The following is a 72089-nucleotide window of genomic DNA, read 5'->3' as shown; positions in this document are numbered from 1 at the left end:
GTTTTATTGATGAACATAAAGCAACCAGAAGGCTTCTGTTTGAGTGGAAATGTCCCGTAGGCAGGTGGCCAGACAGGTATCTGTTTTGACTTATTTCTGATCCCCCTGAAAAATATGCATATAAGCTAAATCGTTGTTGCTGAGGGAAGAGGACAAAGCTAAAGGTAAAGATTCAAAGCCATCCACAGTTAGTGGTTGAAACTGAACCTCAAGCACTTAACAGCTTCTTTTAAATGTGTAAGTCATGGATACATTCTCATTGTTTAAAAGAAAACGTCATAGAAGTATATACAGGATAAAATGTGAAATTCTCTCCCCACCCTCCCCCCCACCCATAAGATAACTATGTTACTATTTTGATGTGTGTCCTTCCTTCCAGTCTCTTTCCTTTGCATTTTTTCCCCTAATGAGGTAATAACTTTACTCCTCATTCAGCGATCTGTGCTTTTCCTTTTGCAATATGTCTGAGAGAGAGTTTTCCATATTAGTCTCTAATTTCTAACTGCCCGTATCCTTCCAATACCTGGAGAGAGTTAGAGGGCACTGAGCCAAAGCTTTGGTGTTACCTGGCATAAGATTTCTTTACTTACTGATAATGATACATTTTTGCCATTTTTATCATTGATTTGTAGGAGTCATTTTAGACACATAAGTGACTCTGGGAGAAAAAAGACTTACATTCAAAACAATTGGCAATATATATCCAAGAAAATGGACAGACAGGTCAGGTTCTGAGGAGATGCCTCATCGCTTGTGCCAGTGGCGTCACATTACATCTTTATTATATCTTTAGGAATTGGGCCCACTGGGAAGCTGAGAAGCTGTGGGAGTTAGAAAGCTGGTCTTTTCTGCATTTGAGTATTCCCCACAAGGTTGCCATGATTGTCTCACTTACTCTGCTCATTCTCTTCCTACCTATTTAAGGATATGAACTGTGTTTCTTCACAGAGATTTCCAAGGAAACTCTATTTCTTCCATTGATGAAAATACATGGAAGCCTTACCGCTGGACTGAGAAACTGTGAGTATATTCTCTCTAAATATGCATACAAAACACTAACTGCCTTTTCACATTCTTCTTGGTCCAGAATTCTGAGGTCAACAGCCGTGTTAAAAGGTATTTCCCCCTTCACATTCCAAACCAACCTATTGATTGAAATTCTGTGTTTATTTAAAAAATTAAACTTGGCAGGCCGTCATTCAAATAAGCAAGAACCAATTTAAACTTATTTTCCATTATACCAGTAATACATGATTATATCCTCCATATAGAAAAATGAAATAACAGGTATAGTGAAAACCCTCCTTGTGCCTTAATCCCCCACCCACACAATTTTGAGTTTAGTAACAGTCCTTCCAGACTCTTTTCCTTGTATTTGACTACATACATATTTACAGATAACAATAAGTTAGTTGTGTGACTTTATTATACCTTTTTACATAAGTGGTAAAATCTTGCAACTTGATTCTTTAATGTCACGATACGTCTTAGATTTCTTTACTTCTCAGTACATAGAGGGTTGCCCCATTCATTTAAACTCCTGCATAATAGTCCATAGTATTGGACATATCAGTTTAATAATGCCCATGTTGAAAGGTGTTTAGATTATGTCCAGTTTTCTTGTTATAAACACTGTTGCAATGAACATCCTTGTACATGCATCTTTGTGAGCCTGTGAGGTATTTCTGTAGAATAGATACCAGAAATGGGATTGTTGGGGTGAAGACTATGTAGATAAAAACTTCTAATTGCCCTCAAGCACCTTGTGCCAGTTTCAATCCAGTCAGCACTCCCTGACAGCCTTTACTTCCCCACAGCCTTCCACTGCTGGATATTCCTCATGTTTTTGGCTGATCTGAAGGGTGAATAAAAGGGGTTCCATCTGAATTTGAATTTTTCTGAGTACCTGTGAATTTAAATATTTTATATGTGTGCTGAGCATTTGTATTTCATCTCTGAATTGTCTGTCCTTTACTCATTTTTCTATTTTTTTTATACTGATTTGTAGACAAGTCAGGTTAGATAAAATAAGTGATTTTAGGGGAAAAGCTATATTCAAAGCAGTTAACTGGCATTTTTCATGGCAGTTTGTATTACTCAACTTGAATAGACAAATCATAAATATGACTTCCAAATTACCTTGTTGATAAGATGTTCTGCATCTTTTTGCGTTGTCTTCAAAAATATCCAAAGTATTGTCATATCTACCTGTAATCAGTATAAAAATTAATGAGTCTCCGTAGTGTTTGTCTGTACTGTTTGAAATCTCAATTTTGTTGCTGAATTTTATTTGTACTTAGCTTTCTTAAAATTTACAGTTGAAAAGTTGTATCACATACCCAAATTGTTGCAAACACACTTAAAGTTTTCCAGTAATTACACTATCAGTTTTTACATTTTAATTTTAAAAGTAATTAAATTAAATTAGAATTCAACTCCTTAGGCACATTAGCCACTCAAGCACTCAGTAGCCACATGTTGCTAGACATGCAGCACTACATGCTATATGCAAGAGTAAAATAAATTTACAAAATATTGTTGAATGAAAGAACATAGAGAATAATACACAAATGATTCCACACACATAAAGTTCAAGAAGAATAAGTTATATTCTTTGTGGCTGATGTATAAAAGGCAAAACTACATGTGAAAAAGAAGGTAATCAGTATTAAAGTCAGGATAGTGGCTTCCTCTAGGGAAGAGGGCTGCAATTGGAAAGGAGCACAGCGGGGGCTCCGGGGGCGCTGGCTGTGTTCTTTCTTGACGTGAATGGTGTCACATGCGGATTTCTAATTATTAAAGTGAACAGGTATGTATATTTTACGTACATTCTAATTTTGAAAAAAAAATTTTCAGTGGGGACAAAAATCAGAAGACTTCATTTCCAGCCCTGATATACTCTGTCTGGGACTTCCAGATGCGGTTTGGGAAAAGCGAGAAAGGAGTGGCAGCTCTGCAGCATCAGTGCTGCCCAGAGTTGGGTTCTAACCAAGGACTTGTGATCGGAAGAATAGGCATTAAATACATGATTTGGTGAGGCAGAGTGGATGGGGTGTGTGCGTGTGTGTGTGTGATGAAAAGACATGGACACAAAGGAAGATGTGAGAAGAAATGATTAAATGAAACTGGAGTGGAGATCACCATGTCTAAAATAAGAATTAAGGTACTCAGGTGGCACCATTACCCAGATTTCTCCTACATATGGGAGTTAGTCCTATGTAGTAAATAATTGTAGTTGTTTTGCATTTTGATCCAAAAATAACCTTTTCATTTTTCAGAATTCTCAGAGATAATTCTTTGACTGAGTTACATAAGAATTCATTTAAAGGCTTGCTAGTCCTCCGGTATTTGTAAGTTAATTAGTTAACGATTTATTTATGAGTTCTTAGTTATATTATTGATAAAGTAATTAAGGGGTTTAAATTAAATAACCTCTACAGTTTTTTTGAGCAATAAAATTCTGTAATTCTCTAGGTCTGTAGGGCCCCAGCCCATCTCTAGCATCAAATACCTCCTATTCATTTTATATAGACAAGATATAGATAGAAAAACACCTTTTAGTTGTAGAGGAAAAGTGGTAATGTGGTCTGAGCAATTATAGACACCCATATGAACCTTATTATATAAGAGTTCATATACCATCCACTTACATTTAGTTTATGGCCCACAGATCAGATCCACCCCATGATCTGTATTTGCACAGCACACAAGTTAAGGATGATGTTTAAAGGGCTGAAGTGGGAAAACAGAGGGAAAAAACAAAGGAAAACACACAGCAGAGACTGTGTGTGGCCTGCACAGCCTCACGGACTCACTGTGTGGCCTTCACAGAAAAGGTGTGAAAAAGATGCTTTAGTAGAATGAGAGGAATTAAAGTAAAGCTCAGATTATCACCTAGAGGACCAGAAAATATAGAACACTTACATTAATATGAATGCCATTAACTCATAATTTTAATCTAAATTAAATTCACATTTAAATGTTAAATATTAAAGTATGTAAAGTTATGTAAACAGTATTGTCCAGAACATATCAAGTTACCAAGAGAACAGACTGGTGTTAAGGATTCAATGCAGGAATTGTTATACCAATATTAAAAATGTTTAAGACGATGGTTAAAGTGGTATAGTTATAACTGTTAACACCAAATAAGCATATTAGAAGTGTCCCTAACTTCACTAACTACAAAATGAAAAACTCTGCAGTGTCATTATACAAGGAAAGAAATGCTTGCATAGTATTTTTGTTAATTTAGAGATAAGGAGATACTGTGTTCTCTGCTATAAAAGATCAATTTTTATCTTTTGTCTCTGGCATCTAGAGCTGTGTATGTCATTAATCCTTACTAAACTAACTAATGATGCTCTTTAGCAAAGAGATTCTTCTTGCAAATATAGAAGGCTGAGGGAAGTGGGTATAAGGAGCCTCACATGACCCTAAAAATAGTCCTTTTAACTATCAAACCATCCAAGCCTTAAGGGGCAACCACTTTTGTATTAGTCTTCTTGGGTCCCTCTGTCATCTGGGCTCCAAACCTTAGAAACACAGTTTGGAGAAAAATAAATGAGACAACTGCTCAATGGATTAGGCCATTAATTACTTCTACTATGAAATACCCTCTTAGCAGATTGTTTCATGTTAGCGTAAGTTATTCTCACTCATTTAAAAAAATGTCAATCAGTAAAAAAGAATATGCCAAGCAGTGTGCCTAGTGTTGTAAACACGATAGGTAAAACAGTTTCTTCTAGGAAATCTTGATCTTATAGGGAAAAAAAACATAAGCTCAAACCGTCATGCAGAAACACTAAGTGGATGACAGAGTGCTGTAGAGGCATAGAAAAGGGAGTGTTTCTTCTAAAACAGTCATTTTCTTCCTCCTGTTCACTCCCCAGCTAATTGTTTATTTTAAAAACTATCTGACTTTGCTTTGTGTCCACGCATTGGCTTTAAACATGATAGACAATGCACATGAGTGGGTCTAGTCCATACATTCAAGGAGTTTATACTCAGGGGAAATGGGCTGCAAAAATAGCTATATAAGAAAAAAAGTGGAGAGGGGCAATGAGAGCTCTAAGTTGGTTTTGGAGCTCAGAAGAGGGAAGACTCCAAACTGAATCAGGGAAAATGTTAGAGCAGTGCTGTTTGAACAGGACCTTAAAGGGCCACTGTATGTCATCAGACAGACATCTTGGGAAGAGTACATTTGCAAAAAGAAGGAGAGGCAAAACACAGGAAACATGTTTTGAGTGCCTATACAGTACAAGTAAGAAGAGTAGGAGATTAGGGCCAGGTCATCTAGGGCTTTGAAGGACAGACTCGAGCCTGCAGCAGAGTCAGTCACTTGGAGGGCTTGTTAAAGCGCAAGTTCTGCCCCACAGTTGCTGATTCAGTTGGTCCAGAGTAGAGCTGAGCATTTCTTCAGTAAATTCACAAGTGATGGTGGTATTTGAGAACCACGTCTGGAGAGTTAATCTGGTGACTGTACAGGATGGCTGAGAAAGGGACTACAGGTGCAAACACCAGTCAGAAGACAGTTACACCCACCCAGGAGAAAGGAGAGACTGAGTTAGAATCAGTGGAAGTAAGATAGCCAGCTATAGTCAAGTGGGTGTTTCAAATAAAAGTCAGTATTTTAGTATAATACTGAATTAGTTCAAATTACACAGTAATAAGAGAAGTAATCCCTTTCAAGTCATGCAAAAGGCTATCTTTTAGATATGTTTAGATAAACAGAATTAAACTGAGAGTTGTGTAAATAGGAAAGTATTACTTTTCATATTAAACATTATAATTATATATCGAGGTAAAAACTCGAGCTTATAATCTAGAATTTGTTGAGACCACAAAAGGTTATCTAATCAATTCTTCTGCTCTGAGGAAAGATTACCTCAAAAATCTACCAAGATCTATATAGATGTATGTTTTATTAGTGAACATAATGAAAGTGAGACTCTTAAGATAGGTGAGAGCAGGGTTAGGGGCTTTGGAAGGTTTAAATAACAATTCATAAGGTTTAGAGGTTATATAGAAGCTTGCTTATTCATTATTATTCTAACCTCTAGTAATTTCTACTAATTAGATATCTAGTAGCTAATTGAGGCAATATTTTCCTTTTCCTTTTCCTAGAGATTTATCTTGCAATAAAATACAGTTTATTGAAAGCGGTACATTTGAATCACTACCTTTTCTGCAGTTTGTGTAAGTTACAAATATAACTTCATTATGTTTGGAATTTTTATAAAAGTTAACTTTTTATAAAGTTTTTATAAAGTTAACTTGCTACTGATTTCAAAACATTAAAATTTTAGTGTAGAAAGCTACTAGAATTATGTAGCTAATCCTTTTTGTCTCTCGCAAAGATTTGCACTCAGATGACATTTGGCAATATCTGGAGACATTTTTGGTTATCAGAACCATAGTTATGCTGCTGCCATCTGGTGGACAGAGGCCAGAGATGCTGCTAAACCCCCTACAGGGTACTAGAGAGCCCCCCACAACAGAGTTGTCCGGCCCAAAATGTCAGTGGTACTGCCCTTTGCTAGAGAAGAAAGGATCACTTATCGCAAATATTTATTGAGGACTTACCGTTTTGTATCTAATGCACCATGTATATAATCATGAAACTATAAATCACAAGCAACTATTTTCCACAGTGAGATTTCTTTAGTGTATGGAAGGGATAATGAGGTCATGTTTCATTGTATATAAATCAGAATTACTGACAAAGGATAATGTTCTGAAATAGATGAATACATGTAAAAAACTATGTTTTGGTTATTGGTAATTGGTTATCTGGGTGTAAGCTCACTGTGGATTCCAGAAATTATGTCTTGAGATCGATTTTTTTTTTTTCAAATGAGAAAACTAAGGTACAAAGAGGCCATGAGACTTGTCTAACTCATATATGGAACACTTTGCTCTCCCTAGTACTGATGTTTGGGATGAGCAATAAAATAAAAGGCACCCAACAGAAACACTCAAATTAGCATTGTCATGGAATCCCATTGTTGTTGCTCCAATATGCGAATAGTACTTGAAATTCCACCTTTGAATTTAATCCCTGCTCCCGTGCAAAATTCCTAACTACTTAAAACTTATGCAGCACAGAACTGCAAAGAACTAAGTTTAGCCCAGAATTCTTCAGGGAGCAAAATGTATGGGTGCCTTCTCAAGTATTAGCTTCCTTTAAATGGTAAAGCAGAAAGAATTCTTGAACATCCACTTCTCTCCCCAACCATCCAAAACATTATTTTTCAAAAAGTCTATATGTCTGAAGTGAATTGTCTGTGGCCAATAGGAACCTTTGAGGTATGGATGTTTGTGTTAAGCTGTAGTGTGAAAAATACAAAGAACATACATTGCTCTCACTGAATTCTCTATACTTTCTTTTCTGACTACTTCTAATAAGAAGTGTGGGTTTTTCAGAACTTTGAAAATTCTGTGACTTCTCCATGTCACAAGCAGATCACAGCAGGTAGGTTCAGTGATCTGAAGGGGATTTTAGACTCAAGGTGAAGAGTCTCCTCTAAATCAGGGTTTGGAAAAGACTCTTCTGTTTGTCTTGTGGTTCAGAAATCCAGTTTCACACAGATTTCTTTCGGTTAATGAAAGTGTCGAGGGTGCATCTGGAGCTGGACTAACAGTTCTGCAGATGCCCACCAGTGGCAGCCTCCCTCCCCCTTTCATTAGTTTGCTGGTACCTAACTTGTGGAAAGAGAACAAAGGGTCAGTTTTTCTCTTGTCAGCGCACCAGAGAGGGGGCTCATTAGGTCCCTCTGCCAAGAGGTTTTAGTAGCATTGGTACCATGTCTTAAACTCATGACCTTTCCTAAACATTTTATAACACCGGGAGTCTCTTTTAGAATCTAAGTTTCCTTATGGTTATGTAGGTGAGCCAGGAGAGAAAGAATTGTGGAATCACAGTCGATAAAAATGAATGAATTTATTGGAAAACACTCACTGAGTGCCATGTGCACTGTGTGTCTGCGCCTCACTAAGTGCTGGTGTTACAAAGACGAATAGGCCAAAGATTTTGTCCCCAAGAACCTTTCATACTGGAAGAAAATTGATGGTAAAACTTATGAGAGCCATGCTAGCATCTCTGCAGCAGGGGAGCCAAGTAGGAAGGCAAGGAAGTAGAAAATGACTGGTGGGTTAGAAAAGATGGTCATGCAAGAGGCACGAGCCTGATCTTGAATTTCTGTGTTCATCTGAAATGGCAGCAAAAGTTAATGAAAGAATCAGAGCTGCTGTTGGAAATAAATTAATAGCTTTCCTAAAATTCATTCACGGTTACTTTCAAAAGATTGTGAGAATACGGTGTGTGTTGGGGGCTGGGCTCCTCCTTTGTTTTGTGCCAAATCTGGAAAGTCTAAAATGTGCCACCCCTCAAGTTGTCATTTTGTTGCGTATTACATTACTGAGGTGTTTGTAAATTCAAATAATGTTTACCCCTGCATAAAGTAAGTCTGGAAAAGGGCCCCAGCTGAGGTGGATTTATCATCAACTAAATGAAGCTGAAGCTGCAGGGCTCCCCACTTGCCTAGGTCCCTTCCAAGGTCTTGGCAGGGGTCCTAGCAATTTTAGTGTTCACAACTTTGCATGTTTTTATTAGACAGGATTTTTCCAAAGTAGGTGGCGTTCAAGGCCCACAAAGCCTGGGTTTCAGGTAATTATAACTCGGTTTCTTGAATGAAACCTCTATGTTATTGACAAACCCCAGGTGAACAAGTGAGAGGTGTGCTAGAGTCTATTTTGAATGTGAAGTCCACCTCAAAGACGAGCCAAGAGCTAATTAATTAATAAAGCAGCATTTTTAACTTTGTGTTTTGGTGGTGAGAGGTAACTCTTATTTCTTTATTCTCTGAGGAGATACTGGTACTGCTAAGTTTCATATTTTCTCCTTGTCCTTAATTTTTGTCACTTTGATTACTATGTGACTTGGTGTGCTCCTCTTTGGGTGGATCCTGTGTGGAACTCTCTGCGCTTCCTTGATGTGGGTGACTGTCTCCTTTCCCAAGTTGGGGAAGGTTTTGGTTATTAGGATGTGGGCTCTGTTTGAAGGCTCCCACTGTCATGGAGAGCAAAGGTCTAGGACAAGCTAAAGCAACACAGATCTCACTGTCCTGACAGAAGTTAATGTGTTTTTCTTAAATTGCTCCCCAGATTGCCACAAGCCCATTGGTTAAATTTCAAGAGTTCTGAGAAAGTTGATTCTGACCATTTTTGCAAGTTTTTTGTTGTTGTTTTATGGAGGGATGAATTTTCAGATGTCCTCACTCCACCGTTTTTAGTGATTAGCTTGCAATATGGTATAAAATCTCTAGCGCCTCAGTGACCATAGGCTAATTAAATATTTAATCATGGGAGATAATTGAAGAAAAGAAATAAAAGAGAAAGTGTGATTCTCATAGAGGCTCTCCCAGATTGGGAGATGAAATTTGAAAAGGTATTTCTATATTTAGTGCCCTAAAAATTAAGGTTAAAGTAATAAATTATTTTAAACACACTCGTTGTATTATTTTTTTTCTTCTTTTTTAAAATACAGGTTAAACACAGGATTTGGAGTCAGGACTGAGTTCAAATTCCAGCTCTGCTTCTTACTAGCTTGATGAGTTAGGACAAGTTATATAACTTCTCTGTGCCTTGGTTTCCTCATTTGTAAAATGGGATAATAATATTATCTATCGCATAAGGTTACTGTGAGGATTAAATATTAAATCCTGATCATAGGTACCTGGCAATCCAAAAGGTGTTAGTTGTGATGATCTTTATAATATTCTGCAAAAGTACACTAATGATTCTTGAATAGAGTTAACTAACCTAAAGGCAAATTTTCTTCTTGTTTCTTTTGGGTTTTTAAAATTATTTTCTTTTTCTTGTTTGTTTCAAAGAATTGAGAAGAAAATCTATTCCAGCATTTTGGAATAAATATTTGTTCAGAAAATGAATTTGTAACTTTGTTGATATATAAACAAAATGGTATTTATTCAACAAACATTTCTTAAGTACCTAATACTAGGTAGGCACTGTGTCAGGCACGGAGATGGCAATGACAATAAAGTATAGTCCTTGCTCTCATGGAGCTAACAATCCAGGAGACTGACAAGTAAGCAAGTGATCCCACACACGGTAGCAAAGGGTGTGATAGAAGAACACACATGGGAGTGTGCGGTGGGAGTGTGGGTCTCCCCAGTTCCTCTTGTATTTTTCTCTTCAGCTCCAGAAGCAAGGGATTGGTCCCACTTTTGTCTTTAACTGGGTAGTTTAAAACATGCAATTTAAAAAATTTCTAGAGATGAAAGAAAAATGCCTTCATTTATGGAGGACACTAGAAATAGTATTTCTTACAGAGGAAGGGCTTCCTACCAGCATAGTCCCTTCTAGGGCTTTTGACCTAAAAAGTTCTTTGGCATATGTTTTTCTTTGCTATCCACTTCCCCCTCTATTTTTTTTCTCTTTCTATTCTCCACTTTATCATCTACACACCTGGGTAGTTCCCAAATGAAGAGTGCTTTACAAATTCTAAGGGTGACTTATAGGTAAATTCAGAAAATGACTTTTTTTTTACCTTTAAGTTGCATACCAAAAAAAACGAATATAAACTTTCATGGACATTACTGAAGATGCAGATAATTTTACTGTCATTCTATTTTTCAGAATTCTCAGTCATAATCCTTTGACAACAGTTGAAGATTCTTCATCTTTTTAAATTGCCAGCATTACGATATTTGTAAGTATTGCAGCAGTCTTATGGGCTCTTGAATTGATTTCTGCTCTTTTTCACTTTCATCAGAGATTGAGGATTTTGGCTAAGAAGTCATAATTTAAATTTTAACTGGGTTATTAAGGAAAGAGTTATTGGTAAATAAAAGGATTAAGAAAGGATGTATATGGGTAAGACAGCCAGCAGAGGAAGAAAATTGTGTTGAAAAACACTTACAGAGATCAAACACGTAAAAATAAGATTTATCCCAGAAAGCAAAATGGAATAAGGTGTACATTATTAAAAAAAAAAAAAGTAATCAAGAGAGGTGGATGCAGTTAAGATTGAGAGATAGGATAATGGTAAAAAAAGAAAAAAGAAAAAGATGGTCCTGTTCAGCACCAAGGTCAGTAATTTAATGATGCAAATAAATTTAAATTTCTTCAATAAGAGCTCCCTGGGATTATTGTCTGTGGCAAGTAAGAAGCCAGAACTGAAATAATCACATATTAATTACCTTCTTAAGTGTAGAATTTTTGTCTTTGGGTTTCTATCATGCCTGTGTGGGCTTTTCCTTCAGAGACCTGGGAAAAACACACGTCTCACTTACAACAATTCAAAGAATCCTCATGATGAGCCTTGAATTGGAAAAACTGTAAGTTGACTTTTATTACATTTATTTTCAGTTAATTGTTTTTTATAAATTTCCTTAAGTCAGGTTTATTGTTGTATAAGTTTCATAATTTTCATATAGTAGAATTCACTCTTTACAGAGTTTGCTGTGTTTTGACAAACGTGAAGTTATATAGCCACCCCCACATCTGAGATATAGAAAACTTCGCAGCCCCAAAAGTCACCTCATGTCCCTCTGAGGTCAGTCCCCTCCTCCCACCACCAGCCCTGGCAACCAGCAGTCTGATTGTTGTCCCTATAACTTTGCCTTTTCCAGAATGCCTTGTAAGTTAAGTCACAGGGTATGTGGCCTTTTGTTTTTGGCTTCTTTCACTTAGCCAGTCTCTGGAGATTCATCCATGCTGTTACACCTGTCCGTAGTTCATTTCTCTTTATTGCTGAGTAGTGGTCCAGATGTGTGGATATACAGTTGTTTATGCATTCATCAGGGGGTGAACATTTGAATTGTTTCTAGTTTTTTTGGCTGTTATGAATAAAGCCGCTAAAACCCCTCATGTATGTGTAAACATACATTGTGTGAATATATGTTTTCGTTTCTTTGGGACAAAATACCTAAGGATGAGATTGCTGCATCCTATGCTAAGTGCATGTTTAACTTTTTAAGAAACTGCTAAACTGTTTTCTACAGTGACCGTACCATTTTGCATTCCCATTAGCAGTGTAAGAGAGTTGCAGTTGCTCCACAGCTTTACCTGATCCTTGTATTTCAGGTTTTAAGAAAAATTTTAATCTATTAGCTATGTATGTATACTTCCATTTGTCTTGGGTAAATACCTGCCAGTAGGATGGCTGGATCATTTGTAGGTGTATGTTTAAATTAAAAAACTATTTTCCATGATTGTCCGGCCATTTTACATCTCTACCAGCAGTGTACGGGAGTTCCATTTTCTCCACATTTTTGCCAACACTTGCTATGATCATTATTTTTAACTTTAGATAGTTTAATAGTTACGTAGTGGCATCTCAGTGTAGCATGCCTAGTGATTAATCATGCCAAACATCTTTTCATATGCTTCTTTTCCATCTATGTATCTTTGAATTTTTTGTCTATATTTTTGATTGAGTTTTGAGTGTTCTTTATATACTCTGGAAACAAATCCTTTATTCAATATGTAATTTGCTAAGTATTCTGTGATTTAACTTCATTCTCTCAAGAGTCTTTCACAGGGCTGAAATTCTTAAATGATCATGTCTTATTTGTCTGTTTTTTTTTTAATGGACAATGTTTTTGGTGTTGTGTCTAAGAAATCTTGTTTAAGTCAAGGTCATAAAAAATTTCCCATTTTCTTCTCAAAGTTTTATACTTTTAGATTTTATGTAAAGATCTTTGAACCAGTTTGAGTTCATTTATGTATATGGTTTGGATTGAATTTTTTTTTATATGGATATTCAATTGTTCCAGCAAAATTTGTTCAAAAGACTATTCCTTCTCTACTCAACTGCCTTTGAAGCTAAAAGTCAGTTTGTCCATATTGCTCTACTTTTGGACTTTATATTTTGTTCCTTTGATCTTTTTGTCTATCTTTCCACTCATATCAGAATATCTTGAAAATGTAGCTTCATAAGTCTTGAAATCAGGTGGTGTTAGTTCTCCAACTTTGCTCTTTTTCATAGTTGTTTCAGTTATTCTAGGAATTTCCATGTGAAGTTTAGAATTAGCTTGTCCCTTTCTATTGAAAAGCCTACTGGGATTTAGATCTGTAAATCAATTTGGGAAGAATTGACATCTTAACAATATTGAATCATCTGATCCATGAAGATGTTATACCTCTCCATTTACTTAGGTCTTAACTTTTCCCAGCAATATTTTGTAATTTTCAGTGTGCAGATGTTCTACATCTTTTGTCAGAGTTTTTCTTAAGTATTTTATACTTTTAATGCTACTGTAAGTAGTGTTTTAAAACTTTAATTTCTGATTATTTGTTGAGAGAAATTAGTTTTTGGTACATTGGCCTTGCACTCTGCAAATTTAATAAACTCATTTATTAGTTTCAGTAGTTTTTTTGTAGACCAACACTGTCACATCCAGTTATTATCATTCATCCTTTCATGTGGTTCTTTTCCTGGCCTCAAGTAACTCCTCACACACATGCACTGACCAGTACTTTGTTGAATACTCAAGAGATCCCTCTGCATGTCTCCAGAGTGCTTTGTCTGTGTACCTCTTTTCTCTCTAGTGCTGTGCTTTGTGAACTCTAGTCACCTTGATTTTCCTGGACTCTTCCAATTCCTCAGTCAGGGAGTTCTCCTGTTTCTGTCTGAGTCTCTCCTCCCTGTACCATGACCTGGAAACTCTCTGAAAGAAGTAAAACTAGAGGAGTCATAGGGGTCACTCCATTTTTATTTCCCATCTCTTGGGGATGACTCAACTTTATTGCAAGAGGTCCAATTTCTGGAGAACTGTTGTTTCATATATTTAATCTTCCCCTCCCCCACACTGTTTCAGATAGGAGGTTAAATATCTCCGTTACTTCATCTGGGCCAGAAGTCAGTAACATTCTTAAATCTGTTTAGATACAGGGTCCAATCGAAGATTAGGTATTGCATGTCATGTCTTTGTTTCCTTTAACCTAGAACATTTCTCTACTGGTTTTTTGTCGTTGTTGGTCTTCTACGACATTGGCATTTTTGCAGAGCCTAAGCCAGTTTTTTTAAATTGCCCCACAATCTGAATTTGTCTATGTCTTAATTAGATTCAAAGCAAGCATTGAGGAAGAATAGACATCCTGGTGATATATCCTTCCTACTTCATCACTTCAGGTTGCCTGATGCTAAGTTTGACCACTTGATTAAAGTGGTATCTTCGTATCTCTCCATTGTAAAGTTATCTTTTCCCTTGGTAATTAATAAATATTCTATGGGGTGATAGTTTGGAATCAGTGAAGATCCTACTTTCACTCTTCACCCAAGTCTGCATCAATGATAATTTCATTCTGAATTGAGTGTCTCACTGGTAGTTGCAAAATGGCACTTTCCTAATTCTCTCTGTCCTTCTACATTATTAGTTAGCATTGTTACGTAAAGAAGTGCTCCCCCGACTTTGAGTATTACTATGAACTCATATGCTTTTCTTTAATATAATTGTTTTACCTCGTTTTTCTCTTGAATGCTTAGGTTATCCAGAGTTGGTGAATGTGATGTTATTATTTAACCACAGTGTTTTTTTAATCCCCAGAGTAATTTCTAATACATTTCCTACACACAACTAGAAATTAAGAAAGGGATTCCAGAAGCTGGGGACTTACTCAGACTCTTCCTGGAAGTCTGCCCTCTTCCTATGCACTCTCAACCCAAAGTGAGACTTTAGGGTTGGGAGGAGATACTTCTGAATTAAACTACAGATCAGTGTCACCCAATTCTAATCCCTGTCACCTTCTTCCTAGGCTCACCAACACCCACTGCCATCCTTACCCTTCTGTTGGACACTTCTGTCCTCTGTATTTATTTACAACAGTTAAGAGCAGCAATTGGCCAACTGGTGCCTGTCCAGTTCTCCAGGCCATGTGCCCTAAGAACTCCTTTCTTCACTGCCCTGTGGTGGCCTTGGCCTGCCTCCCTACTCAAGTCACTCCTTTACCACTAATTTAATTCTCTGTTTGCATTTATAGAATCTTACCTAGCCGTCGGACCTGCTGCCTCTGCCAATTTAAAAATACTACTGAAGTTGTCTGCAAGACAGTCAAGCTGCACTGTGACAGTGACTGCCTGACAGAGACCACACATTGTGGTGAGTCTGAATTGTCTGACAATAAATTTTTAATTTTTTTTAATGTTTTTAATCAGTGATGATAAAATGTTTAAACAATTGATGTAATAGAATTTTTTAAATTTTTATTCATTCAGTTTCAATTTCCTAAATTTCTAAGACCCACCTCCCTTGCTAAAAGTCAGATTCTCAGTTACATTATGAAACTCATAATACCTCAGTTACATTGTTAGCTTAGTAATGTAACTGATTCACATACATAGAGGAACAAGAGAACGGCATGGAAGCGGGAAGGGAATTAACATTCATGGCCACATACTGTATACTGTGCTCTCTGTTGGATGCGTTATCCCGAAATGAGAACTTTTTCATACAGTGCATCACAGTTTGTAAACCGATTTAATATCCATTAGGTCTCAAGTACCCTTTGTCTTTGGGGCAAGTGTAAATATATTTTTGTTTATTTTGTTTATTTTTGCAGTTTTATAAAAGAATACAAGTGGTGGTGTTTTATGTTTTATTTGGAGCCTGAGAGTTTCTGGTTCCGTAACCAGAAGCTGCTACCTAGCCCTTCCAGTGGATGGGATGGCTCTTTTATTCTTAGACTGTCCAGCTTTGAATTTGCTCTGAATCTCAAGCATTTCTATATGCAAAACATTAAGATGCTTTCAGATTTTTGTATACATTAGATTTACTGGCACTTAACTTAATGACTTCCAAAATATGCTTTCATGCCCAGATAGCTTGGATACTGGTCCCTATGAATGAGCTGGAGCACATTATAAATAATAACATTTTGCTACTGACATAAAAACGTTCCTTATTTTCCAACTTTTTTTTTTTTTACTGATTATATTATTCCCTTCTCTCTCAGAAGTGGTCAGAACAGGCATTTTAAATCTCCTTTTATGGTGAGCAAAAGCAAGATCAGAGGTGTTAAGTGCTGTGGCCTAGTGACTAGATCTTCTGTCCCTGGTTTCGGGCTATCTGCTACCTCTTGTTCCTCCTTTCTCAGGAACCTTCACCTCTTCCTCTGACCCTCACCTCCTCCTCTGACCCTAACCACCACCACCAAAAATACTTTTAATCCTGGAAGAGAGACCCAGCTGCACAGGGGTACACATGACCTTCAGAAAGTTAGAAGCTTTTTTTTTTTTTCTTTAATGTTTTTGTTTATTTTTAGAGGAGAAGTAGTTAAGCTCCTCTATTTATTTTTAATGAAGGTGCTGGTGATTGAACCCAGGACCTCATGTATGGTAAGCAGGCACTCTACCTCTGAGCTATACCCTCCACCCCAAGTCAGAAGCTCTTGATGGGTCCCCAGGTAAGGCTGGGAATACTAGGAGTGAAATGAAATGAAGCCGAAGTAGGCATCTGACAACAGTTGCTTTTTCCCATCCGCATTTTAGGACTTCAAGTATTCCATTGATTTGTTGAACATTCCACATTTGCATACAGCCTGGCAAATCTCTTAACCTGCACCCCAGATCCCTGCCCATGTGTTAGCGGAGAGCCAGGGTGGACATGGTGTTTCTCTCTGTATAGAGCCTCCTGTCATGGGGACTGGGATATATGGGAGCAGGAACCAAGGAGTGGAATTGGGGGTAAGCGAAAAAGATCACATCGAAATGAGGAGCTGTTAGCAGCGGGTGTTGTTGTGATCACCTGTGAGGGGAGCAGGACAGGAGCACACTGCGGAGGCGGCGAGCGGAAAGCCTTGCACTCCCCTGCTTCTGAGGCAGGGCGGGGTAGGGTGTATGGAAGTGAGGAGTCACAGTGGGTCTGCAGAGCGTCCTGCTGAGTGGGGAACAGCTGTCTTCCAGCCTTGACTTCTCTTGAGTGCTGGGCAGTTGGCCCCTGGAAACCAGTGGAATAATCCTAAACACTGTTACTCTGTTTCACACCATGGGATTTTCTGAGTAGATAGCCAGTTTTCCAAAATGTATCTTTTTCACTTTCTGTTGTGAGGTTTCTTTTTCACTCTATAAGTGGCACCCAGACGTTTGCTGATTTCTAATTTATTTGACTGGGATATGTGGCTGTGGATTGGCAAAAAGCTGTCCATCAGCCTTCAGTTATCAAAAAGACTCTTTTTTACAGGTGAAGAAGCAGCTGTAGGGAACATAGAAGGATCATTCATGAAGGTGTTAGAAGCCCGGAAAAATAATACCAGCACCGAGCTGATTATTGAGCCAGAGAAGGCGTCCTTGGACAAACATGGTGTCAGCTTCTCAGCCTTCGTCGATGAACAGCTAGACTTTAATGATGAAACTGATGTTATCAGTGCACTAAATTATGTACTGCCTTATTTCTCGGAGGGAAATCTAGAATATTTAGAAACAGCATTTTTACCATTCATTAAACTTCTTTTTTCACACCTACAAGACGGAGATAAGCCCCTGGGTTATTTGGAAAAAAACACAACCATTTTGTTAAACCTGAATCCAACAATTTACTTAATAAAAATAAACTGCAGACATTGTATCATCTGAAAAAATGGGCAGATTCAGAAATGCAAAAAAAAAAAAAAAATCAAAGTTAAAAAGAAGGAAAAAACTGCCAGGCATGTACATGCCGATCCTTTGGGTCACAAATTATGGCAGACTTTTCAAAAGGAATTGGACACTGCCCAACCACAGGAAAACAGCCCAGCAAAGACTGAGCGTGTAGGCGAAAGGCTGCGGGGAGTGGACTGGGTCCTCAATGACCCAGATGTCATCATCAAAGAAAGTGTCAATGAACTGAAGCACTGGGGGAAACAGAATGCCCAGCCAGCTGCGGAGAACACCGCCAAGGAAGAGGCGCTCAGGAGGCTGGCCCCAGGAGCCGGGGGGCAGCTTCACATGATGCGGAGGCCCCGGAAGTTAGTGGGAAGCTCCTTCAACACAAAACCTTCTTTTATAAATGAAGATAAAGCAGCAGTCTCTTCTTCCCTGCCTCCTGCCCCCACCCCTCCTAAATCTGAGGTTAAACAGGAATCAAAAGACTTATCCTACACTATTTTAGAAGATGCAGAAGGTATAGTTAGAAATATGGAAGCTTCTAAACCAACCTCGCGTCCCAGAAAAAAACACCTGTTCCTTGATCCTCGCTCTCGTGCGATGCACAGAGCATTCCAGGCTGAAAGGAATCACCATTGGAAAAGGGAAGAGCTACTCAGAACATCTGCAGGCGGGCCTCCATCCTCTGCAGTGAGGAACCTCATAAATTCTCCTTCACGAGAAGCTATTTCTTCAGAAGAACAACTGAATTCTCAGGAAAACCCTCTGGAAGAATTTTCTCCTTCAGACCGTCTTGTAGGAAAGGCGACTGTGCCAGAAGGAGCTATGTCTGAAGTCGCTGCCCATACGGATATTCCCAGCACATATGCTGTTACTGCAGGCAACTTTATGCCAACTGTTGAACACACGGACGAAACACAACAGGAATACCACAACGTGGGCACTGAATTACGCTCTAAACCCACTGGCTTCACTTCCCCAGGGCCTTCATCCTTGGGTGATCAGTTTGAAATCCAGGTAAACCAGCAGCTACGGTCCATCATCCCGAATGATTATATGAGAAGCCTCATTTCACATTTGATCTGGACTCTGAAACTGGACTGCACTGAGACGCACGTGAAGCTGTCCTGTGCCAAGTTCTTCACCAGAATAGGCCTCCTGATAAATCTGCTCAGTGAACAGCAAAAAGCAAAGATGTCCAAGGCAGAGAGGAATACCGACCTATGGAAAGCTGAGAACTATATCAGTGAGAGCACAGAAGACCGGAGTGAACAGACAAGGATGGAGTCAAATGAGGTGAGGACAGTGCCTGAAACAGGGGACCTGGACTTTTACTCAGTGTAGGACATGCCATTAAAGTGCCAAAGCAGGAAGACCAGGGGCCCGTGGTCTGTTATCTTATCCATGAAACTGGCTAAGACAGCGATCTCCCACTGTGCTCATTTAGAGAATGGTGCCACTATTCCTAGGGGAGCCTTAACACACAAGGTGAATTGTTAGGAGAAAATGCTGATGATAAGATCAGTAACACATGAGATCTGGTATGTTCTTGAAGAACTTATAAGCTACTCGAAAGGGTGGGGTTTAGAGTAGTTTAAGAATAGTTTGCTAAGGGGGAGGGTATACCTGAAGTGGTAGAGCACATGCTTAGCATGCACGAGGTCCTGGGTCCAGTCCCCAGCACTTCCTCTAAAAATAAACAAACCTAATTACCTCCCACCCCCCACCCCCAAAAGAGGAAGAGTGAGCTAGTGTCTGAATAGTTTTAGGAATAGTTAGAGTTCATCTTTTCTCTTTGTTTTTAAAAGAAATTATTCTTTATTTTTTAGCTCACAGAAGAAGTTCTGGGATCTGGCTATACCAAGAAACTCATCTTCGCAATATCACTATCTGTGACAGTAACTGCAGCAGTGGCAGTCTTGGTTATAAGTTTCTGCCTTTCTGAGGTAAGGACAATTGAGACTCAGAACCCTATTCCATGGTCCTCTTCATTCACAAGGACTGAGATAGGCTTTGGTCTTTTATGGAAGTTATTTGCCCGGGATTCTTGAAGGAGCTCCAGTCCCAGGGGGTCTCTGTGGAACTGAACCCAAGATAAACAAGCCATTAGACTATTTTGAAAAGTCAAGTTTATAAGAAGGCCAGAGTTGACATGGTAGTAAAATTTCTTCAACTCAGAACACTGCACCTCACCAGTCACTCTCATTCCTTCACTGCTTTCTTTCTTTGTTGGATGAAATGATAAGATACATCATCTCCACCCTCCTGGAGCCTTCAGTCACTGTGGGAGGGCTAAAAGGACATGGCTGAGAGATAGAAGTGTCATCTTGTCGATTCATTAGATTTCCTTCCGGCTTTCTTCTCCGGTGTGTAAGATATTGTGCAGGTAGGTTCCATCAAAATATTGTGAATAAAATCCTGCCTCAGGCTCCTCTGAAGTGTGTCCTTTTGTTGTAGTTCTGTTCTCAAACCATAGCCTACTGACTCTGCCGTGGAGGCCTGTCTCTGCAGGAGGACATCCTCTGCTTGTGTAGACACAGAAGCCCTGTCTGTAGAACAGATGATTTCTCACTGACGAGTAATAATTTTGCGTTCTGATTTCTGATCAATGCTGTGATACCGATAAAGTGAGACTGCTTTGATAGGAAGATGTGAGATCCCTCTTGGTGAAGAAAGAGTCTGATTTCTGAGTCTAGGAACCTGAGGACTAGCGTGGGGTCAGCTTGCTAGTCATTATTGGCCATTGCCCAGACTGTGCCCCCTGCATTTCCAGGTGGCATATGGCCTTGTGCTTTTGTAGAATTTCTACAAACTCCTTTTTTATTGCTTTTATTGCTATGTAGTTTAAACCTGCATTTGTATTTATTTATATCATTTCATAATTTCCTCTCCCCACTTAGATGATAAGTTTTTTCAGGACAGGGAGCATGCAGTGTTTTTCCTAAAGTTGACAAAAATGATGTTCAATGGAAGAGAGATGACGCATTATGTCAATTCCACAATGAGAAGTAATGCAACTCACTAGAAAGGAAATAGAAATAGCAATTAAAAACCTCCCTACAAATAAAAGTCCAGGACTGGACGGCTTCACCAGGGAATTCTACCAAACATACAAAGAAGAACTCATACCAGTCCTTCTCAAACTCTTCCAGACGATTGAAAAGGAGGGAATACTCCCAAACTCATTCTATGAAGCCACCATCACCCTGATACCAAAACCAGGCAAAGACACTACAAAAAAAGAGAATTATAGGCCAATATCACTGATGAACATAGACGCCAAAATCCTCACCAAAATTTTAGCAAATAGAATCCAACAACACATAAAAAAGATTATACATCATGACCAAGTGGGGTTCATCCCAGGGACACAAGGCTGGTTCAACATACGCAAATCAATCAATGTAATACATCACATCAACAAGAGAAAGGACAAAAACCACATGGTCATCTCAATTGATGCAGAAAAAGCATTTGATAAAATTCAACACCCATTTATGATAAAAACTCTCGCCAAAGTGGGTATAGAGGGATCATATCTCAACATAATAAAAGCTATATATGACAAACCTACAGCCAGCATAGTTCTCAACGGTGAAAAACTCAAAAGCTTCCCACTAAAATCTGGGACAAGACAAGGATGCCCACTATCACCACTCCTATTCAACATAGTCCTGGAAGTCCTAGCCACAGCAATCAGGCAAGAGAAAGAAATAAAAGGGATCCAAATTGGAAAAGAAGAGGTAAAAGTGTCATTATATGCTGATGACATGTTACTATATATAGAAAACCCTAAAAGGTCCACACAAAAGCTACTAGATCTGATTGAAGAATTCAGGAAGGTAGCAGGTTACAAAATTAATGTTCAAAAATCAGTTGCATTTCTTTACACTAACGATAAATCAACAGAAAAAGAAAGTAAAGATACAATCCCCTTTAAAATAGCACCGAAAGTAATAAAATACCTGGGAATAAATCTAACCAAGGAGGTGAAAGAATTATACACAGAAAACTATAAACCATTGATGAAGGAAATTAAAGAAGACTTTAAAAAATGGAAAGATATTCCATGCTCTTGGATTGGAAGAATCAATATTGTTAAAATGGTCACACTGCCCAAGGCAATCTACAGATTTAATGCAATCCCTATCCAATTACCCAGGACATATTTCACAGAACTAGAACAAATCATAATAAAATTTATATGGAACCATCAAAGACCTAGAATTGCTAAAGCATTACTGAAGAGAAAGAAAGAAGCTGGAGGAATAACTCTCCCAGACTTCAGACAATACTATAGAGCTACAGTCATCAAGACAGCATGGTATTGGTACCAAAACAGACATATGGACCAATGGAACAGAATAGAGAGCCCAGAAATGAACCCACAAACCTTTGGTCAACTAATCTTCGACAAAGGAGGCAAGAATATACAATGGAATAAAGACAGTGTCTTCAGCAAATGGTGTTGGGAAAACTGGACAGCAGCATGTAAAACAATGAAGCTAGAACACACCCTTACACCATATACAAAATCAACTCAAAATGGATTAAAGCCTTAAACATAAGACAAGATACAATAAACCTCCTAGAGGAAAACATAGGCAAAACATTATCTGACATACATTTCAAAAGTTTTCTCCTAGAAGAAATAAAAGCAAGAATAAACAAATGGGACCTAATGAAACTTAACAAGCTTCTGCAGAGCAAAGGAAACCAGAAAAAAACAAGAAGAAAACCTACGGAATGGGAGAAAATTTTTGCAAGTGAAACCGACAAAGGCTTGATCTCCAAAATATATAAGCAGCTCATACGACTCAATAAGAAAAAAATAAACAACCCAATCCAAAAATGGGCAGAAGACCTAAACAAGCAATTCTCCAAGGAAGACATACAAATGATCAAAAAGCACATGAAAAAAATGCTCCATATCACTAATTATCAGAGAAATGCAAATCAAAACTACAATGAGGTATCACCTCACACCAGTCAGAATGGCCGTCATTCAAAAATCCACAAATGACAAATGCTGGAGAGGCTGTGGAGAAAGGGGAACCCTCCTACACTGCTGGTGGGAATGCAGTTTGGTGCAGCCACTATGGAAAACAGTGTGGAGATTCCTCAAAAGACTAGGAATAGACTTACCATATGACCCAGGAATCCCACTCCTGGGCTTGTATCCAGAAGGAAATCTACTTCAGGATGACACCTGCACTCCAAAGTTCATAGCAGCACTATTTACAATAGCCAAAACATGGAAACAGCCTAAATGTCCATCAATAGGTGACTGGATAAAGAAGAGGTGGTATATTTATACGATGGAATACTACTCAGCTATAAAAACTGACAACATAACGCCATTTGCAGCAACATGGATGCTCCTAGAGAATGTCATTCTAAGTGAAGTAAGCCAGAAAGAGAAAGAAAAATACCATATGAGATCGCTCATATGTGGAATCTAAAGACTCATGGACAGAGAATACAGACTTGTGGTTACCAGGGGGGGTAGAGGGTGGGAAGAGATAGACTGGGATTTCAAAATTGTAGAACAGATAAATAAGATTACACTGTATAGCACAGGGAAATATACACAAAATGTTATGATAAATCACAGAGAAAAAAATGTGACAATGAGTGTGTATATGTCCATGAATGAAAAATTGTGCTGAACACTGGAATTCGACAGAACATTGTAAAATGATTATAAATCAGTAAAAAATGTTTAAAAAAAAAAGTAATGCAACATATTTATTTGAAGTAGCTAGGGAGCCCAGCAATCGACAGACCCACGTGTTCTTTGAATTTGTTTTTTTTTGTGTGTAGTTGAGGTAGAGGAATCTAACTTCCTCCCCCTGCATGAAAATCGAATTGTTTCAAAATTTTCTACTGAATGTTTCATTCTTCCTTCACTAATCTAAAAATACTGTCTTTATCTGGACTCTGTTCTATTGATCCAGTTATCTTTTCCTATACTGGTACCAGTACCACACTGCCTAATTCCAGTTGCTCTGGAACATACTGTATAAATGGTAGGGTAAGCTCCTGCTCTTTGATTATCTTTTTGATACTATTCTTGCACAGTTTCTCTACCAAATGTCAACTAGCCAGGTTTTGTTGAAAATTTATCTTGGATTTAAATAGGACTGCATTGAATTTGTAGGTTAATTTGAGGAGAATTGATATCTTTACAACATATTAGGAACATGGTATCCCATGCCATGTATACATTTTTCACTTTAACGTCTTTCAGAAGAGTTTTAACGTTTTCATCACAGAGATCTTATACATTCTTGGTTAAGTTTATCCCTAGGTACTTTATGCAGTTTTATTGATACTGTAAATGGGATATTTCTTCTATTTGTTAGTTATTTGTGTTACATAGGAAAGTTTTTGAGGTTTATATGTTGATCTCTTGATTTTGTATGTAGCCTAATCTTCCTGAATTCTCATATTGCTTCCAACCTAAAGGATGTCCGTCATTTCATATGCAGACGTGCTCGTCTCTTCCTTTCCAGTGTTTTTCTTACTGCAGTGATGAGGACCTCCTCAAAAGTGACCAGTCGTGGCCATAGGATAGGCATCCTACTCTTATTCTTGGCTTTAAAACCATGCTTAGGTTCCTGGTAGCTATTTTTGTTTCCCTACTTCTAAGAATTTTTATTAGGAATTATCTGTTACCTAAAACAATCAATAAAATGTATTGCCAGCTGCACGCAAGATCCTAAGTTGGGTACTGTGAAAGAGGCAAAAGGATTATTAAACAAGATTGCATTCCTTCCACAAAAAAGTCTTCATCTCCCTGGATAGATAAGACTTAAAATAAAAAGGAATGAATAAAAATTTGGAGATAGTCATTGTGATGAATAATTCTGATCACGTTTCTTCCAAAACAGATTTATTCTCACAGAACAGCAGCAAAGGGCCATAAAAAAGCGTAAGGTATATACTGCTCTGGTAACTTTTTATTTTTCGTTTTACCTTTGTGGGGGAGGTAATTAGGTTTGTTTATTTTTAATGGAGGTACCGAGGACTGAACCCAGGGCCTCGTGCATGCTGAGCAGCTCGCTCTACCACTGAGCTGTACCCTCCCCCTAGTCTGGTAAGTTTTGAAGTAGGATTTTAGAACTAGAGGAGAACTTAGACCTCATCTATTTCAATCTCTTCAGTTTATAGTGAAGAAAGCACAAAAGGCAGGAAGAATATTTATTTATCGTAATGCTTTACCTAAATTTATTTACCAGCAAAACTAGCTCCCCAGCCAAAGCTGAGTTGGAAAGGGACAGGCCCAGATGCTCTGCTTTTCCTAGTCCTTTAAGGGAAGAAGGGGGAGGGGGAGAGGTTTGGGTTGTTACCGGTTCCTGCTGGTGGTGGCCATCAGGCCGGGCTGGGCCAGCGGCCTTGGAGGTCCTGCGGTAGGGAAGGCCACATGGTTCTAGAGTTTGAGGACCAGCCTCACTCAAAGTTGTTGGAAGGGAGAATATATGAGTCCTTCCTAGAAAGTGACAGGAAAACTCTCCCTGTCATCTTGCTGGTTTTTCAGGCCCCTACACTCTATTTCCTTTATCCAAACCTCTTAGAATTTTAACTGGGAGAAACTTTAGACAGTCGTTTGTTTCTTCCTTTTATATTAAGGAAATGGAGAAAAGGAAGAAACAAAGAGAGGGAAAAGGTCTTGCCCCACGGCCATACTGCTAGTGAGTATCAAAAAGATGGTTCCTTTCCACTGAGGACTTCATTGATCACACTGCTTGGGCTGTGAACTACATTTTATGTCACAAATCAGCAACACATACTATAGGACACAAGGAGTTTCTAAAACAAACTTACTATGCAGTCTGATTTTTTCCTATTGTATGTATATTTCAAAAGGAATATTTTGTGTTTTAGTGCTGGTCATGGCCTTTAAACTGATTTCACAATTCACTTAGCATCGGGGACAGCCTGTGGTGTGAAAGTCAGTGAGTCAGATAACTGCTAGTTGGACTTGGGTTTACTTGGTGTGATTCAGCTTACAGGACAAAGCAGCTAGGAAAATAGGGTCTCCCCCCCACCCAGCCCCCAGCACGTACTCCCTGTGAGACTGCGTCTGCAGAGGGCTGGGGTGAACACTTCAAGTCACATGCTTCTGCCCCGCACGGCTGTGCAGGGTCTTCCCTGCACAAGGGCACTTGGCAGGGCCAAGCAGGCAAGTAGGGCTAGAAAGTCTGGCCAAACTCCGTGCCCGGCCACATGCAGAGGCCTGTCCAGGGACACTGGGGGCCCATCTCAGATAGGCATGCAGAGCTTCTGGGAGCCCAGTGTGCATGGAATTATCATCAGGGTCCAGGTGTGTGGTGCCTTTGCTGGTGGTTAGTGTTCACTGAGGTGCCCATTTAGTCCTAATAAGACCAGACAGACACACTGTGAGGTGTGGAAAGTGGCACGCATCACTAATTGTGTGTGTTTTCTTCCAAGGGGCTTCTTTCGATTTGTGCTGCGTAGAAAATGCCCAGAGGAAAGCAAGAGTCAGGTAAATCTCAGGAGGATAAAGCACTGTTGCCAGCGAAAGCAGGGGAGACACAGAACGAATGTCCCCCTTTTTCTGTTCTAGGACTTCTTCTGGAGGATGCAGCCGCTCTGGCTCAGGGACTTGTACAGACCTCTCAGTGCCACACGCAAGAAAAAAATGGCGCAGAAGCTACATGATGAGTCTTCTGATGAGGAAGAGATTTTCAGTAGGGTTGCGAGGTAAGTGATTGGGGACAACTTAAACTTCTCATCCAAATGAGGAAATAATGAAAATTTTAACTGTCCCTTTCAAGAGTAAAGGCCCTCAGCACTGTTGTTCTTACCCCAGGGCACCCAGAGATGGCGCAGCTGACGTGATTCTGACCATCGAGCCGGAAGAGCCGGATGAGGAGAGTGACACGGCACCGGGGAGCGACACGGTGTGAGCCCCATCCCGCCTCAGGCCGCCTGTGCATTTTATTTTCTAAAAACAATAACCTTTACAGTAATTTTTGGTCCTTACGTATTTTTCCCAATTAATATCTACTAAAGGTATAACTATTATCATGAAGAGGTCCAAAGACCATCTATCTTTGAGTATTGGTTAGGGATTCTTAAGTGGGATGTGCTCCAGCAAAGACAGTAAAGCAAGCAAGAAGAGAAGGGAGCCAGGAAAAGGCCCAACCCCGGAAGCAGGGAGGGGCAGTTCCAGGATGGCAGCTGTGTGACTGGCCGAGGAGGTGACTAGCACACACTGGAGCGCAGAACCTGGAGGAGGGGGCTCTGAGGGAAGTGGGCGCTGCTAAGCCCCAGAGCTCTGGAGCGCTGAGGACACGGCATGGCAGAGAGTGCAGAGAGGGACGGAGAGGGCACTGAGCACCTGGCTGTCAGGAGGGGACACGAATGTAATCAGAGTCTATTAAGCTCTACGGGAAACAATATTTACAGTCACAATTCTGTAAAAACTACCAATTATCTGGAAATAGTGACATAACTAAACCTCAAGAATGGACTAGGAGTGGGGGTGCAAAAGAACTAACTCGTCAATGTTATCAGGAATCCAATAAACAGAGTTTAAAATAGATAAATCAAGAACTAGCCGTGCAAAGAGATGTGAAGGAAAGCACCAGAAAATTCAGCTAAAACCTGCTCCCTAGAGGGAAGCTGCCCCGTGCGCTGGCTCAGGAAGGCAGGCGAGGAGCCCATCAGGGGCAAGGCACTGCGGCGGGCCGTGTTGTTTCACTTAATACTATTTGAACTGTACACTATGCATATCATACAGTTTTTGGTTCATTATTTTGTGACTTCCTCTCCAGCTTTATTGAGGTGTAATTGATAAATAACTTTAACATGTGAATCCATTTTTTAAAGAAGAGTGAGAGGAACCAGCGTCCAGAAGCCAGGAGAGCACGAGCTATTGCAGTGTCAAGAGGGGCAGCTGCATAATACTAGTTTGATGATTTTAATCAGTTGCCAAGGATGTATCTGGGTCCAGACAAGAAAAGATCTCACTCCATTGCTCAGAAGAGCAGTGGAAGGCAGGATTTTGACGGGATTGGGAAGGCAGAAATACTCAGACTGTAGTAATAATAGCCAGTCGTCATCCGGTGCTTACTATAGACCAGAAACTGTCCTAACAATGTGATCTTATTTAATCTGACATTTTCCTCAATTTACAGATGAGGAACTGAGGCTCAGTGGGGTATTGGGACTTCCCTGAGGTCACGCACTCTGGGCCCTCTGACTGAGGCTAAGGGGCCAGAGGATGTTGTGACTAACTTCTCCTTTCTGAACATCAGTAAAATTCAATTTAGCAGTTTCTATCCTCAGTGCTCTCTCAAGGGGCCTGTGAAAAACACTGACACTGTGGCAGTTGTCTTAGCCCCACATTTGCTGGGTTGCCCTGGGCCCCCACTGTGTTAGGGAAGGCCCAGCAAACATCATGGAGTAGAGCTGGATTCAGATTGAAGCATTACTGGATCCAGAGCTCACTTGCTGGGCCACTGAACGACTTCACTTCTCATTACCTCTCCAGCCAGAATCAGAAAGAGCTGAATGGGAATCCTTCTACCATTCATTAGCTGTGTGGACTTGGGCCCCCAAGTCACTGAACCTCTCTTATCTCTGTCCTGTGGGGTAGTAAGGGGACTACCTTCTAGCTGGTTGGTAAGGACAAGACACAATTCCAACCTGGCAAACGGTAGGAGCTTCTATCTTCCACAAATGCCAAAACCTTACCCTCATCTCCTAGGTTAGGACAGAGTGTCGCATTTTATTCTGCTCCAGATCCACTGGTGGTGAGGACAGGGGACAGGGGGCTGGTCAAACCCAAGGTTTTGGACCCCATTTCAAAGTGACTCTTTAGGGTAGGGGTGGGGTTTAGGAAACTGCTTCTCAGACCTGTCCCCAGGGATTCTGGATGCCTTCGGTTTTCTATCTGGCTTCAGATCACTCTGGATAGTGCTTGAAATCAAAGCTTTCAGACCAGTGGGATGTGAACTGCCTTTGCCAATGTTTTTGAGCCTTTCCTGCCCTGGCCTCCAACAGTGTCTGTGTATCCTCCCTTTCCCTCCAGCTTAATCTGTCTTTATCTCCCCATTCACTCTGACCCCTTGCCCTTGCTCTTCCCTTCTCTGACTTCCTAGCTTCCCCTCCACCTCTAGGTGCATCCTCCCTGGAGCTCAGGCTGCATTCCTATCCACCAGCCAGTTCTCTGCAGTCCCTTCCTCTGCAAATGCCATTTCTTCCATTCACTGGGAAGCTCAGATCAAAAGTCACCAAACTTTATTTTTTTTGACTTGATGACCAAAAGTGATCAAATGAAAAGTCACCAAAAACTGGCAAAAATGGCCAGAATCAACCTCAGAACGCTGGAAATTTATGTCTCAGTAACCATGTTTCCTACACATTTCTAGAGCCAGGACTTTATTAACTCCAAGCTAAGGGTGAAACCACTAACAGAAAGGTTTAGGCTGTTCCCTCTGGCTGATATGTTCTCCATATCTTTCTATTCTTTGGGGCTTATTTATTCAGATGATGGGTATTTACTGAGCACCTGTGCTGTACCAGGCTCAAGAGTAATGTTAGATTTCAAAAAGCAAGATAGGCATCTTCTCTGCCTGCTCTTAGTGGTGCTCACAGTAGAATGGGGGACACAGGTAAATAGATGGTCACAATCCAGAGTGACACATGCTCTGATGGCGGAAGCCCCAGGGGCACGAGGGGCATGAATCTGAGTCTTATGTGAGGGTAAGTAGGGAAGGCTTCCTGGAAGAAGTGACATTTAAGCTGAAATCTGAGGTTTGGCTAGTCTGGTGAGTGGGAGAGGGAAGACTATTTCAGCCCAAGAAAATAAGATGGGCAAAAGACCAAAGGTGAGACTGTATCTGGATCTTTTAAATAATGGAAAGTATAACTGGTGCATGTGCTGTGGTGTGGAAGAGAGGGGCCTATGAGGAACTGGAATCATTTATTACAAATGCCAGCATGATCAAGAGCCTTTGGGCCATGTTAAGAAGTCTAGAGTTTATCCTGAGAGGAATGAGGGGCACCGGAAGGATTCTTCAGCTGGAGCAACAAAATCAGATACGACTTGTAGAAAGCTCATCCTCTCTGTAGTGAGGAGACTAGATGGCAGTTATGTGTGCCAGGAAGCAAGGAGAAAACTTCCTAGCTCTAAGTGACAAATGATACTGTCCTCACTGTGGCAGCTGGGACCGAGGAAAGTGGGTAAACGGCAAGAAAGGGGTAAATTTCAGCTATTCTGAGAAGGTACATTGCCACAATTTGGTGGTATTTGGATACACACAGGGAGGAAGAAAAATGGGTCAATAATGATATCCAGGTTTCTGGCCAGATGAGCTGTATAGATAGTGGTGATAATGATTTCAGCATTAGATATATTTTTACCAATTGGAAATCCCCTTCTCCAGTAGCTATGCTTTTTGAAGTACTGGGAAAATACACTAAAGAATATTTAACCATGGACTCTCAGAACGGATTAATGTCATAATGTCCACACAAATACCACAAGAGTTGTGCAAACCAACACCTCCAGCCTAGCCCCTAAAATACAGGTATTGGGTTAATATTTATATAATAAAGTTAAACAAACAAAAAAACCTCTTCTCCCATTGCAAACAAATTGTCAGTTTCCCATGCCACCAGGCACAGGCATTTGCAAATATTCAGGTGAACTATATGAAACTGCCATTTTTTGGTAGGTCCCAAGCAGTTGAATACCAAAGATTTCATGATTCAACCCCGCACTAAAAAGAATCAATGTAGGCATATTGCATAATTTTCCAAGTTCACAATCCAGGACTCACTAATCTCATTCAGTTAACCCAACTTTCGGCTTACAGACAAATGGCATGGGAAAACCTGACCAGCGTCTCAGAAATTTTCCTTCTGGGGTTCTCACAGCAGCCAGAGCAGCAGGGTTGTCTTAGGGCTGTTCCTGTCCATGAACCTGGTCACAGTGGTGGGAAACCTTATCATTCTGGCCATCATCGCTGATGCTCAACTCCACACTCCCATGTACTTATTCCTGGGCAACCTCTCTCCCTGGCTGAACCTGCTTTGTTTCCACCACAGTCCCCAAGATGCTGCCCAACCAACGGGTGCAGAGCCTGGTCATCTCATATGCAGAGTGCCTATCACAGCTGTATTTTTTCATGCTGTTTGTGATGCTGGAGGCGTTTCTCTTGGCTGTCATGGCCTATGACTGCTACGTGGCCATATGCCACCCACTCCATTACATCATGGTCATAAGCCATGGTCTCTGCGTCTTCCTAGTGTCTGCATCCTGGATCATGAATGCCCTCCACTCCCTCCTACACACACTCCTGATGAACAGCCTGTCCTGTGCAGCCCATGAGATCCCACAGTTCTGTGAAATCAGCCCCCTTCTGAGTCTGCCTGCATGGACCCCTTCATCAGTGAGCCGGTGATCTTCACTGTAGGGGGTCTTGCCTGGTTATCTCATGCATCCATTTTCTCGATGATCCTGACGGTCCCCTCAGTGCAGGGAAAGCGGAAATCCTCTTCCACCTGCAATTCCCACCTCTCTGTGGTCTCTCTATTCTTTGGGAGTTCCTTTTGTGTTTGTTTCAGTCCCCCCTCAAACCACTCAGCATAGAAGGACACAGCTGCATCAGTGATGTACACAGTGGTAACCGTGATGTTGAATCCGTTTATCTATATTTTGAGGACCAGAGACATCAAATCTTCCCTGAGAAAGCTAATTTGAGCTAGGAAAATTCACTTTCTTTAGTGGTAGTGATCCCACATCCAATACGGGAGTCCCCATGCAATTACATTCACCACAAGTAAGCAGTGAAGATTGTGAGAGGGAAAAAAAGTGGAGACCTCACTTCCAGGACCTGTGATCTGAACTTGAAATATTCATGCCTAAGCTACAGGACTGCATCAGAACAAACCCAGCATCAGGTCAATATCATTAGCTTCAGTTCTTATAACCATAATGTTCTAAAATTATAGCCATCCAGAATTATAGAATAATAAAGGATGTGCTTGGATCTTTTGAAATAACCTGGGATAGCACATGACCCAAACATGGGAGTATCTGGTTGTGCTATTGTATGTAGCCAAGAATAAACTCCAGGGCAAGATAACTTCCTGCCACCACCACTGTGACCTTGGTGACCTGGATCCCTACCAACAGTATTTTAACACTGGGACTCCCCAGGTCTGTGAAACCTGCCAGGCTGAAAGAAGACTGGGGCTGGGAAGGGTTTGATGGGGTGGATTCTTTAGATAGACCTACTGCAATATTTTACCAGGTATCTAAAATCTTCATTCCTCCTAACACACCTTTGCACTTGAAACCTTCATTTTTATCTTTGGGGAAATTTTTTCCAAGTCGATTTCATCCTTGCAGCACTGAAGCTTACCACTTGGCATAATGCCTGGCACCATTAAGATGTGCTAAAACCCACTGGCACGGTGGCGATCATAAAAGTTAGGGGTCAGGAAAGGATGATTTTATGAGCACTTCAAATCTCTTACTGAATGACTGAAACCCTCCTAAGTATTCTTCCACCCCAGTCTCTCACCATTCCATCTATTCTGCACACCACAATCAAGTTAATCTTCATAAAATATGATATCGCCATGATCACAACCCCATTAGAAATCTCCAGTGGTTTTCTACTGCCTGAAGAATGAAGCTCAAACTATTTCTCCTGGCACTTACGCCCACCATCATCAGTTCATAATTTATATGGCCCACAGTGTCCTATATATCTCCCAAGATCAACTCCGGCCAATGTTTGCATAATACATTGATTATCGTTGATGGTTACTAAAAAGTTAAGTCAATAAAAGTTGGGGCACATACACATACAGTAAGGTACACCAAAACCAATTAGATTTTATAGGAAAATGAAAAGCGTGATATACAGGGTGGTATTTTTCATTCTTGTCTTTCCCTCTAGGTATCCGGCTGTAAACTTCGATAACATTAGATTGTGATTCCTGTAGAAAATATCTTCTCTGGTGAAAATCAGCTGTTGCTAGCTTACCTGCTCCCTATGTGCCTTACAGTAAGCTGAACTTCCTTCTGTCGTGGAAAGATAATACAGCAAAGTGGCAGGCAGCATTAGCTCTGGAGTTAGACCGAAGCGAGTTCAAACCTTGGTTTAGCCACCTGTAAGCTGTGAGGCCCTGGGAAACTACTTAACCTTTCAAAGCGAGTATAACCTATCTTATGGTGTCACTGGGAAATTTGAATGGGATGATGTATGTAACACCTTGTCTGTGATAAATTAGATATGCATGTGAGCATGTAAAGGTTAATTCCTAGACTAGTACATTTTCAATAAATGTTAGCTATTGTGGTGGTAGTTCTTGTTGAAACTGAAGGTAAGGAAGCAACAGATAATGTGAATTCACTCTCAAACACTGCTGATAAGATACTGCCTACAGTTTGCACTCTGAGACCAGGAGGCATCCTGTGCTTAAATCATTCTTTTGGAGAACATTGAGGGATTTAAGGTAGGATTATCTACTTACTGGGATTCATGCGCAGGGAAAGTTTTAGTCTAATTTTGATACCATGCTTACTGGGTGCTTAAATGTGACTTACCTACTTAAATATCCAGGTTTGTATCACCCCATGTTTCCTCCTAATTCACTGCTGTCAATGTGATGCATCTTTCACTGTCTAATATTCACCAATAATTTCAGTTCTACTTTTTAAATTGTGTTACTCTTTCAAATTTATATTTTGTATATGTAATTTCCACTTAAGAACACAGATTTTGTGTTTGTCATAATTATACCTTTTAAGGTGTGCCAATACATCCCTACCCCACAGTTTTGTCAAAGATTGTTCCACTGTATTGTTTGAAGATTAAATCATGTTTTAATACTAAAAAATAGCATTTCAACAATCATTACTTTATTGTGTGAATTCTTCTTCTAGCCTACATTCTTAAAAATAAATACATCTACAAAGACTACAGACAGTCTTGAAGCTCATGTTCCACACTGCCAAACTGCTAGCAAATAAAACTTTGTGAAGGTCTCACCAGTACTGCTTCACTGTTGTTATTCATTTTACTAGCTTACTAAATATATAATATAATAAAATTATTAGTAAAGATGACAATTTCTCCATAAGTACTGAAAATGGAAAATTATTCCTATTATCTAGGGTTACATCAAATTTTCTAAATCATTAACTTATCCTTCATACTTCAGAGAATTTAATAAAATTTTATTTAATAAAGTTTCCTCAAAAAATGAAAAATAAAACTCATGTGATCCAGCACTCTCTCTTGTTGGCATATATACTCAAGAGATAATGAAATCAGTACCCGGGAGAATTCTGCACTCCATGCCACTGCAGCACTGTTTGCAGGAGCCAAGATGTGCGAAGCCAACGGCAATCATCAGATCTACTAAACCTGTAACCTGCCTTCACTGATCAAGTTTGCTTTCATTGTTGCTACAAAAAACTGGCATGTCCTCCAAGCGTCACATAGTCTAAACATTAAGATGTTTGCTCAAGTTGTTTTTCTGGAACGTGGAGTCAGCTGTGTCCAGTTCAGACTGATTGGGACCACCACCCTCCAACTGAACATGCGTGAATGTTCAACTGGTGAACTTTTGACATCCAAAAGCCATTTTCTGGACATGCGTCCTATGGAAAAGCATGTAGCTTGGTTGTGTCTGCGTAGAATGATGATTACCTCATCGTTTTCTTATCTCCAATTACCTTCCCCCATGTTCCCCATGCCTCAGCTTTATCCCACAAATATCCCAAGCCCTTTGTCTTGGGGAAGGTGGATTTGAGATTGGTTCTCCTCGCTTGGCGAATAAACCTTTTCTCTGCCTCAGACCTTGGCATCTCAGCATTTGGCTTGCGGCACATCAATCAAATTAGCCTCGTTTCGTGACATATGGAAGCAACCTAAGTGTCTGTCGATGAATGAATGGATCAAGGTATTGTGGTACACACATACAGCAGAATGTTATTCGGCTTTAAAGAAGGAGATTCTGGCATTTGTGACATGGACCAACCTGAAGGAAATTATGCTAAAGGAAATAAGCCAGACACAGGAAGAAAAACACTGTATGATCTCATTTATAGGTGGAATCTAAAAATGTCAAATTCACAGAAGCAGAAAGTAGAGTGGTGGTTACCAAGGGTGGGGAGGTAGCAGAGTAAGGGGCCATGTTTTCAAAGAGTACAAAGTTGCAGTTATGTAGGAGTAATGAGTTGTAGAGATCTAATGTACAGCATGGTAACTGTAGTTAATAACACTGTATTATATATACTGGAAATTTGCTAAAGAAACAGACTTCAGGTGCTCTCACCATGAAAGAAAGTGCCAACTAAATGAGGATATGGATATGTTAATTAGCTTGACTGTAGTAATCATTTCAGTATATCAAAACTTCACATTGTGCACCTTAAACATATACAATTTTAATTTAATAAAAGGCAATAAATACATAAAAATAAATCCAGCAAAAAATACGGAAGACATTTACTCTGAAGACTATGAAATGTTATTTACTGAGATAAACAAAAAAATGGAGAAGTGTACCGTGTTTCAAAATTTAGAGGACTCAGTATTGCAAAGAGACCCATTGTCCTCCAAATTAATCTAGTTTCAATACAACACAGATCAATATCCTAGTAGGTCTTTTGGGGAAACTAAAAAGCCAAAATGGAAATGGAAATTGAGAGCCAAAAACAGCCAAAGAAATACCAAAGAATAAAGAATTTAAACCATATAATAAGGCAATTAAAAGATACAGTAATTAAAGAGTGGCATATTGACACAAGGATGGACAACTAACAAATGGAACAGAATGGAGTCCAGTGACAGATTCACGTAGGTCCAGTCATCTGACTAATGATAAATACAGCAGGGAAAGGATGGTCTTTTCAATTAATGGGACTGGATCAGTTGGATATCAACATTTGTGGGAGGGAATATATCTTGACCTTTACTTCCCCCTAATATCATAATCAACTCTAGATTAATAACAGAGCTAAATGTTAAAGATAAAACAATAAATCATTTGAGTAAAATATAGGAGGCCATTGTTAAAGATTTAGCAAAGATTTCTTAGACAAGATACAAAAAGCAATAATTATAAAATGAAAATTGATAAATTGAACTACACTAAAATTAAAATCTTCTGTTCCTCAATCATCAATTGAGTAAAAACCAACTCACAAACTTGGAGAAGATATTCTTTACTGCAACATCTGACAAAGGACTTAGAGCAGCAGTATATAAATAATTACACAGAGGAGGGTATAGCTCAAGTGGTAGAGCACGTGCTCAACATGCATGAAGCCCTGGGTTCAATCCCCAGTACCTCCTGTAAATAAATAAATAACCCCCCCAAAAAAGGGAAAAATTAAGTAATTACAAGTCAATGTGAAAAGACAGATGAACCTAATAGAAAAATGCGCTAAAGACTTGAATAGACAATTTACACAAGATATATGCATTGATAATAATCATATGAACAGATACTTGACTTCAGTAGTCATCAAGGGAATGCAAATTTAAAACATCATGAGATGGCAACACACACATCAAAACAGCTTAAATGAAAAGAATGGGAAAATATTAAATCATGTTGTTAAGAATGTGGAATAACTGGACTTCTCACACACTGCTAAAGGGAAGGAAAACTGGGGCAAGAAATGGGAGGAAATGTTTAGCTCTAAAACTAGACATTGGGCAGACCAATGATCCAGAAATTCACCTTCTAGGTATATAATGCCCAAGAGATATGTGTACTGCACTACTAATAAAAGGCAAAAAAAAAAAAAAAAAAAAAAAAAAAAAAAAAAAGCAACTGCTAGCGCTCACCAGTGGAGAATTGATTTTTTAATGTGATATCCACACAAGAGAATGCTACACAGCAATAACCAATCTACAACCACGTACAACAATATATATGAACCTCATATATATAATGCTGAGTGAAAGAAGCAGACACAAAAAAGTACCAACTACATGCATTCAATTATGTAAAGTACAAAAATGGTGAAACTAAATCATGCCATTAGGAACGATGACTTGCAGGAACAATGACTACAAGAGAACATGAGGGGACTTGTGGAGTGCTGAAAATGTGTTTTTTTTTTTTTAACGTGAGGACTAGTTACTCATATTTCTTCAGTTTGTAAAAACTCCTACCTAAATTTTCAGGCTTGGTTTTATTTCATAAACATTGTAAATATCATTGTTTTTCATTCTGTCTGATTATTATATTACCTGGAGTCCCTAGATGCCTTTCACATTCTGGTTCTTGCTCTTGGTATCTTACTTCCTTGTGTCTACTTCTCTTTGGTCTTGTGTTTTATGTTATTTGAAAAAAATTAATATAAAAAATTTGAAGACTAGGGTGACATTATTTTCCTCTAAACAGTATTTTTTCAATTGTTTTTACTTGGTATTTGGGGTCATTAGCAATCTGGGCTCATTCTAGTTCAAATTTAGTGCTTGAGATTTTCCACTCCCCTGATGACTCAGAGATAGGCAGGAGCACATGTGTAACGTCTCCTTTATTTTTTTTAACTTTAAAAATTTACAATTTTATTTGTTTATTTTTTTTATTCAAGTATAGTCTTTAAAATTATGGTTTGTATACAGGAGAAGGAAACTTTTTAGGAAGGCTTCCCAATATGGATTTGGCTTATCCCCTGTAAGTAAGACTCATTTCCCAAAACCCTTTCTTACGGATATTAATGTTGAAGCAATTATCCAGGTTCATCACAAGCTGTCATGGGATTTCTTCCCTAAGGCCTCCTCAAAACTGGTAAGTAGGCGTGATGTGCTCCTACTGCATCCTTTTTCTTCATGAACCTGAATCTAAGTATCAATTCTCAGATTCCCTGTCCTCATCAGGGCATCCACAGACTTCCATTCTGTCTCCTCATTTACAAGGACTGAAGATCCAGGCACCAATATTCTCCTTCTTAACTTTAGCCAATAGGACAAATCACTTGAGTTCTGTTTAGAAATCAGTGTCTTAGGGTCCTGACTGAATTTTCATCCTATGTAGGAGGGAACTGGAGGCAGTAGAACCAGGCTGCTCTGAGAGCAGCACTGAACAGAGGGTAAGGTCTGGAGGTCACAGGCTCACATTCTCTCTCTTTTCTCCTTTTCTTATCTTCTCTCTTCTCCATGTTCTCTCTCAGAAACATACTCATAAGTTTTCAAAGAGCATTCGTATAATCAAATTCTTTAGTATTTAAAGATAATATAAAAATTCACCCAACCCTTTGAGTGCTCTATAGGTTTCAAAGTGCTGTCACATGATTCTCAAACCTGTGAGAAAGGCTTCGTGGGTGAGATGAGGTGGCCCGGGAAGGATGTGTGCCCTCTTCAAGGTCAGGCAGCTAGGGAGCCAGCCTAGAAGTACAAAAGACCAGTTTTCCAGCATCAGTTGTGGAATACATTTCCACATGACCCCACATTCTCCCCTCACCACCTGGTCACACTGCAGAGGGGTGAGTGTCTTTAAGGCCATTTGACTACACAACAGACTCAGAGCAGTGTCATGCAAGGTATAGACACAGCATCACTAGGTTATTGCTTAAAAAAAAAGACTTAGTTCTCAGAACATTACCAGTATTTCAAGGAACGAGCTCGGAATACCAGCTTGCTGTTTTAAAGCACCGCAGTGATTCCAATGCACATTAAAGTGTGGGAGGCACTTGCCTTGAGTGCGAGAAAGCAAAGACATCAATTCCTGAGCGTCCTCTGGCTTTTCCCAGCCCCTTTATGTGCCTCCTTCCTCCCTCCTGTTAGGCAAATGCTCCAGTGAGCCCTGTCCTCCAGGCAACAGGCTGTGGAAAAAGACAGCATCTGATAAGGTCTAAGGAGGTGGAAGACCTTTGTTTCCATGGCAGAAGTAGAGATAGCTAGTAGGAGGCTCAGGGTTGGGGTCACTTAGTGAATAACCATGGCATGCTTTTCATTCTTAGGCCATTTTAAGGGTGTTTGTATGGTCTCATGAGCCCATCAATTCCCCTTTATCAGTCAATTCTGTTTTCCTAAAAGATAAGCAGCTTTCCTTTTGCTAGCCTCAAGATTCCACATTTTCTATGTCCTCCCAGTTCTAGGCTAACATAAAGTACACACCTAGTTTGGAACTCTTGGTCAAAGCCTCCTCTCTGCCACCAAATCATTCAGTGACCTTGGACAGATTTCTTTAGCTAAAACCCTCCCATAAGTTCTAGGAAAAATAAATGCTCATTTATGGTGTAGAACCATGGGGGAATTAATGGTAACAGCAGATGTGGGAGGCTGTACATCCAAAAGGTTTCTAGAGCTTGTCCTAAGGGTTACCCTCATTTTCACTGGTGTCAAAGGACATATGATTACTCTGTAATTTGGATTCTGAATATTAAAAGAGAGCTTAACCATCACCCACTTCCAGTAGAAGCTTGAATTGGTTCTGAAATAATCGCTCAGCCCATGGGATCATGTCCAAATACCTTCTGTGATGGGGAATTCACTCCCACACCAGCCCCACTCATTGGCAGAGCACATACGTTTTGTAGAAGATAACCTGGATCATCTCTATTTCTCCCCCCTTTATTCCCTAGATCTTGACTTGGACAAATTGTATCTCTGTGTGTGGAAAGCTCGTAATAACACGTTCCCTCACTCTTGTCTCTCCTTATAGGCAGCACCAAGGGGCCAGCTGCAAAAGAGTCATCATCCAGGTCACTCCCTGGGGACACAGGTGGGCTAAGGCTGCTCCTGTCTATGTGGAGGGCAGAGTCAGGCTCAGGATGGAAGAGAGATGGGGCCTCTGATGCCTCTTTGTCTTGAGAGCACTTTTTTTCTTTTTACTGGAAGGAGGCAGGAGATAGAACTTCAAGAAAATGGTTAAGATTGGGCTCCCTTTATGTTCCCTCCCATTTAGGTTGGTGCTTCTATACACCAACTTTCAGCCTTTTCTCCAAATCCCCATTAGGGTAGGCATTTTTAGTCTTGCCTAATGTGTGGCAGAGGGGTTAGAGTGTGTACTTTGGAGGCAGAAGAGGAATCTCTCATTCCAATTCATCAGTTCCTATGCGAACAACTTAGAAAACTCATTAACTTTAAGTCTCTACTGCCTCATCAAAAAATTGGAATGTTAGTGTCAAATCATGATATTGTGTGGACTAAATACAAGATCTTAGCATTTGTAAAACACTTAACACATTTTCTAACCAAGTAGGCGATAGGTGTTGCCTCAAAAAAATAGTTGTATATGTTAAGCTGGGACTGGTAACCAAACTTCTGATTCAAAATGTCCTCCTGTAGCACGGACACTGGGCAGCTGGGGATTTCACTTTGTTAAGATAATAAATCCAATAATTTGCTAAATGCTAGGCCTTCTTCCCTTCCCCCAAGCTTGGAATTCCAAACTAGCTTAATGTCTTAGTTTATTCACTGTCTACACACCTGCATTTATTTATCCTGCTGCTACTTCAAATTCATCATGTTCCAGATTGAACTTTCAGAACAAGCCTACTTTCCCTGGCACAATGGCTGGTTTTCCAAACACTTACATTTTTTCCCAAACATTTACATTTAGCGTCACTTACTCATTTAGGCCACTGGACAAATCACTCTACTCCATTTATTCCTCTCAAATGTATGGAACGCCTAACATTCTATACAGCGCAGTTCAAGTTTCGTATCTTGAGCCTATGCTGGGTCTGAGGCTGTGCAAGGTCCTGGGATAAATAAGGAAAATAACATTGTCTCTGTTCTTGAGGTTCTCACGCTCATGGGAACATGGGAAAAGAGACACTGAAGCAAAATGTGGGATGGGGAAATCATAAAAGAAGATAAAGATCAAGAAATAATAAGTTTCTTATTAGTCTCATGTCTTTTTGTTTCTCTATTTCTCCTTTAACTGATTAATTTTCCACTAGATGAATAGGCTTTTAATATAACCTTTTAATATAATGATTTTTGTACTATATTTTTGAGGGTTATTTTTTCTCGTGTTTGCTTTAGGATCTCGTGTTTCCAATATGTTAATATGCACATCTTAACATATTGGAAACACCTTCAGATTTATACTCAATCACAGTGATATATAGTAACATGATTCCTATGTAGACCTATTCTCTTTCCTCCCTTTTTTGTGCTATTATTATTACAGATATGAAGAACAAAACCATCTCCTATGCAGGGTGTCTGACACAGCTCTACTTCCTGGTCTCCTTGGTGACCCTGAACAACCTCCTCCTGGCCACAATAGCATATAACCGCTATGTGGCCATCTGCCGTCCCCTGTACTACACCACCGCCATAAGCCCTGGGCTCTGTATTTCACTCCTCACTTTGTGTTGGACACTCTGTCTTCTATGGCCTCATCAACACCCTCCTCATGACAAGGGTGACCTTCTGTGGGTCCTGGAAGATTCACTATGTTTTCTGTGAGATGTACGTACTGCTAAGGCTCACATGTTCCAATACTCAGATCATTCACACAGTGCTGATTACCACAGGCATCTTTATCTTCCTCACCCTCTTTGGGTTCATGCTCATGTCTTATGCCCAGATTGTCAAAGCCATCCTCCGGATACCCTCAGCCTCTAGCAAGTATAAAGCCTTCTTCATCTGTGCTTCCCATTTGGCTGTGGTCTCTCTCTTCTACGGGACACTTTGCATGGCATATCTGAAGTCCCTCCACACCTACCCCATGAAGGACTCAGTGGCCACAATGGTGTATGCTGTGGTGACCCCCATGGTGAACCCTTTCATCTACAGCCTGAGGAACAAGGGCATGCATGGGGCTGTGAGAAGACTCTTTCCGGGAAAAGGCTTTTAGCAGTTGACATGAGGGCAATATTGTAAAAGGGGCACTGAGTGGCCACTGAGAATTTCCTCCTCCATGTAAGACATCTTGTGAAATACACAGCATTACTAGAACACAGCTGTAGCTCAGAGTAAGTTTATATATCTGTGGTGAAACAAAGACATGTGTGTATACTAAAGTCCCTGAACGCAAAAGCCTTGGAAATAAAGTCATGCTAACACGAATACCAGAATTTTGTAGGATAAGATCCTTCAATTTACCTGACCACAGTACCACAATGCCACCATGCTCTCTTAAATCCATGTAAATGGATTAAACTCACCAACTAAAAGATAAAAAATGCCTGAATGGAATATATATAATATTATATGTATTTTATATATTTATATATATATAATATGTATACATAATAAATATATAAAATGCTTGTATCAAACAAAGATTTTAAGCCAGAAGCTGTCACGAGGGACAAGGAAAGGCATTATATAATAATAAAAGAGACAATTTAACAGGAAGATACAAATATATGTACACCCAAGATCAGAACACCTAAGTATATAAAATACTATGGACCGATCTGAAGGGAAAAACAGACAGCAAGGTAATAATAGGAGGAAACTTCAATACCCCAGTTTCAACAATGGATAGATCACCCAGGCAGGAAGTCAGTAAGGAAACAGCAGGTTTGAAAAACACCACAGACCAGATGGTCCTAACAGACACACACAGAATGTTCCCTCCAACAGCAGCAAATATATCCCCCTCTGCAGCGCAGCAAGCATTCTCCAAGACAGAGTACACACGAGGTCTCTGGGTATTAACAAATGTAAAGAAACTGAAATCATTGCAAGTATCTTTTCTGACTACAATGAAATGGGAAACTAGAAATCAGTAACAAAATGAAAACTATTCACAATCCCATGATAATTAACATTCTTGAATAACCATGGGGACAAAGAAATCAAAAGGAAAGTGGAAAATATCACAAGACAAGTAAAACGAAAACATTTAACATACCAAAGCTTATGAAATGCAGCAAAAGCAGTTCTAAGAGAGAAGTCTGTAGTGATAAACACCTACATTAAAAAAGATCTAAAAAACTTTACTATACACTTCAAGGAACTAGAAAAAGAACAAGTGAAGTACACAGTGAGCAGAAGGAAGGAAATAATTAAGATATAGTAGAAATAAGTGAAATAAAGAATAGAATACAAATTGAAAAAACTGATGAAACTCAGAATTCATTTTTTTAAAAGATAAACATTAATTAACCAACACTTGGAAAGACTAAGGAAAGAGAGAGAAGGTGTAAATAAATAAATCAGAAACAGCAGAGGAGACATAATCGATGCCACAGACATAGAAAAACAAGTTCACAAAGGACTATTATAAAAAATTATACACAATTGGACACCCTGGAAGAAATGGACAAATTCCTGGAAAGATACAACTTACCAAGACTGAGCTCAGAAAAAACAGGAAGTATGAACACAGCAATGACAAACAAGGAGACTGAATCAATAATCAAAAAACTACCACTATCACCACCAACAAAAAAAACCAGGGCCAGATGGCTTCATTAGTGAATTCTACCAAATATTTAAAGAATTAGTATCAATCATTTTTAAACTCTTCCCCCCTTTCTCCCCTAAGACGTGAGAGGGAACACTTCCAAATTCATTTTACAAGGCCAGCATCATTCTGTGGCTGAGTAGCAACTTGTCCCTCTGGACAGGGCATAAACTCTTCAGTTCCCCAGTCTCCAGCCTTTTTTGGTGCCCTTTTGGTATTAAGCCTCAGAAGTAGGCAGTATTTACTAGATTCATGCTAATATCACAAATAGAAAAAACGAAGCAATTATGTGTTTCAGGGCAAAGTGAGGAAGAATGTTCCTTTCTGGAAATACACAGTATTTCAACATGTTTAAATAAGCAATCACTCCCCTCATTCATTTACTACATGTTTCCAGCCCCACTTTCTGCACATTTTTACATTTCACAGCCACCATTCATTCAGCTCACTTACTTTTCTAACCTGAGCAATGGCAACAGATTTGGACTCCCCACATCCATTTTCACTCCCCTCCCTCCAATCCATTAACATCATCTTAAAATCATTCTTGGCTGCCCCCTCTCTCTCCTTCTTCGGAGACAGCCCACACTCTATGGAATGTGTACCTACTTTAATCTGAGCACCCAACCCCCATACCTCGTGGCCTTTCAATGTATCTCTCTGAATAAATCTACCTTTACTCACCTGTGGCTCGCTCTTGAATTCTTTCCTGCACGAAGCCAAGGACCCACACTTGGTGGGGCACGTCGCAGGGGCTCAACCAAAGCCTGGCACATGGCCCACCTCATGCCCCACAACTGTTTTTCCTGCATCAGAGTGACCTCTTCAGGGCTGAGGGTGGAGCGTGAGCAGGAAGACCGCTGTGATGGAAGGAAGACCAGGTTCCAGGGTTTGGGCAAAGTAGAGGGAGGTGCCCTACCCACAACACTAGCTGCTGCACAACTTCCAGAGCCACCTGCCCTATCAGTACCTGCACTACGCACAGTTCAAGGCTAACTGGCCACGGCCTACACCTTCCTCCAGAAGAACCCGAAGCATGAGCTCACCACCAAGTATCTCAACTACTACTTGGGGCTGCTGGACACCGCCGAGGGGCCCCTACCAGACTTGGAAGCTCAGCCCGACGAGGCCGTCTTCCTCCAGGCTGTGAAGCTCTACAACAGCGGGGTTTCCGGGGCAGCACGGAGGACAGGGAGCGGGCCCTGGCCGAGTACCTGGCCATCTTTGCCTGGTGTCTGTCTGGCTGCGAGGGGGCCCACGAGCAGGTGGGCTTTAAGGACTTCTACCCAGCCAGAGCAAATCTCTTTGTAGAATCCCTGCAGTGCAAGGTGGACTGTGAGGCCAGCTTGACCCCCAACGTGGGCAGCTAGTTTGTGGAAAAGTTTATGGCCACCACTTTGTTATCACTACCTGCAGTTTGCCCACTACAAACTGAATGACGTGTGCCAGGCTGCCTGCAGTGCTGCCAGCTACATGCTCTTTGACCCCGGAGATAGTGTCATGTAGCAGAACCTCATGTATTACTGCTTCCACAAGGCTCGCTGGGGCCTGGAGGAGGAGGCCTTCCAGCCCAGGGAGGAGGCCATGCTCTAGCACAATAAGACAGCTGAGCTGCGGGGACTGCTGGGTTTGCATACGTGTACCTGCAGGCAGATGATGAGATGGAGCTGGAGGAGACAGAACCGCCCGTGGAGCCTGAGGACTCTCCATCTGATGCCGAGTTTGGGGGGAGGGCGATGAGGCTGAGGCCGGTCAGTGACTTCATCCTAGTGGAGGGGTGGGGATGCAGCCTGGGATGGAGTTTGGAGACAGCGGGATCCATGCCACCGGCTGCAGACTCTGTGGAGTAGGTGTAATGGGTGTTGGCACGTCTCCTCTGGGGGCCTCTAGCCTGTTAGCAACCCCCTTCCCCCTTGATGGAGGACGACGGCATCTTTCCTGAAGCAGAGACCAACTGAGACCTGTTCTTGGGGAGCCTTACTGCTCCCTGCCCCACCTCCCCTGAGGACAGCACCCAGACACCTGTTGGGAATGGGGTGGGGGGCTAATCCCAGTGCTCTCTCCTTTTATTTTCAGAGCCAGAGCCTGAACTAGCATGAGAAGAGGGCCCCCCTGCACCTCTCAAGAACTTGGGAAGCCTGGCCCAGTGGCACCACCCTCACTGGCCTGGGCAGCAACAAGAACTATTTATTAAGCATGTAAAATGGACACAGCTGACCAGGCTGCTTCCTGTCCCACCTGGGAGCACTACTCCCCACGCAATGGAGGAGAACAAATCTGACTCTAAATTGAATCTATTTTTGTTTTAACCACTGTGCCCCGCTTTCTAGGCTTAGTCTTGCTAGTTCTGCACCTTTTGTGAAACAATGTTGCCTTTAGCCTGAAATATACAGGAAAGTCTATTCTCAGGATCTGACCTTTGAGGATGTTAGCACTTATGCAGAGATGGCAAGTTGCAAAATAGAGAATAACCTTTGTTTTGTTGTAAGTTTACAGGGGCACCATGGCCTGACCCATGTGGATGGCTGCAAGAACAAAGAATTCCTGCAGCAAGAAGCTTGCAACAACCAACCACACCCCCTCCCCTGTTTTTTTTGTATAAAAGGAGCCTGTATTCTGACTGGGAGAGGGTGGTTCTCCAGGACATTAGTCAGCCATCCTCTTGGTCTGCTGGCGAATAAAGTTGCTATTCCTTGCTACCACCACCCCATCATTCTTTTTATAACTCAAACCTACTCCTGTCACTGTTCTAATTGAAGTTTCCCCTTTGCACTGACATAACATCCAAAATGCTTAACATGACCCATAATACCCTTACTTCATCAGATTAAGCAGCTCAGGGCCAAGCCTCTTGCTACTCCAGGTATACCAGGTATCTCATCTTCTCAGAGACAGACTGCTCTCACCCAACATAGCACATCATGCTTCCATTACCTGAAACATGCTGTCTCCACCCCACTCCATGTCTTCCCCTAGCAACTCATTCTCCAGATCATTAAATATGGATTATTTGCTCTTTGCTAGATGTTAAGCATAGAAAAGGTCCTATGTTCACTGTCGAACCTTAACATCCAGAACAATGTGAGGTGAAAAAAAAAAATTAGGCCACTCGAGGGATTACTGAATTGCTTCAACAGACATCCAAAATATTGGAGGCTGATAACATCCACTGACACAGCCTTTCCAAATCACAGCTCCCATATCTAAATCCTTTGTAATGATTTCCAGACAGTGCACTGCAGACTGTCCAGAATTTCTCTCCCCAAGTCATAATACTAACCCCCTCAAGCTTTCCTATTACATGGCTTAATACTAATCTACTCAAACAACAAAGCTATCATTCTTTTCCTCAAAATTCAGCCCACACAATGTCAATACTGATGTGGGAAGAAATGAGACTGATGGGAAGTTTAGAGATCATGGAAAAGCAAAAAGAATGAGGATGACTTTCAATCTCTTGGACCTAGTCCCTGGTCTCCTCCCAATATCCTTCCCACAGTGTGATTCAGGGTGGACCAAAAACAAAAACAAAAAAGCCAAACAGGAGGAGCACTTCAGAATGAAGGAACAACATGCAAAAATCAAATGTATTTCTACATATGAGCAAAAAAAAGTAGAAACTAAATCTTAATTTTTTTTTTTTACGATTTACCATAGGATTTTAAAAGCATCAAATATATATAAATAAATCTAGCAACAGATGGGGAAGCACTCTACTGAAAACTACACAACGCTATTGAGATAAATTTTTAAAAACCAAAAAATGGAGAAATACACCACATTCATGATTTAGAGGACTCAATATTGCAAAGATACCCATTCTCCCCCAAGTTAACCTAGTTTTAATACAGTACAAATTAAAATCCCAGCAGGTCTTTCAAGGAAACTGACGTCTACTCTAAAATTTATATGGAAATTCAGAGCCAAGAATAGCCAAAGAAATGCTAAAGAAAAGAACAAAGAATTTAAACCATGTATTAATCCTATTAGAAGATAAAGTAATTAATGAGTGGAGTACGGATGCAAGCATAGACAAACTGACAAATGGAACAGAATAAAGAACCCATAAATAATTCACAAATACACAGTCATCTGACTAATGATAAAGATATATTCAGCAATGCATTAGTAAGAAAAGGATGTTCTTTTCAGTAAATGGGACTGGATCAGTTGGATATCTATACCTGTGGAGGGAGAAGACTGTATCTTGATCTCTCCCTCACCTGATGCAAAAGTCAATTCCAGATTGACAGATCTAAATGTGAAAGGTAAAACAATATATTCTTTAGAGAAAAATATAGGAGAACACTGGCAAAGGTTTAGCAAAGATTCTTAAACAAGATACAAAGAGCACTAATTACTAAATAAATGTTGCTAAATTTGATTACAATTAAAATCTTCTATTTCTAAATACCCACTGTTAATTGAAAGTTAACCGTAAGGTTGAAGATATTATTATATACATCTAACAAAGGATTCATAACGTAAGTACATAAAGAACTCCTACAGAAAAGGGAACACTCCTACACTGTTGGTGGGAATGTAAATTGGTGTATGCACTATGGAAAACAGTATGGAGGTTCCTTTAAAAACTAAAAGTTGAGCTGCCAAATTACCCAGCTTTCCCACTCCTGGGCACATATCTGGAGCAAACTATAATTATGCATTTCCCAAGACCCTTGCTTGTAGATACTAACTCGGAAGCAATTATCCAGGTTCACCTCAACAAGTTGTCTTGGGATTGCCTCTCCAAAACTGTGCAGCTCCTTTGTTCATGAACTGAGCATCCAGGGGTTAGTTCTCAGATTCCCCAAGCTCATCAGAACATCCACAGCTTTACATTCTTCTCCTTTTATGCAGGCACGGAAGAGCCAGACACCAGTTCCCTCTTTCCCAACTTCAGCGAATGGGATGAATCACCAAGCCCTCTTCAGAAATAACGCCTTAGGTTCCTCCATGTCTTGACTGAATTTTCATCCTGCATAGGACAGTAGAAGCCGCAGAACTAGGCAACCCTGAGACCAGCACAGAAGAGTGGGTAAGGTCTGCATATCTCAAATATATTCACTTTCTCCCTTTTTCTCTCTCGTCCCTTTCTTCTTTCTCCATTTACTCTTTCTCACAAACATACTCACATTACTTTGGAAAATGTTCACAGAATCTAACTCCTAGTGCTCTATAGTTTTCAAACTGCTAGCACATGCCTTGTTGCACATGATCTTCTCACCCATAAGAAAGGCTTTATGGGTGAGATGAGGAGGCTCAAGGAGGTTGCATGCCCTCCTTGGAGTCCTTCAGAGGGCAGCACACAAATGACCAAAGGACAGTTTTCTAATGAGTTTGTAGCCCTTTTCCACATCACCTCCACAGTATCTCCCCTCTCCACCCACACATGCTGCAGAGGAGTTTGTGCCTCAGAAGCCAGCTGACCACACACATGTTCAGAACCCACTGACCCTTACAGGTAAAGAAGAGTGTTTCCCAAAGTGTACAATCAGAACCACCAGGTGATTTCAACAAAGACTTTGTTCTCAGAACAGAACCAGTATTTCAAGGAAGGGGGCCAGAAAATAGACTTTCAAAGCATCACAGGCAACTCTTATGTACACTGAAGTGTGGAAGACTCCTGTCTTAAGGGCTAAAGCAGAGGTATGGATGCCTTAGGGTATCCTCTGATGTTTCTCAGTCCTCATACCTGTCTCCTTCCCACCCTCCTGTCAGGCAGATGCCCCAGAGAGTCCTGAATCCAGTCAGCAGGCTGTGGAAGGAAGTAGTTTCTGATAAGGTCTAAGGAGATGGAAGACCTTTGTCTCTATGGCAGAAAACAGGTGGTGGCCAGCTATGTTCAGGGTTGGGGCACTTTTTCTTTCTCAGGTCAATTTGGGGATCTTGAGATGAACCCGTAAGTTCCCCCTTCTCATGGAAACTCTTTGCTTTTCTAATAGAAAAGCAGCCTCCTCAACTTGAGACCTTGCTTATGTACTGTGAGAGATAAATGAGCTCATTTATGGTGTAGAACCATAGGTGAATTACAGGACCAGCAAACAGTAGATGCGGGAAGCTGCCCATACAAGAAGTCTCTAGGGCATGTCTTGAGATTACTCCCATTTAATTCAAATGCCAAAGGACCACCATGCCAACTCTATAATTTGGAATCTTTTAAAATTATTTATTTAATTTTAATTGTTAAAAATAGAGGTACTGGAGATTGAACTCAGGACTTCGTGGATGCCAAGCACATGCTCTACCACTGAGCTATACCCACCTCTCCTATAAGCTGGAATTTTAATATTAAAAGAGAAGTTAACCATCACCTACCTCCATTAAGTGTTTGAATCGGCTCTGAAATGATCGCTAAGCTCACTATACTATACAGCCTGTTCAAAAGACTTGTAATGGGAAATCCCTTCTCTCTTTGTAGGCACAGCACTTAAGTCTTCTGGGAGATAGCCTGACTCATCTTTGTCTTTTATTTTCTAGCTCCTGACCTGAACAATCCACAACATTTTGCATGTGAAGGCCATAATAAAACTCTCTCTGCTCCATGTAGATAGCACCAAGGAGATAGCCACAAATGAATATCCACCTTGACATTCTGGGTCATTCCCTGCAGACATAAGTGGGTCTCCTACGTGAGTGGGGAGAAGAGCTACGTCCAGGAAGGAGTAAAGACTAAGGCCACAGACCCCTCTTGGTTCTGAGAGTAGGGTTTCCTACTGAGCAGAGATGGGAGATGATACTCAGACACACAGGTAAAGAACAGGACTCCTTCTGAGACCTTCGTAACAAGACCTCCCATTTACATAGGGCCTTAAGGTTGGGAAAGTGCTTCTACATCCAGCATTTCAGCTCTTCTCTAAACCCAGTGACATAGGCATCTTTTACCCTCCACTAATGTGTGGTAGAGTGACCAGGGAGCAGACTCTGGAGACACAAAAGGGGAGTCAAATCCCAACTCCATCATTTACTAGTTGAGGGAATTTGGGAAATTCATTAACCTTCCAAGTCTCAGTTACCTCATCTATAAACTGCAATAACAGAAACAGTGTTATTGTACAGACTAAACAGACAAGATAGATAAATGACAAGGTAGGTAGGTAGGTAGTCACTTAACACATTATCTGACCAAATACTCAGTAAAGGGTAGTGGTTCATTTAAAAAAATAGTTGTATGTCTTAAACTAGGCATTTGGACCTAAACTTCTGACTCAGAATCTCCTTCCGCTATATCTCCAACAAAATATCTGGGAAATCAACTCTGTTCATTGAGGTAACAAATCTACTCATTTGCAAAATGTTGGGCCTTCCCGGTGCCCCCTCACCTCCAATCTGAAGCTCCAAATTACTTTAATCTCCTAAATTACTCACCGCTCTCGCATCGACATTTGCTTCTTCTGGTGCTAATTCAAATTTATCGTTTCAGCTTGAATTTGCAGAACAGACTGCACACTTCCGTGGCACGCTGGCCGATTACCCAAACATTCTTATCTGTTCTGTCACTTAGTTTCTTGGTTTTATGACTCTTTCCTATTTATTCAGTTTGAATGCATGGAATAACCTAATTGTCTTTGGTTCAATCCTCATTTCTTGATCCCTTATGCTGTGCCTAGCTCAGTGAGAGGTCCTACAGATACAGGAATGAATATGGGATATTGTCCCTGCTCTCGAGGGTCTCACAGTCTCCCGGGAAAACAGACAATTAAGCAAAATGTGGGATGGGACATCTTAAAAGAATGTGAAGACCAGGAAATAATACAGAGCTTTAAGTGACACCTTTGTGGCAGGAAGAGATGCAGCAGGAGATGCTTGAGTTGGAGCTTGCCAGGCTAACAATGGAATAGCAAGAGTGGATAATGCATTCACTGAAAATTCAGAGAAAAAGAACAACTGGTCCAAAGGACCAAGGCAAAGCACTGTGCATGCTAAAAAAATATATATACAAGCTTAAGGGAGTGCTGGAATAGAGAGACCCTGAGATCCACTGAGGCAGAGGCAATCTGGGGTTTGACCACCTGACCACAAACACGGGCTTTTCCGGAAGAAATGGGGAGCTCAGTTACTACTGGGAAGACATGTGATCAGATCTGTGATGCAGAAAGCAAGCTTTGTGCAGCAGGGAGGGTGGTGCATGGCCAGTGTGAAGCACCTGACATGCATTTGTTTCCTCCTCACAGTGACCCCAAAAGTAGATCCTATAGTATTACATAAGCATAATCAGTCATTTTTCTACTTCCCAAGATAAGAGTAAACTACATTTCTTAATTTAACAAGTATCATGAGCATACATATATATGGAACACATGTCTATTCATAAGGGTTTCATTTCATTGTATGGATTGTGCACTTTATATTTCTAATCAGTTGTTTCTTTTTATTTTTTTACTATTTGTAACAAGGTTCTGATAACCATCTTATATATACATATTTATGTATCTGATTATAAGAAAAATCCCTAAAACTATGATTGCTCAAAGGGATTTCCTTTTTAAGAGCTTTCAAAATGGAATGTCAAGTTTCCCTCTAGAAAGTTGTAGCCATTTATTTCCTTTCATCAGATATAAAGCTGCCTATTCATCCCATCTTTTGATAAGTAATGAAGTTATATGTTTGTTCGTATGTTTACTGACTTCGAATTCCTTCTTTTATGAATTGCATGTTCCTGTCTATTGCTGTTTTCCAGTGGAGGGGGGTGATAATTTCATCATCAGTTTACGATAATTCTTTCTATATGAAGCATATTAAACCTCTGTCTATCACATACATGGCAAGTGTTTTTCGGTATTTTTTGTTTGTTTGTGTTTAGTTGTATTACAACGTTTTGATGTGGGAAGTATTTCACTTTTATGAAGTAAAATATGGCATAATTTTTCACTGTCTTTTTGCTATCAATGCCATTCTTGTGAATGTGTATTTTTAATTTTGTTGCTCATGCTTTTGGTATTATAGCTGAAAATTCTTCATCAAACTCAAGATCATGAAGATTCCCCTGTGTTTTCTTCTAAGAGTTTTATAGTTTTATCTCTTGTAGTTAAGTCTTGATTCATTTCAAGTTAATTTTTATATATGGTGTGAGATAAGGGTCCACCTTTGGTATGTAGCTATCCTGGTGTCCCAGCACTAATTTGTTGAATCTTTTCCCCACTGAATGATCTTGGCACTCTTGTTGAAAATCAGATGACCACAGACACATGCATTTATTTCTGGACTCTCAATTCTATTCCATTGATCTGTATGTTTATCCTTGTGCCAGTACCACACTGTCTTCATTAATTGTTTTTTGTAGTAAGTTTTTGAAGTTGAAAAAATGTGAGTTCTCCAAATTTGTTTTTGTTTTTTAAGATTGTTTTGGTCATTCTGGAGATCTATCCTGGAGAATGTTCCAATGGCACTTGAAAAGAGTGTTGTTCTGTTGTTGCTGGGCAGAGTACTGATTAGACATAGTCGATTTACAGTGTTGTTCAAGTCTTCTGTTTCCTTGCCGATCTGCTGAGTTGTTCTACCCACTATGCAAAGTATGATACTCTATTCTCTACATATTCTTCTTAAATTATATATTTCTCCTTTTTTTATTATATATTTTGCTATATATGTGTTCATAATTGTTATATCTTACTGATCAATCTATCATTATAAAATGCCCTCCCTTATCTCTAGTAACATTTTAAAATTAAAGCCTATTTTTAATCTCTAAAGCCTACTCTCATATTTAAAGACTAATGTATGCCCACCTTAGTTTTTCAGTGGTTTCTTTTTGCAGGCTATGTTTTCCCATCCTTTTACTCGCAACATTTCCTACTAAATTTTCAAAGATGTTCATGAATACATGTTTTTCATTTGCTGTTAGTCCTTAGGACCATTTCCACAGGTTTCAAATCCTTATATTTTTATATTTTCACCAGTGTTACTGGGGAGTGGGACAATGGAGCTCCTCACACTGTCATGATAAAAGTCAAGACACCTAATCCATTATATTTTTAAATTTCATAATCTTATTTTTCACTGAAAAGCAAGATTTCTTGATAGAGGAGCACTCTTTTGAAAAATGTAGTATCCTCCTGCCACTGATGTCATGAATAAATCTAAGTTTTCTCTTCTTTCATAAAGAGTCTTTTACATAAAAGGACTATTCACTTGAATACATGGAATGATACTCCTTTTAGACTATTACGCCTGCCTAAAATACTATTTAAAATTATCTATTCATTTTCGAAGACTTACTATGGGTTTTAGGGGAGGAGATGGAGGAGAGTCATCAAAATGAAATGCTAATTATTATCCAACATATAATATAAATTCCAAGAAGTGCAGCAGAAAAAAAAATAAAGGAAAAAAAGAAAAGTTCTCATTAAATGAAAGACATAATTTTTAGATTGGAAAAGACATTCTAAGTCAGATAAATCAACGAAAGGAGAAATATCCTTCACATCTCAAATAATAAAAACATCAAAATGGGAAAAGTTCTTATCCATCTTCACATAGTGAAATTCAATGTAATTCCTAAACAGAACTTGGTAAATTTTAACATTAAAGAAAACATTATGCAGGCAGAAATATAAGGTTATTCAAAGAGGGAAAAATCAGTAATAAAGTTACAACAGTGACTTGGAGAAAGTTCTCCATCACATTGTTGGGTTAATAAAGATGATTGAAAGAAAAAACAAACGGAAGTATGCTCACCAAAATGTTAACACTGCTGCAAGGTAGAATTTGGGGTGATGTTTAACTTTCTTTCACTTTAAATTTTTCTGTATAGCCTGAATTATTCACACTGGATTTTTTTGTGTATAATCAGCAGATTGCAATGTATTATAAGCTATTTTGGGGAAATGAATTTCCTGAGGCTTCTTTTAAAATTTACATCTTAAGTTACTGAAGAAATTTCAACAAATTTCTAATAGTAGAAACTGACAATAAGTGAACATAAGCTTAAGATGGAAGATAACGCAAACAAAGCATATCAAAAAGGATGGCACATGGACTTCCGGGCAAGATGGCGGAGTAGAAGGACGCTTGTAAGCCACCCTCTCCCACAAATACACCAAGACCCACATCTACAGACCCACTCAGCCAACCAGAGCACCTGCGGAACTCCAACAGATCATCGCCCTCTTCAAAAGATAAAGACGCCAAAAATCTGGTAGGAGAAAAGGAAAAAAGAAAGAACAAAAGGCAAAGCAGCGCGGGACGGGTCCCGCGGGGAGGGAGTGGCAAAGGAGGACTGGCGCTTGCTCGCTGGGTCTCCCCTCTCCAACTGAGAGGCCAGCGGGACGGAGGGGGAGCCTCCGAGGCTCGGATCTGTACAGAGCAGCCCTTGTCTGACAGAACTAAGTTAAACGGGCACAGAGCGTCCCCCCGACAACCAGCCTGAGACGCGGGCCGGCAGCAGCGGGCAGGGCCAGGCTGCATAATCTGGGCGGAGGACGGGGGCGGCTGCACGGAGGAAACTCCGGGGGACTGCAAGGGGCTGAGCGCCAGGGCTGTGGGTGTACAGGACAGAACAAGCTGGGCCCTCCATAAAACAGCAAGGTTGATGTGCTCTCGGGGGAAGGGTGCATACCCCCATCTCTGAAAACACGCGGAAACTTTTCAAGGGAAGAGGGGCGGGGCCCAGGCAGAGCCGCCATATTCTCCGGCGCTTAACACCCAGGCGGGGGCAGAGACGAAACCTGCGTCCGCACCGAAGGGCTTAGCAGCCTCAAGGGCCAGACTGAGACGGGCCTACAGCCCTGGGCAGATAGGACCCTTCCATTCTGGTACCCCAGAGAACTTGATCCACAAAGACAAACAAGCATCTCGGTCTTGGCTCGGAGCAGGGACGAGGCTGCCCCTGGGTCTTCCCCGAGCCCACACGCAGAGCGCGACCCGGGCGGAGTGCGACCCGGGCGGAGCGCCGGCCAGGGCGGAGCGCCGGCGCAGAGCGCGCAGCCGCACAGAGCAGCGGAGCTACCGGCGGCGCAGGCAGGGGGAGAGCGGCCCCCCGCCTGTCGGGCAGGAACACAACCCCTGACCGAGGTGCTGGGAAGGGGCACGACCCGCCCTCCTGCCTGGCCAGTCTGCAACATCTGTCTGCGGCATCCAGAGGGGCAGTGACCCGCCCGCCCGCAGCAGAGGAGAGCTGCATCTGACCCCGTGTTAGGAGGAGGCGCGATTTGCTTGCCGACAGGTGCTGGGAGCAGCACAGAAGAGGGTGCCAACGGAGGGCCTATGAAAACAAGCTGAGCTTCCAAAACAGGACGAAGACAGAAGGACTTCACATTAAAAGCACACAGACTCCAGGAGAACACCGACAACCCCCCCCTTTTTTTTTTTTGGTTTTTGTTTTGCTTTGTTTTGTTTTTTTGTTTTCTGTTTTTGTTTCTGTTTTGTTTTGTTTTAATCGGTTTTTACCTGTTCTATTTTCAATTACTCTTTTAATTTTTACTTCTTAATTCATTTCTATTTCTCTTGGGTTTTGATGTCCTGTTATTGATTAGACACAGGCTTCAAACACATATATTCATCTCCCCACCCCCCTTTTTTTTTTTTTTAAGGTTTTAAAAGGACTTCTCCACCCGGTTAATACTCTGCTACAACCCGTTCTTCTATTATTCATTATACATTGTTTTCAAACCCTCTTTCTCCCTTCTTTTAAAAATCTTTCTCTCTTATTCTTTTCTCTTTGTTTCTTTTTTTTTCTAAGTTCTATTCCTAAATAGGCATTAGATAGATAAAATCCTTAAGATCCAAAATAGACAACTGATACTTCATAAACCACAGTGCCAGAGAGGTATGAGCAAGATGAAGAAGCAGAGAAACCTTTCCCAATTAAAAGAACAAGAGGAATCCCCTGAAAGAAAGCTCAATGAAATAGACATCGATAGCCTACTAGATCAAGATTTCAAAAAAGGAGTGATCAAATTGCTGAAGGAATTAAGAGATAATGCTTAGAGAAATAAAATATGTCAAAAATGAAATTGAAGCTATAAAGAAGAGCCAAGCAAAATGGGAAAACTCAATGACAGAGATGAGGAATGATCTAACAGCTGTGCAAAGCCGACTAGTTAATGCAGAGGAACGAATTAGTGATCTAGAAGACAGGGCAACAGAAAGCACCCATTCAGAAGAACTACAAGATAAGCAAATAAAAAATAATGATAATAGCATAAGGGACCTATGGGATAATATAAAGCGTCCCAATCTTCGCATAATAGGGGTCCCAGAAGGGGAAGAAGGATCAAAGGGGATTGAAAAGGTTTTTGAAGAAATCATGACTGAAAACTTCCCAAACTTAAAGAAGGAATCAGATATACAAGTACAGGAAGCTCAGAGGGTCCCAAACAAGAAGAACCCAAATAGACCCACACCAAGACATATCATAATCAAGATGGCCAGAGTCAAGGATAAAGAAATGATTCTAAAGGCAGCAAGAGAAAAGCAAAGAGTGAACTACAAGGGAACCCCCATAAGGCTCTCAGCTGATTTCTCTACACAAACACTACAGGCCAGAAGGGAGTGGCAAGATATATTCAAAGCCCTGAATGAAAAAAAGATGCAGCCTAGGATACTTTATCCAGCAAGGCTATCCTTTAGGATAGAAGGAGAAATAAAGAGTTTCACAGACAAAAAAAAAGCTGCAGGAGTTTAGCAACACTAAACCCATGCTAAAAGAAATATTGAAAGGGCTATTCTAAATAGAAAAGCAGCAGGATGCTACAGAAATGAGAAACGTACAACTGGAAAGGTGATAACTCATGAATTACAAATAAAGAAAACACGAAATTATAAAAGAAGACATACAAATCACTGAGAGTGGGAGAGGGAGGCAGGGAAATATAGAATTTTTTTTCTTTCTTTTTTAAAATTTTTTTAACAGTAGGATGGGTTTGAGATCATGTTATTATCAGTTTATTAAAAACGGGTATAGGTTAATAGATTTACAAAAAAGGGTAACCACAAGTCAAAAGTTTACAAGGGAGTCACAAAAATTAAATAAAATCCATGATAATACAAAGGAAAATTACCAAACCACAAAAGGAAGAAGAAAGGAACAAAGAGGATATACCAATTCAACTGCAAAGATAAGTTCAAAATGGCAATAAACACACATCTATCATTAATTACTGTAAATGTTAATGGACTAAATGCTCCAGTCAAAAGACATAGAGTGGCAGACTGGATAATAAAGCAAGAACCTTCAATATGCTGCATACAAGAGACCCACTTTAGGGAGAAGGACACATATAGATTGAGAGTGAAAGGATGGAAAAGGATATTCCATGCAAATGGAAAAGCCAAAAAAGCAGGTGTTGCAGTACTGATTTCAGACAAAATAGACTTTAAAACAAAGGCCATAAAGAAAGATAAAGAAGGACATTTTATAATGATTAAAGGAGTGATACAAGATGAAGATATTACACTCGTTAATATATATGCACCCAATATAGGAGCACCTAAGTACATACAAGAATTACTAACAGAGATAAAGGGGGATATTGATGGGAATACAATCATAGTTGGAGATTTTAACACTGCATTAACATCACTAGACAGATCTTCCAGACAGAAAATAAACAAGGCAACAGAGAAATTAAATACTACAATAGAAAAACTAGATTTGGTGGACATTTTCAGAGCTTTACACCCCCAAAAAATAGAATATACATTCTTTTCAAGTGCACATGGAACATTTTCCAGGATTGATCATGTACTTGGACACAAAAGAAACCTCAACAAATTTAAGAAGATAGAAATTATCTCAAGCATCTTTACTGACCACAATGCCATGAAACTGGAAATCAACAACAGAGAAACAAAGGAGAAAAAAAGAAAAGCATGGAGATTAAACAATATGTTATTGAAAAAACAATGGATCAATGAGGAAATCAAAGCTGAAATTAAAAAATACCTTGAGACAAATGATAATGAAAGCACAACCACTCAAAACCTATGGGACACAGCAAAGGCAGTGCTAAGAGGGAAATTTATAGCGATACAGGCCTTTCTCAAAAAAGAAGAACAATCTCAAATAAACAAGTTAACCCACCACCTAAATCAATTAGAAAAAGAAGAACAAAAAGCCCCAAAAAGCAGCAGAAGGAAGGAAATAATAAAGATCAGAGAGGAATTAAATACAATAGAGATTAACAAGACCATAGAAAAAATCAACCAAACCAAAAGTTGGTTTTTTGAAAAAGTAAATAAAATCGACAAACCTCTGGCCAAACTCACAAAAAAGAAAAAAGAGAGAGCACAAATTAGCAAAATAAGAAAGGAAAATGGAGAAATTACAACAAACAAAATAGAAATACAGAATATCATACGAGAATATTATGAAAAACTATATGGAACCAAACTGGATAACCTAGAGGAGATGGACAAGTTTCTGGAAACATACTGTCCACCAAAACTGAATCAAGAAGAAACTGAACACTTGAACAACCCGATCACTAGAAAGGAAATAGAAATAGCAATTAAAAACCTCCCTACAAATAAAAGTCCAGGACCGGACGGCTTCACCGGGGAATTCTACCAAACATACAAAGAAGAACTCATACCAGTCCTTCTCAAACTCTTCCAGACGATTGAAAAGGAGGGAATACTCCCAAACTCTTTCTATGAAGCCACCATCACCCTGATACCAAAACCAGGCAAAGACACTACAAAAAAAGAGAATTATAGGCCAATATCACTGATGAACATAGACGCCAAAATCCTCACCAAAATTTTAGCAAATAGAATCCAACAACACATAAAAAAGATTATACATCATGACCAAGTGGGGTTCATCCCAGGGACACAAGGCTGGTTCAACATACGCAAATCAATCAATGTAATACATCACATCAACAAGAGAAAGGACAAAAACCACATGATCATCTCAATCGATGCAGAAAAAGCATTTGATAAAATTCAACACCCATTTATGATAAAAACTCTCGCCAAAGTGGGTATAGAGGGAACATATCTCAACATAATAAAAGCTATATATGACAAACCTACAGCCAGCATAGTTCTCAACGGTGAAAAACTCAAAAGCTTCCCACTAAAATCTGGGACAAGACAAGGATGCCCACTATCACCACTCCTATTCAACATAGTCCTGGAAGTCCTAGCCACAGCAATCAGGCAAGAGGAAGAAATAAAAGGGATCCAAATTGGAAAAGAAGAGGTAAAAGTGTCATTATATGCTGATGACATGTTACTATATATAGAAAACCCTAAAAGGTCCACAAAAAAGCTACTAGAGCTGATCGAAGAATTCAGCAAGGTAGCAGGTTACAAAATTAATGTTCAAAAATCAGTTGCCTTTCTTTACACTAACGATAAATCAACAGAAAAAGAAAGTAAAGAAACAATCCCCTTTAAAATAGCACCCAAAGTAATAAAATATCTGGGAATAAATCTAACCAAGGAGGTGAAAGAATTATACACAGAAAACTATAAACCATTGATGAAGGAAATTAAAGAAGACTTTAAAAAATGGAAAGATATTCCATGCTCTTGGATTGGAAGAATCAATATTGTTAAAATGGTCACACTGCCCAAGGCAATCTACAGATTTAATGCAATCCCTATCCAATTACCCAGGACATATTTCACAGAACTAGAACAAATCATAATAAAATTTATATGGAACCATCAAAGACCTAGAATTGCTAAAGCATTACTGAAGAGAAAGAAAGAAGCTGGAGGAATAACTCTCCCAGACTTCAGACAATACTATAGAGCTACAGTCATCAAGACAGCATGGTATTGGTACCAAAACAGACATATAGACCAATGGAACAGAATAGAGAGCCCAGAAATGAACCCACAAACTTTTGGTCAACTCATCTTCGACAAAGGAGGCAAGAATATACAATGGAATAAAGACAGTCTCTTCAGCAAATGGTGTTGGGAAAACTGGACAGCAGCATGTAAAACAATGAAGCTAGAACACACCCTTACACCATATACAAAAATCAACTCAAAATGGATTAAAGACTTAAACATAAGACAAGATACAATAAACCTCCTAGAGGAAAACATAGGCAAAACATTATCTGACATACATTTCAAAAATTTTCTCCTAGAAGAAATAAAAGCAAGAATAAACAAATGGGACCTAATGAAACTTACAAGCTTCTGCAGAGCAAAGGAAACCAGAGATAAAACAAGAAGAAAACCTACGGAATGGGAGAAAATTTTTGCAAGTGAAACTGACAAAGGCTTGATCTCCAAAATATATAAGCAGCTCATACGACTCAATAAGAAAAAAATAAACAACCCAATCCAAAAATGGGCAGAAGACCTAAACAAGCAATTCGCCAAGGAAGACATACAAATGATCAAAAAACACATGAAAAAATGTTCAATATCACTAATTATCAGAGAAATGCAAATCAAAACTACAATGAGGTATCACCTCACACCAGTCAGAGTGGCCGTCATTAAAAAATCCAAAAATGACAAATGCTGGAGAGGCTGTGGAGAAAGGGGAACCCTCCTACACTGCTGGTGGGAATGCAGTTTGGTGCAGCCACTATGGAAAACAGTGTGGCGATTCCTCAAAAGACTAGGAATAGACTTACCATATGACCCAGGAATCCCACTCCTGGGCTTGTACCCAGAAGGAAATCTACTTCAGGATGACACCTGCACCCCAATGTTCATAGCAGCACTATTTACAATAGCCAAAACATGGAAACAACCTAAATGTCCATCAACAGGTGACTGGATAAAGAAGATGTGGTATATTTATCCAATGGAATACTACTCAGCCATAAAAACCGACAACATAATGCCATTTGCAGCAACATGGATGCTCCTAGAGAATGTCATTCTAAGTGAAGTAAGCCAGAAAGAGAAAGAAAAATACCATATGAGATCGCTCATATGTGGAATCTAAAAAACAAAAACAAACAAACAAACAAAAACAAAGCATAAATACAGAACAGAAATGGACTCATGGACAGAGAATACAGACTTGTGGTTACCGGGGGGGGGGGGGGGTAGAGGGTGGGAAGGGATAGACTGGGATTTCAAAATTGTAGAACAGATAAACAAGATTACACTGTATAGCACAGGGAAATATACACAAAATGTTATGATAAATCACAGAGAAAAAAATGTGACAATGAGTGTGTATATGTCCATGTATGACTGAAAAATTGTACTGAACACTGGAATTTGACACAACACTGTAAAATGATTATGAATCAATAAAAATGTAAAAAAAAAAAAGTGGAAAAAAAAACTTGGAAAAAAAAAAAAAGGATGGCACATAAAAAAAGAAACCATAGATAAACCTCATTTATAAATATGACTACAAAAGTCTAAATAAAACAATTGGAAATCAATTTTTGTGTTTTATACTGGGATGGAAGTGTATTTCAGTATTACCAGAGCTATTAATGTAATAGGTACTGAAAAATCATGGATTAAAAATGAAAAGACATAGCTAATTATTAAAATATTATTAGCAAAACACAAGCAGAAAGATTGTTACTAAATATATACACCATCTTCTGCTAAAGCATTTTAAGGCTCTTTACTGCACTTAGAAGAAAATTTAAAATCTTAACAATTAACTGAATGACCTGAGCCCTGCTTACCTGTACAATCCTACATCTCACTACTCTCCTGTTCACTCCAGCCATACTGATCCATATTTAATTCCTTGAACACAACAAAGGCACAGCTCAGGTCTTTTGTACATGCAACTCTCTTCCTGTAGTGCTCTCTGATCAAGACTTCATAGACTGGCTTTTTTCATCCTTCACATCTCAAATAATGAAAACATGAAAATGTAAAGAGTTGTTATCTATCTCCATATAGTGGAATTCAATGTATCTTATTTACATGTTCTCCCCTTTTATTTTTTTTGAATTTTTAAAATTTAATTTCTATATATTAGGTTTTCAAAAGGAAAAAAGACACATTAAGTTACTTTCATTGTTGTTATGCCTGAAATGTGCTTGATAAGAAGCAAAACATTGATCTTGTATTTCTCCCAAAACAGACAGTTGCCTCAATGCCATTTATTGACCAATACAAAAATCTGTCTCTTGATAAACATGGTCCCACAATAATCGACAATATCCTACAGGTTATTTGGTCTGCATCTGAAGTTTCTCTCCAGTTCTATTGATCTGTTTATTCCAACACCAGTACCACACTGTTTCAGAGTCCTTTATATTTGGCACAGGAGGTCTCCCCTTGCTCTCTTTCAACATTTCCTTACTTTCACATTTATTTTTAGATTAAACTTAGATGAGATTTTCTTTCTTAAAAATCTTGTTAGAATTTTGACTTCAAACAAGCTCAGGTTTAGATTCGTTCAGTAGAATATGCATCTTTGGAATCTTAATATGCCTACCCATTTATCAAGTTTTTACTATATGCTTCTCTGGAGAATTTAAAGGCCCTGACTAATTCTTGTTAACAGTTTTTAATGCACAGATTTTTTTAGTTGTCGCTGTGGAAGGGATCATTTCACATATTTTAATTTTATTATTCTTGATTACTATTTACATAGAATAATAATAAAGAATCTTTCTTGAGTGCTCACTGCAGGCCAGCTATTTGTGTTAAGCGCTTTAGTAGTTAATTTTACTTTCACCTCAACTCATTTTTCTCATGAAGAAATGGGATCTTAAAGAGCTAGGTAACTTGCCTCAGTGTAAAACCCCAGACTTAATTTCAAGCGCTTTGAAATCCCTTTATTTCTAATAACACTTCAGTTGATTGTTTTAGACTTCCTGGACAGATCATCCTATCAGCAAATACTGGTAATTTTTCCATTTCCTTTCCAGTATTTTTACTTTTCTCCTTTGTTCAGTTGTATAACATCAGTTTCTTTTACTGCATATACTTGTTCTAAATATCATTTAAATCAATATAACATCATAACATACTAATTTTGTAAGCACTTCAAGATGGTTGTAACATGATATGATTTAAAATAAGACACAGGCATTGTTCCTATAATATTAAGTATGCCCGATTAGAACTTGCCTAGAATGACTAAGTCATATGAAGATTTTCCAGGTTCTGTTTTCTGTCTCTTACATTGTTTCTGATACCAAAAACAAAGTATAAAATTTAGCCTAAGCTATTGTTAATGGTAAGACAACAGTGGATTTTACTTTTTGAAATGTCTTTAGTGAATTGAGGGCACTTAGTAGACGTTTGTCGGTGCTGATGTTGCAGACAGTCAGAAAAATGGATGGTGGCAACCAGAGTGGTGTCTCCAAGTTCCTGCTCCTGGGGCTCTCAGAGCATCCTCAGCAGCAGTGGGTTCTGTTTTGGATATTCCTGTCCATGTACCTGGTCATGGTGGTGGGAAATGTGTCCATCATCCTGGCCATTGGCTCTGACTCCCGCCTGCACACGCCCATGGACTTCTTCCTGGCCAACTCTCCTTCACCGATCTCTTCTTTGTCACCAACACAATCCCCAAAATGCTGGTGAACCTTCAGTCCCAGAACAAAGCCATCTCCTACACTGTGTCCTACTCTGACACAGCTCTACTTCCTGGTCTCCTTGGTGACCCTGGACAACCTCCTCCTAGCCACAATGGCATATGACCACTATGTGGCCATCTGCCGTCCCCTGCACTACACCACGGCCATGAGCCCTGGGCTTTGTATTTCACTCCTGACCTTGTGTTGGGCACTCTCCGTCCTCTATGGCCTCATCCACACCCTCCTCATGACAAGGGTGAGCTTCTGTGGGTCCTGGAAGATCCATTACATCTTCTGTGAGATGTCCTGTTGAGACTCGCATGTTCTAACACCCAAGTCAATCATACAGTGCTTACTGCCACAGGCTGCTTCATCTTCTTCATCCTCTTTGGGTTCATGCTCATGTCCTATGTCCGGATTGTCAGAGCCATCCTCCAAATACCCTCAGCCTCTAGCAATTATAAAGCCTTCTCCACCTGTGCCTCCCATTTGGCTGTGGTCTCCCTCTTCTATGGGATACTTTGCATGGTATATCTGAAGCCCCTCCACAGCTACCCCATGAAGGACTCAGTGGCCACAGTGGTGTATGCTGTGGTGACCCCCATGATGAACCCTTTCATCTACAGCCTGAGGAACAAGGGCATGCATGGGGCTCTGAGAAGACTCCTCCTAGGGAAGCCTTCCAGAGGTTGACATGAGGATGATTTTGGAAAGGGCATTGAAGTGATGTTTGGGAATTTCCTCCATCATGTGCAAGGCATTATCCTGTATGGTATACAGGTAATTAGGACATAGAGCTAGCCCAGAATGAGTTAATTGATTTGTGGTAAAGACAAGACATCTATGTATAACTCAATATCCCTTAGATCTCACCCTCCTTGGCAATAAATAAGGTCACACTAAGACTAATATGAGAAGTTTGCAGGGTCAAATCCTTCAACTTGCCTGACACAAGACCATGGTCCCAGCCTTATCCAGGTACATAAAGTTATAGCCTAGGGAAGTCAATCCTGTTCTCTGACATATATCCACTCATGTTCCTGAAGCTCTGGCCTTTTCTTAGGATAATGCCCTACAAGCCATTTACAGAAGATACCTTGTGCTATCTCCACTGCAGGTGTCCTGGGTGAGGCTGCCCCTTACCTGATGTACAGCCAGGGGGAGGTCACTGCTTCAGTCCTGACCCACAGTCCCTCTGGACACAGCCCCTATGGTTCAGTTAGAAATGGCAAGAAGATTCCTCTCTTTTGCTCTGGGTTGATTTTTTAACCTTTGGGCTCCAAAGCAATACTGCCTCTCTTGTCTTTTTCCTGTGTTTCTTTTCTCTGAAAAAAAAGTCAGTCTTTGTCCTTGGGAAGTCCATCCTGTCCTTTATTTCCATGGCTCCTCACCTCTTATCTCTTCTTCATGCAACAACTCCATCCTTCCCTTTAAACAAAACTCTCAAGCATATTAACATACACTCGTGAACAGGAGTAGTGGTGGAGACAGCAGGAGAGGAGGTAATTGTGAGACCCAGTCTTCACATTTTTGATGTTCATTCGGTCATTCACCAATTCATTCAACTGATGAATAACTTAATGTCCATTATGGGCCTCAAACAGGATTGCAAACATTAATAAGGGGCCCAAGTCTACTGATAAGTAGATAAAATTACAGTAAGTGTAAACGGACCTAACTTATCAGTTAAAAGGTACTATTCAGCAGATTGATTAAAAATAAAATACAGATAAATGTATTTAAAAGAGATACACTGAAACAAAAACAAACAAACAAAAACAAAGCGTAAATACAGGACAGAAATAGACTCACAGACAGAGAATACAGACTTGTGGTTGCCGGGGGGGTGGAGGGTGGGAAGGGATAGACTGGGATTTCAAAATTGCAGAATAGATAAACAAGATTACACTGTATAGCACAGGGAAATATACACAAAATGTTATGATAACTCACAGAGAAAAAAATGTGACAATGAGTGTGTATATGTCCATGAATGACTGAAAAATTGTGAACACTGGAATTTGACACAACACTGTAAAATGATTATAAATCAATAAAAAATGTTAAAAAAAAAGCAAAAAAAAAAAGATACACTGAAAGCATAAAAATCTATAAACCTTAGGAGTAAGAATAGAAACAGGCATACTTGGAAAATACTACTCAAAATAAAGCTGAATATAGCTATATTGACATCAGATAAAACAGGCTTCAAAGCAAAAATTATTAAGAACGGAGAATATTCTTTTATTGTATCTACATGAGATTATGGATGTTAACTTACCATGGTAATAGTTTCACAATATGTGTAAGTCAAGTCATTATGCTGTACACCTGAAACTTACAGTGTTATATGTCAATTATATCTCAATAAAACTCAAAAAAAGAATGGAAAGTGTTACTATCCAAGGCAAATATGAAACATACCCTGACACTCCACACAGCAAATGAAGTTTAAGCTTTTTAAGCTCCTTCACACTCTGTTGCAGGCACCCCTTCCAAGGCTCTTATCTAATTTGTAATTTTTTTTTTCTTACGCAGGACCCCAAATGGCATCACTTCAGGCCCCAAAGCCTTACAGCACTCAGATAAAGCAATTGTAAGTATTTCTGCACCTTTTAAAAAAAAGTCTCAAAACATATGAGATAAATCTGGTATAACGACCAGGAGAAATTTATAGGATCACCATTATGAAAGAAAATATTAGCAGGCTTCTCTTGATCAATGGTGGGTCAGGTTGGCAGAGGAATGTGAAAATATGGAGGATCTGAACAGCGTGGTCAATGTGCTTGATTTGGGCTTATGTGGAGTTTACATGCAATGATTAGAAACAGTATTTTCTTGGGCATACATGGAACATTTGCAGGAATTAATCACGTACTGAGCCACACACACACACACAAAAAGGCCTCAACAAATTTCAAGGAATAGATAAGTCAAGCGCAGTCTTTGATCACAATTCAATTGGTTTGGATGTTAATGACAAAAGAGTAAATACAGTGTCTCCAATTTTTGGAACTTGGGAGACAGACTACTAGCTAACTCAAGGCTAAAAAAGAAATCAAAATAGAAATTTGAAAGCATCTAGCTATCTGGAGGGAACTCTCACGTGAATAGATACATGCACCCCAATGTTCATACCAGCACTACATACAATAGCCCAGACATGGAAGCAACCTAAATGTCCATCGACAGATGACTGGATAAAGAAATTGTGATATATTTATACGATGGAGTACTACTTGCCATAAAAAAGAATAAAATAAATACCATATGCAGCAACGTGGATGGACGTGGAGATCGTCATTCTATTGAAGTAAGACAGAAAGAGAAAGAAAAATAACCTATCACTCATATGTAGAATCTTAAAAAAAAAAAGGACACTATGAACTCATCTACAGAACAGAAACAGACTCTCCGACTTAGTAAACAATCTTATGGTTACCGAGGAAAGAGGGTGGGAGGGTATAATTTAGGAGTTTGATATCTACAAATGTTAGTCACTATATATAAAAAATGATTTTTTAAAAAAGTTTCTTTTGTATAGCCCAGGGAACTATGCTCAATATCTTGTAATAACCTTTAAAGGAAAAAATATGAAAACGAATATATGTATGTATATGCAAGACTGGGACACTGTGTTGTACACCAGAAACTGACACACTGTAATTGACTGTACTTCAGTTTAAAAAAAAGTAAATATCTAGCACTGGAAGGTAATAAAAACTGCATGTCAAAACCTGTAGGATGTGGCCAGTATGGTGCTTTGAACAAAAACTGCAGTCTTAAGTGATCACTTTAGAAGGAAGGAAAGCTTCCTGTTGGTCGAGCCAAGGGTCCCTTAGGATTGTGGAGCAAATGAACAATGGGATAAGCACAGGGAGCATGCAAGGAAGGAGATAAAGAAACTGGGAGTAAAAATCAATAGAACAAATAAAACAAGAGAGGATCAACAAAGTTGGGTTCTTTTAAAAAAATAGTCAAGTGGGCAAATTCTGGGAGATTAATCAAGGGAAGAAAGGAGAAAACACAAATACACAATAGGGGAAAAAAGAGATAAAAAAGAGATAAAACTAAAGATAAAACTGAGATTAGAATGATTAAAGGAGTATTATTGACATCTATATGCCAACAATTGGAAACATTTGGACAAAAGGAAGGAATCCCTGGAAAAATGGGACTTGCCAGTGCTGACTCAAAAATAAATGGTCAAAGAGAAAGTCCTACAACTATGAGAATTAAGGGAATGGTTAAAGATATCGCCCCAAAGAATGTATCAAATCCCAAAGGCTTTACAGGCAAGTTTCAGCGAGTTCTGGATTACCCAAATTTTTTTAAAACAAATTCTTCCAGAGAACAGAAAAAGAAAGAAAACATCACAACTCATCCTGTGAGATCAGTATGAGCTGATACCAAAGCCAGAAAAAAGTACAAGAAAGAAAAATTACAGCGACTATTTTCACTTTTGACTAGAGATACAGGAATTCTAAACAAAATAGTAGTAAACTGAATCTAACAGAGTATTTTAAAAATAATAATATTAATAAATGTCTAGTCTGGATTTATCACAGGTATGTAAAGATAATTTGATATTTTAAAAATCCACAAATGCTACTCACTATATTGAGAGATTGAAAGAAAAAATATCATCATCTTAATAGATGCAGAGAAAGCATCAGATAAAATTTAAACAAAAGAATGTCCCTGACAAAGCAGTAAGATGACTTTATTAAATCTTAACACACTTTTTTTCTCTACAAATACACAGAAGATCTGAATAATGTATTTTTAATTTACAAAACAGTCAAGCTTGAAAGCCTAGAAGGAAAAACGACCAGATGGCAGAAGTGGAAAGTGAACTTTTAGCAGTAACGAATTGAACTGGTGGCTGCTGGGACTACTGGGAACCTTAGAGGCTGAGATTTGAACTCCTACCGGGCCAGCAGTAAAGTCAGGGGACTCACCTCAGTGGGATCTAGAACTGAAATTCCTGTATATGAAAAATAAAAGAGCTGGGAACGCTCCATCCCACTCATGAATAGAGCTTGGAAAGTTTCCACCCTCTGACTGGAAGTGAACCACCTGTCCTCAAACACTGCATATTTCACATCTCTTTATTCCTGTGTGTCACGTCTTAGGAAAAATCACCAGCTTGACCTCTCACCTTATACTTAACTTTTCAGCTGGATCCATTCTGCAATTTGGAACTTAGAAGCTCACTCTAGATAAGAAGTAAGAAAGAAACTTACTTTTCACTGATTATTCATTTCTGCTGCTAATGTTTTTATCATGTATATGTACTTTAAAAAATTTATTGTAAATTGAGTAAAATGAAAGAGGAAAGCGGGGAAGGATAAATGGGAATTTGGGATTAACAGACACATACTGCTATATATAAATAGATAAACAAGAAGGACCTACTGTATAGCACAGGGAACTATATTCAATATCTTATAATAACCAATAATGGAAAAAAATCTGAAAAATAATACGTATATATCACTAAATCACTTTGCTGTACACCTGAAACACTGTAAATCAACTATACTACAGTAAAAAATAAGAAAAGAGTAAAACAAAAAGTAAGTACAAGCAGATTAACTCCAGGATTAAGTTTTTTAAACAACGTGCAGTGACAACAATCAGATCGTTAAACGACCAAAGGCATTTGATAAAATTTAACCACGAGTTTAAAAAAATTACTAAAATTGTCAGTAAACTAGAGATTCAAAGAAACCTTAATTTAATAAAACTCCAAAAACCATAATGAATCTCAAAGATACACCCGTTTGTGGATAGAAGGCTCAATATAATAAACATGTAAAATCTCCCTGAATTAAACTATAACTTTAATGTGGTCATAATAAAGCTTCCCCAAAAAGTTTTGGGAATCTAGAAAAATTGTTCTTAAATTTACAAACATGTAATTATAAATTTGCATAAATCAAAGAAATAAGTCTCCTAACCTCATGGTCACAGATATCAGGTTGAAAAATTCACTGAGTGCCCAAAACAATGAAAATAATTTAAGACTCACACCAAGATATATTATCAAGAAATTTTGTATCAGCTGCATATGAAGATCATAAATGCTTCCAGAAAAGAAATATAATCAACTATAAAAGCTCAAGAATCAGAATGGGTATTCTGATTGCTGGAAGACCATGGAGAAATGCCTTCAAATCTTGTGGAAATAAATATTTACAATCCAGAATTTCCAGCCAAAATGGTAATCTAGTGTACAAGCAGAATAGAGACATTTCCTAGACATGAAAGGACTCAAAAAGTTTGCCTCCAGTCTTCCTTAAGAAGCTCCTGGGGAATCAGCCCCAGCAAAGTCAGGGAGTAAATCAAGAACAAACAGTTCATGGGATCCAGTATGAAAATGAAGATATGTATGTTCATGTATGACTGAAGTATTATGCTGTAGAAATTAACACAACACTGTAAACAGACTATACTTCAATAAAAAATACACATATACACAAAAAAAGAGTTCATGGGACCCAGAAAAGCACAGATTTAACCCCAGAGAGAAGCAAAACAGAAGTCCCAGTGTAATGGTTGTACAGGTAACCAGGACAAACTGGAGCAAAAAGACAAAGGGCTTTGTGCCAAGAAAAAAAGTAAACTCAACAGAACTTCAAGAAAGAAATCAAACTATGTATATGGGAATGAAGGTAAGTTAAAATTGAGGTAACTATTCTCTCTGGGGAAAACATAAAGCTGTCTAAGAAAGAAGATGGAATTCTACTTAACTTTATAGTGAGCAAAATTTGTATCATTATAATGACTAGTACACCTGGATTGCTTATATAACTTAAAATACTATTCTATTTGGGGGAGATGACTATACCTCAATAATTAAAAATAATACTGTATTTGAGGGAGATGAAAGAGGGAAGGAGGGTTAAGAGAAGGACTAATTCCAACTGTCCTTAGAGAAATAAATATGACTAAAATCGATCAATCAATAAATAGCAGTATAAGCAAACCATCAAACAATACAGCAGTAACAAGAGGGCGGGTGTCGGTGATGCTTAAGGAGCTAAAACTCATTGCCTCTGGGCAGCAAAACTGGAATGGGGAGGGTGAAGTCAGGTGACTATTTCTCTATTAAAGCCTATTTGTAGTATCTAAATTCTTTAACTATGATTAGCTTATTTTAATTTGAACCATGATATAAAGAATAACCAGGAAAAAATGGGGGAAATTAGACAAATGGAGGAAGGAGAGCCCAGCCCTGCCAAATATTTTAAAACATTACCAAGTTACAGTAAGTTATATAATTGGGACTAGCATAGAATACGCAAGGTAGTGCAGATATAGACGTATGTATGAAAATTTAATAAATGACAAAGGTGATGTAATCAATGAAGTAACACTGGGACATTTGGTAAATAGTGCTTAGGAAACCAGCTAGCCATCTAAAGAAATGAATCTCGACCTCACATGCCCCTTTATATCCAGATGAAACAAAGATGTAATTTGCTTTAAAAATAAAAGTATAAATGTTTAAGAACACATAAAAAAGAAGAAAAATCTGTAATCTTAGATTAAGGAAGGTTTTTATAGATTAGCCACTAAATCATGAAACCATTAAGAAAAGACTGATTTGGCAGGTGCTGCTAGTTACCCCACTACTATCCATTCACCTTTTCTTTCTTATTGATCAACCCTGATTTTGGTGGTGAAAGGGAGTGAAAAGTACCCAGAAATCGTATTATTCTTTCTAGATTCCCTCGTAATGAGGAGTAGCCATGGGACACAATTCTAATCAATGAGATATAAGCAGAAACAGTGATATCTGAGAAAAATTTTCTTCTGTGAGATAAGCACAACCTTTTTATTTTTGCCCTTTTCGATCTGGAATGGAGATGCAAGCACTGGACCTGCAGCAGCCATATAGTAATCATGTGGTGACCAACGGAATATGAAGACTGCACACTAAGGATAGTGAGGCAGAAAAATGGTGAAAGCCGAGTTCCTTGAGCCCCTGAACTGCCTACCTTCAGATTTCATATTTGTTCAATGATAATTTTCAAGGTAAGGTAAAATCATGGCTCTCATATAGTATAAGAATGAACACATGTTAAAGATTATTTAACTCATCAATGAGGAAACAGCCAAAGAGCCCAAAGAACAGATACATTTTTAGATCAGGTATACTGAAATAAATGTACAAACAAAGGCAAAATGATTTTTCCATTGGGGTGGGGGACAGTGGGGGAGAGCTGTGCCTCTACGGGACATAATTCATTTGCATGTCTATAGATGAAAATTATTGTGTTTTGCTATCAGTTATCTAAAACTTACAAAGTTGTAAAGTAACTCCCATAGAATCCGAATCAATAAGCCAGAAACGTGTCTTCTAGACAATGCATTTTTCCATTAATGCCCGAATTTTGCACTGTATGTTACACGAAACATTCTCCCATCTGCTCAAGCCACTGTTAGCTGGCTTTTATTTCCTGTAGCTGAATATATCCCTTGCTGATACAACTGATAAATTTGACTAAATGAAATTTTTTTTAACTTTGCACAGCATAAAATAGCATAAAAGCAGCCAAACGACAACAATAACAAACTGTAGGAATATTTCCAACATGAATGACAAAGGACTAATTTCCTTAATATTTAAAAAGCAAACCAGTATGGAAAAGACTAACAACCTAACA

General features: G+C 39.4%; 4 pseudogenes; all 4 read left to right on the top strand.

The window, feature by feature from the left end:
* Window positions 1–30445: 30445 nt before the first annotated feature.
* On the top strand, window positions 30446–31367 carry LOC140686367 (olfactory receptor 1G1-like; annotated as a pseudogene).
* Window positions 31368–40740: 9373 nt separating this feature from the next.
* On the top strand, window positions 40741–49966 carry LOC102544649 (olfactory receptor 1D2-like; annotated as a pseudogene).
* LOC102544920 (endoplasmic reticulum protein SC65 pseudogene) lies at window positions 43766–44841 on the top strand (annotated as a pseudogene).
* Window positions 49967–63172: 13206 nt separating the features above from the next.
* LOC102534074 (olfactory receptor 1D2-like) lies at window positions 63173–64112 on the top strand (annotated as a pseudogene).
* Window positions 64113–72089: the final 7977 nt, after the last annotated feature.

Source organism: Vicugna pacos, chromosome 16 (genome assembly GCF_048564905.1).
Source record: "Vicugna pacos chromosome 16, VicPac4, whole genome shotgun sequence".
In the NCBI taxonomy this organism is placed as follows: domain Eukaryota; kingdom Metazoa; phylum Chordata; class Mammalia; order Artiodactyla; family Camelidae; genus Vicugna; species Vicugna pacos.
Note: the sequence above shows the minus strand (reverse complement) of the source record. Positions and strands in the feature narration are given on the sequence as shown.